Raw genomic sequence first — 72,089 nt, 5'->3', positions numbered from 1 at the left:
ACAACTTCTGCCAGGAGTCTGGTTCGAACACCAGATATCTGGGTACCTGCCTTGCAAGAAGAGAGCTTGCCTGCAGAGAATACTCTGCCCACTGAAACTAAGGAGAGTGCTACCCTCCAGGTCTGCTCATAGAGGCTAACAGAGTCACCTGAAGAACAAGCTCTTAACAGTGACAACTAAAACAGCTAGCTTCAGAGATTACCAGATGGCGAAAGGCAAACGTAAGAATCCTACTAACAGAAATCAAGACCACTCACCATCATCAGAACGCAGCACTCCCACCCCACCTAGTCCTGGGCACCCCAACACAACCGAAAATCTAGACCCAGATTTAAAAACATTTCTCATGATGATGATAGAGGACATCAAGAAGGACTTTCATAAGTCACTTAAAGATTTACAGGAGAGCACTGCTAAAGAGTTACAGGCTCTTAAAGAAAAGCAGGAAAACACAGCCAAACAGGTGATGGAAATGAACAAAACCATACTAGAACTAAAAGGGGAAGTAGACACAATAAAGAAAACCCAAAGCGAGGCAACGCTGGAGATAGAAACCCTAGGAAAGAGATCTGGAACCATAGATGCGAGCATCAGCAACAGAATACAAGAAATGGAAGAGAGAATCTCAGGTGCAGAAGATTCCATAGAGAACATCGACACAACAGTCAAAGAAAATACAAAATGCAAAAGGATCCTAACTCAAAACATCCAGGTAATCCAGGACACAATGAGAAGACCAAACCTACGGATAATAGGAATTGATGAGAATGAAGATTTTCAACTTAAAGGGCCAGCTAATATCTTCAACAAAATAATAGAAGAAAACTTCCCAAACATAAAAAAAGAGATGCCCATGATCATACAAGAAGCATACAGAACTCCAAATAGACTGGACCAGAAAAGAAATTCCTCCCGACACATAATAATCAGAACAACAAATGCACTAAATAAAGATAGAATATTAAAAGCAGTAAGGGAGAAAGGTCAAGTAACATATAAAGGAAGGCCTATCAGAATTACACCAGACTTTTCACCAGAGACTATGAAAGCCAGAAGAGCCTGGACAGATGTTATACAGACACTAAGAGAACACAAATGCCAGCCCAGGCTACTATACCCGGCCAAACTCTCAATTACCATAGATGGAGAAACCAAAGTATTCCATGACAAAACCAAATCCACACATTATCTTTCCACGAATCCAGCCCTTCAAAGGATAATAACAGAAAAGAAGCAATACAAGGACGGAAATCACGCCCTAGAACAACCAAGAAAGTAATCATTCAACAAACCAAAAAGAAGACAGCCACAAGAACAGAATGCCAACTCTAACAACAAAAATAAAAGGGAGCAACAATTACTTTTCCTTAATATCTCTTAATATCAATGGACTCAATTCCCCAATAAAAAGACATAGACTAACAGACTGGCTACACAAACAGGACCCAACATTCTGCTGCTTACAGGAAACCCATCTCAGGGAAAAAGACAGACACTACCTCAGAGTGAAAGGCTGGAAAACAATTTTCCAAGCAAATGGACTGAAGAAACAAGCTGGAGTAGCCATTTTAATATCGGATAAAATCGACTTCCAACCCAAAGTTATCAAAAAAGACAAGGAGGGACACTTCATACTCATCAAAGGTAAAATCCTCCAAGAGGAACTCTCAATTCTGAATATCTACGCACCAAATGCAAGGGCAGCCACATTCATTAGAGACACTTTAGTAAAGCTCAAAGCATACATTGCACCTCACACAATAATAGTGGGAGACTTCAACACACCACTTTCTTCAAAGGACAGATCGTGGAAACAGAAACTAAACAGGGACACAGTGAAACTAACAGAAGTTATGAAACAAATGGACCTGACAGATATCTACAGAACATTTTATCCTAAAACAAAAGGATATACCTTCTTCTCAGCACCTCACGGGACCTTCTCCAAAATTGACCATATAATTGGTCACAAAACAGGCCTCAATAGATACAAAAATATTGAAATTGTCCCATGTATCCTATCAGACCACCATGGCCTAAGACTGATCTTCAATAACAACATAAATAATGGAAAGCCAACATTCACGTGGAAACTGAATAACACTCTTCTCAATGATACCTTGGTCAAGGAAGGAATAAAGAAAGAAATTAAAGACTTTTTAGAGTTTAATGAAAATGAAGCCACAACGTACCCAAACCTATGGGACACAATGAAAGCATTTCTAAGAGGGAAACTCATAGCGCTGAGTGCCTCCAAGAAGAAACGGGAGACAGCACATACTAGCAGCTTGACAACACATCTAAAAGCCCTAGAAAAAAAGGAAGCAAATTCACCCAAGAGGAGTAGACGGCAGGAAATAATCAAACTCAGGGGTGAAATCAACCAAGTGGAAACAAGAAGAACTATTCAAAGAATTAACCAAACGAGGAGTTGGTTCTTTGAGAAAATCAACAAGATAGATAAACCCTTAGCTAGACTCACTAAAGGGCACAGGGACAAAATCCTAATTAACAAAATCAGAAATGAAAAGGGAGACATAACAACAGATCCTGAAGAAATCCAAAACACCATCAGATCCTTCTACAAAAGGCTATACTCAACAAAACTGGAAAACCTGGACGAAATGGACAAATTTCTGGACAGATACCAGGTACCAAAGTTGAATCAGGATCAAGTTGACCATCTAAACAGTCCCATATCACCTAAAGAAATAGAAGCAGTTATTAATAGTCTCCCAACCAAAAAAAGCCCAGGACCAGATGGGTTTAGTGCAGAGTTCTATCAGACCTTCAAAGAAGATCTAATTCCAATTCTGCACAAACTATTTCACAAAATAGAAGTAGAAGGTACTCTACCCAACTCATTTTATGAAGCCACTATTACTCTGATACCTAAACCACAGAAAGATCCAACAAAGATAGAGAACTTCAGACCAATTTCTCTTATGAATATCGATGCAAAAATCCTCAATAAAATTCTCGCTAACCGAATCCAAGAACACATTAAAGCAATCATCCATCCTGACCAAGTAGGTTTTATTCCAGGGATGCAGGGATGGTTTAATATACGAAAATCCATCAATGTAATCCATTATATAAACAAACTCAAAGACAAAAACCACATGATCATCTCGTTAGATGCAGAAAAAGCATTTGACAAGATCCAACACCCATTCATGATAAAAGTTTTGGAAAGATCAGGAATTCAAGGCCCATACCTAAACATGATAAAAGCAATCTACAGCAAACCAGTAGCCAACATCAAAGTAAATGGAGAGAAGCTGGAAGCAATCCCACTAAAATCAGGGACTAGACAAGGCTGCCCACTTTCTCCCTACCTTTTCAACATAGTACTTGAAGTATTAGCCAGAGCAATTCGACAACAAAAAAAGATCAAGGGGATACAAATTGGAAAAGAGGAAGTCAAAATATCACTTTTTGCAGATGATATGATAGTATATATAAGTGACCCTAAAAATTCTACCAGAGAACTCCTAAACCTGATAAACAGCTTCGGTGAAGTAGCTGGATATAAAATAAACTCAAACAAGTCAATGGCCTTTCTCTATACAAAGAATAAACAGGCTGAGAAAGAAATTAGGGAAACAACACCCTTCTCAATAGTCACAAATAATATAAAATATCTTGGCGTGACTCTAACTAAGGAGGTGAAAGATCTGTATGATAAAAACATCAAATCTCTGAAGAAAGAAATTAAAGAAGATCTCAGAAGATGGAAAGATCTCCCATGCTCATGGATTGGCAGGATCAACATTGTAAAAATGGCTATCTTGCCAAAAGCAATCTACAGATTCAATGCAATCCCCATCAAAATTCCAACTCAATTCTTCAACGAATTGGAAGGAGCAATTTGCAAATTTGTCTGGAATAACAAAAAACCTAGGATAGCAAAAAGTCTTCTCAAGGATAAAAGAACTTCTGGCGGAATCACCATGCCAGACCTAAAGCTTTACTACAGAGCAATTGTGATAAAAACTGCATGGTACTGGTATAGAGACAGACAAGTAGACCAATGGAATAGAATTGAAGATCCAGAAATGAACCCACACACCTATGGTCACTTGATCTTCGACAAGGGAGCTAAAACCATCCAGTGGAAGAAAGACAGCATTTTCAACAATTGGTGCTGGCACAACTGGTTGTTATCGTGTAGAAGAATGCGAATCGATCCATACTTATCTCCTTGTACTAAGGTCAAATCTAAGTGGATCAAGGAACTTCACATAAAACCAGAGACACTGAAACTTATAGAGGAGAAAGTGGGGAAAAGCCTTGAAGATATGGGCACAGGGGAAAAATTCCTGAACAGAACAGCAATGGCTTGTGCTGTAAGATCGAGAATCGACAAATGGGACCTAATGAAACTCCAAAGTTTCTGCAAGGCAAAAGACACCGTCAATAAGACAAAAAGACCACCAACAGATTGGGAAAGGATCTTTACCTATCCTAAATCAGATAGGGGACTAATATCCAACATATATAAAGAACTCAAGAAGGTGGACTTCAGAAAATCAAATAACCCCATTAAAAAATGGGGCTCAGAACTGAACAAAGAATTCTCACCTGAGGAATACCGAATGGCAGAGAAGCACTTGAAAAAATGTTCAACATCCTTAATCATCAGGGAAATGCAAAGCAAAACAACCCTGAGATTCCACCTCACACCAGTCAGAATGGCTAAGATCAAAAATTCAGGTGACAGCAGATGCTGGCGAGGATGTGGAGAAAGAGGAACACTCCTCCATTGTTGGTGGGAGTGCAGGCTTGTACAACCACTCTGGAAATCAGTCTGGCGGTTCCTCAGAAAACTGGACATAGTACTACCGGAGGATCCAGCAATACCTCTCCTGGGCATATATCCAGACGATGCCCCAACAGGTAAGAAGGACACATGCTCCACTATGTTCATAGCAGCCTTATTTATAATAGCCAGAAGCTGGAAAGAACCTAGATGCCCCTCAACAGAGGAATGGATACAGAAAATGTGGTACATCTACACAATGGAGTACTACTCAGCTATTAAAAAGAATGAATTTATGAAATTCCTAGCCAAATGGATGGACCTGGAGGGCATCATCCTGAGTGAGGTAACACATTCACAAAGAAACTCACACAATATGTATTCACTGATAAGTGGATATTAGCCCCAAACCTAGGATACCCAAGATATAAGATATAATTTGCTAAACACATGAAACTCAAGGAGAATGAAGACTGAAGTGTGGACACTATGCCCCTCCTTAGATTTGGGAACAAAACACCCATGGAAGGAGTTACAGAGACGGAGTTTGGAGCTGAGATGAAAGGATGGACCATGTAGAGACTGCCATAGCCAGGGATCCACCCCATAATCAGCATCCAAACGCTGACACCATTGCATACACTAGCAAGATTTTATTGAAAGGACGCAGATGTAGCTGTCTCTTGTGAGACTATGCCGGGGCCCAGCAAACACAGAAGTGGATGCTCACAGTCAGCTAATGGATGGATCATAGGGCTCCCAATGGAGGAGCTAGAGAAAGTAGCCAAGGAGCTAAAGGGATCTGCAACCCTATAGGTGGAACAACATTATGAGCTAACCAGTACCCCGGAGCTCTTGACTCTAGCTGCATATATATCAAAAGATGGCCTAGTCGGCCATCACTGGAAAGAGAGGCCCATTGGACTTGCAAACTTTATATGCCCCAGTACAGGGGAATACCAGGGCCAAAAAGGGGGAGTGGGTGGGCAGGGGAGTGGGGGTGGGTGGATATGGGGGACTTTTGGTATAGCATTGGAAATGTAAATGAGTTAAATACCTAATAAAAAATGGAAAAAAAAAAAACAGTCTGTGACACTAATATGCAAGTAGACACATAGATAGTAAAGCAGGTCACCAAGCCCAGAAAACAACTCAAGCATACATAGTCAAGAGATCACATGATCATCGGCAAAGATATAAAATATAGCAATAGAAAAAAATGTGTTCTCATAAATAAATAAGATCCATAGTGATTAAATGCCAAATCTTAATGTGCTAAAAAGAAAGATGATCTGCCTACTATACATACATAACACCAAAAGATATAAGGACATAAAGTAAAACCAGAGCCATGAATCTCCCAGAAGAAATAGTAAGTTAAGGGTTCTGTGATACTGATTTTTCTAACGAGTTGTTAAATATGATGCCAAGGTGATAGACAGAGGAGGAATGGAATGGCTCCACAGTTATGACCACTTGTTCTTCAGATGACCCACTTTGGACCCACATCTAACACACAGAGGTTCACAACTGTCCATAACTCCAATTCTGGATCTGAGGGCAACAGCCATGCATGTGGTGTACTGACATACATACATTCAAAACATCCATGCACATAAAATACATAAATCTTTTGAAAAGACAACTGAGCATATAACAAAGTAGTTTTTTATTGAACAAACTACAAAATAAATAGGCAACAGAATTGGAGAAAATATTCACACACTGTATATCTACCAAAGCAATGATACTCAGAGCATGTAAAGAGCTCACGTAGTTCACTGTTACAAACATCATTTTTATAAAGGAGTTGAGTGAACATTTTTCCAAATATTACGAATGACAAGAATTATGAAAAGGCAACTCTGTGTTACTAATTAAAAGAGAAATGAAAATTAGAGCCTCACTGAGCCATCACCGCATTTCTACTAGGATGACTATGACCAGATAGGTGTTGGTGAGAATGCAGTAAGAGGAAACCCCTGGACACAGTTTCTGAAAATACAAACTATGTAACCAGTGTGAAGGGTGTTATGCAAATTTCTCAAAACAATTGAAAGTAGAATTGCCATATTTCCTAGCAATCCAACTTCTACGCATATGCGCAAGGACAGTAAAATTAGTATGTTTAAAATATATCTGCAATCTCATGTGTAATACAACATTATTCACAATATTCAGGAGATAGAATCCACTTAATAGTCTTAAGAAGAGCAATGACTAAATAAAATTTTCCAAACACCTGCCTACAAAAACCATGAAGCTTCAAGATAAAAGAGAATCCGATGATATAGAGAAACATGATGAGGAAGGTTTTATTAAAAATAAAGTGTTTTACATACATTATTTTTATATTTTTTGTGGCTTTATGTTCAATAATCGTATAATTTCATTAATTCTAATAAAAAATTCAGGCAAATATATTTTGACATGAATGATACAAGAAAAAATGATGTCACAAAGAAAGACAAAGATAAAAGGAGATGGAGAGAGACAGACATAGAGAGAGAGACAGAGAGATAAAGAGAGAAAGAGAGAGAGATGAGGAATTGGAGTGAGGTAATTTGATTAATATTGTGCACAATAAGTTCAGGGATTTGAACACATGATCTCCAGATGGTGGTACCCTTTGGGGAGGTGGTATGTGGCCTTTTTGAAGGAAGTAAATTTCTAGATATAATTTTTGAGAGTGCATAGCCTGGGCTTCTAGTTTATTCTATGTTGTGATTCCTGTTTGTGGCTGAAAATATCATCTGTCAGCTCTCTTTCATTATGCTACCATGAGTCCCAAAATATTATGGACTCTGGAAGCATATGCCCAAATAAACTCTTTCCTCTAATAGTGACTTTGGTCATGGCATTGTATCACACTACAGAAATGTGCCTAATATGTAAAGTAAGGAAAAGATGTTAGGAAGTGAGTGGTTTGGATGAGAATGGCTCTTTTAAACTCTTCTATTTGAATGTTTGATCCTTTTTTGGTGGAACTGATTGTGAAGAGTTAGGAGGTGTGGCCTTCTAAGAGGAGGCATACCACTGGAGAGTGAACTTGAGCTTTAGGCCCAGTCTCATTCATCTTCATCTCTCTCTTTCCCCGAATACAACTTGTGGACAAAATGTTACTTACTTCACCACTGCCTTCTCTGCCTGCCTGTGGCCATGCACCCTGAAATGTAGTCATGAACTCACCCTCTGAAATTCTAAGCATGTTCCTAATTAAAAGCTTTCTTCTTTAAGTTGCTTCAGACATGGTGTTTGTTCATGGCAATAGAAAAGTAACAAAGACAGGTGAGAATTTTTTTCTTTCAGAGCAAGCTAATAATACTATGTGTCTGCACAGATAATATTGAAGTTTCATTTAGGATCTGAAGACAGTATTTTTGTTACTGTAAACAAAGACATGCAATCATTTCCTTTATCAGAATGCTGAAGTATCTGTTTTGTCCACAAGTAAAAGATTTATTTCAACCATGTATAATTATATTTCCCAATAGATAGGAAAATTGCTGTAATTTTCAGCATTTTTCTAGTGAACATTCTAACATACGAAGTATGATTTGAATGCACCTTTTGTGGGAATAAATTATCAGGTTATGTCTGAGTCTGTACCCTAAAGTTTTTAGCTGCTATAAGTTTGAAACTCCATTTTTAAGATTAAATGTCTCTTGAAGTGAAATATATTTATAGATGGACCCAAAATAGTGCAATCCTTATGAACGTAAAGGATAGAGATGCATCAAGAATAGAAAGGACTGTTTCCACATGATTTTTTTTCCAGATTTATAAGACTCGGACTATTAAACCATTTTTATAGTAAAGATATGAATTCTCTGTTAATACCTTAGAACTGGCAAAAAAAAATCTTACACCAAAATAAAATAACATTTTGTCAAATGATTGTCTTGAGATTATAAAACACATTAGAAAATTTAGATAGTTCTTAATCTCTGATTAAAACATTTAGTGAGAGTTTTTTAAAAAATATTTTAGAGGTTTTTTTTTTTTTTTGAGAAATGCATATCTACTGTTCTTGACACAAATTCTGTTTTGTTTTCTACAATTACTTTCCAAGGTACAACATGACAGTAAAGCCACAGAATGAAAAACGACTCTGATGTGGAAATCATCTCAAATCCATTTGCTAATTTTACACTCTCCATTAGTCATGGCTAAGAGTGTCAAGCTCCTTTTCCTGTTAATGAACATGTCTAGTCTAGCCTCTGACTGTTGTTAAGTATGGATTGCTCCTAAGAGACAATGCAATTATATTGCAAGAGTCAGCAAATTATGTAGATCAGTTCATCACTGCATAAAAGTATCAATATAGTGTTTCTCCACCATAGAATTTTAGTACTCAAAACTTGTAAATAACATACTGGGAAAAAAGAAAATCTAGACCCCATAAACTTTCCCCCACCTTTTTTTTTATTAGGTACTTCCTTCATTCACATTTCAAATGCTTTCCCAAAAGTCCCTCATACCCCCCCCCCACTCCCCTACACACCCACTCCCAATTCTTGGCCCTGGCATTCCCCTGTACTGAGGCATATAAAGTTTGCAAGACCAAGAGGCCTCTTTTTCCAATGATGGCCGACTAGGCCATCTGCTGATACATATGCAGCTAGAGACACGAGCTCCGGGGGGTACTGGTTAGTTCATATTGTTGTTCCACCTATAGGGTTGTGTAGACACTTTGCCCCTTCTTAGAATTGGGAACAAAATACCCATGGAAGGAATTACAGAGACAAATTTTGGAGCTGAGACGAAAGGATGGACCATCTAGAGACTGCCATACCTGGGGATCCATCCCATAATCAGACTCCAAATGCTGATGCCATAACCTTTTTTTAAAGTTCAGTACTGCTAATAATGGGGAATGTTTGAATTTTGTTGTTGTGGTGGTGGCTATTGTGTATTTTAAGATGTTAACTATACTCTAAACACTTTGCATTGTGTCCAAAGATAAATGAAGTCTCCCTTCATCAAGGAAACTACTTTTCATTTATTTATTTTTTATTAGAAATTTTCTTTATATACATTTCAAATGCTATCCCGAAAGTTCTCTATAACTTCCCTCCACCCTGCTCCCCTACCCACCCACTCCCGCTTCTTGACCCTGGCATTCTTCTATACTGGGGCATATAAAGTTTGCAATACCAAGGGACCTATCTTCCCAGTGATGGCCAACTAGGCCATCTTCTGCTATATATGCAGCTAGAGACATGACCTCTGGGGGTAATGGTTAATTCCTATTGTTGTTCCACCTATAGGTTTGTAGACCCCTTTAGCTCCTTGGGTACTTTCTCTAGCTTCTCCACTGGGGGACCTGTGTTCCATCTTATAGATGACTGTGAGCATCCACTTCTGTATTTGTCAGGCACTGGCATAGCCTCATATGAAAAAGCTATAACAGGGTCCCTTCAGCAAAATCTTTCTGGCATATGCAATAGTGTCTGTGTTTGGTGGCCGATTATGGGATGGATCCCTGAGTGGGTAGTCTCTGGATAGTCCATCCTTTCATCTTAGCTCCAAACTTTTTCTCTGTAACTCCTTTCATGGGTATTTTGTTCCCTCTTCTAAGGAGGAATGAAGTATCCACTCATTGGTCTTCCCTCTTCTTGATTTTCTTGTGTTTTGAAAATTGTATCTTGGGTGTTGTATGTTTATGTATCCACTTATCAGTGAGTGCATATCTAATGACTTGTTTTGTGATTGGGTTACCTCACTAAGGATGATATCCTCCAGATACATCCATTTGTCCAAGAATTTCCTAAATCCATTGTTTTTAATAGCTGAGTAATACTCCATTATGTAAATGTACCACATTTTTCTGTATCCATTCTTCTGTTGAGGGACAAGGAAACTACTTTAGGTAACAGAAAGAGACCATTACAGAAATTTAAAACCACTCAAGTGTAGAGTCCTGAATCCTAGTCCCAATAGGTACATCTACAAAAAAATTGTCACACCTGAGTCTCAGGGAACTTTGTGAAAAATGAACAGAAAGAATTTAAGAGCTGTAAGACAAAGGAATTTTCTGTGAACATGTCTCCTAGTAAAGTCTGAATGTATATCCCTAGAGCCTCAGGACAACAATAATTAGACATGCTAAAGTGGCCACATGACTGTCTAAACATAAGCTGAGCAAGCATGACAGCAATAGATGTTCCAAAGTCAGGGAAAAGACCACTAGGTCTCAACTCTATACAAAGAACTACAAGCAACTAAGGCATGCTGAGAGTGGAAGGAAAAAAAAATCTTCCCCTGGAAAAAGGACACCAATTGCTTATACAATACCAAAAATGATGCCAGGAAAACATATACAAAAGTAGCATTATACAGACTGATTGGGTTATATTTAGGAATATAAACACACATATTATATAGTATATAGTGAATAGCATATAGTATGTAATATAGTATATAGCTGTATGTGTGTGCATGCGTTTATATTCACATATATATATGCATGTAATTACAGTTCATGAAAAAGAGGCCATGACTGAAAGAAAACAAAGATGGGCTTAGGGAAGTGTTTAGAAAGAGGAAAGAGAAGATGGGAATTATTGCGTCCCGCTCGACCGGCAAGAAAGATGCAACAAACTAGAATCTTCCGCGGCAAGAGCTTTATTGCTTGCTTCTCAGGAAGATCCCGAACCGGGAAAATGGCGCTGCTTTTATAACCCGCAGCGTGACGTTTCAGCACCTGATATGGCGTGACAGCTCCTGATTTGTTGCTTGCCCATCACCCCACTATTACACCCCGAAAATGGGAGTGACTAGGAGTGAATTCACTCTTGCACCTGTGTACAAGGCTTGTTTACTAGTTAGGCACAGCGGAGGCCCACGCCATCTTATAATGGTGATTGCTTGCGGCACACACGGCTCTCCTCAGAGATTACTGGCGGCACACACGCTATTGCTCGCAGCACGTACCGGCTTTCCACAGGGAATGATGAATTAAATCTTAAAACTTAAAGAAAAACATTTTTTTAAGAATTAAGGAATAAATCAGTGATATCGCAAACCTTTACGTTTATGCTGATGGCTCATGAATGGGGGAAGCAACAGCACTGCTCCATGGACTGTGCCCTGCCATCACAAGGCCAGGCACAGTGTGATGTAAGGAGCAAGCAAATAAGTGGTGGAGAAATGGAAGAAAAGAAAAGTCGAATAGTTTGTGGAACTGGAGACCTGAAGGTGGATGCTTATCCCGAGCTTTTGTCCCCGCCGGCAAGAACACACTCAGGACAACCGGAATCTTCTGTGGCAAAGCTTTTATTGCTTACTTATCAGGAGGGAAAACCTGGAACTGGGAAAATGGTGCTGCTTATATAGCACGCAGCATGATGTTTCAGCACCTGATGTGGCGTGACAGCTCCTGATTCATTGCTCGCCCATCACCCCATTACTACGCCCCAGGATGGGCAGTGACTAGGCGTGAGTTCACTCTTGCACTTGGGTATAAGGCTTATTTACTAGTTTGGCGCAGTGGAAGCCAGCGCCATCTTATATTGGCGATTGCTCACGGCACGCACTGCACGGCTCTCCACAGATGCTGTTCTTCTTCCTTGGGAAATGGTGAATTACACTGTCAACAGAGTCAGTTTCAAACCCAAGTGCCAGTGGGCCTTTCTTCTCTTTCTTTGGGAAGACTAACCGCTGTGTGAGTAACTGTGATTCCAAGATCTGAATCCTAGCCCAGGAAGAAGAGCAGTCCCTGCAAAGTGGAGACCACAGCTGACTGGAAATGTCCTGATATGTTTACTTCTCATCTTTGGCTTACCTGCTGATCTCTCTGGTTGGTTGTGGTTGTTCAACCATGAGATTGGATGACTTTATGTTGAATTACAGTTTTACTGTGCTGTATTTAACTTTGGCCAGAGATTCATTTCCTTTGGAATCTTTTGGTTGAACAAACATTTGAAGATACCCAGAGGCTCTGCCCACATTACCTGCCAATAGCAGGAGCCACTATTATGGTGTGGAGAGATGGGAAAGAAAGAGTAGCATAACAATGAGGAGACCCAGATCTTGAGACATAAGGGTGGAGAGGAACAGCCTCATGTGAGTAGCCTGTATTGTCACCTGAAGCCGTGGTGAAGTCTGCTCATGCTGTCCCTGAGGGCCATGTCCAAATATGTGGCCATGTAGCAGGAGGGGTCTGTGTTGATGTCTGTAACCCATATTTTCAACAAAAGCAAGTCCCTGGTCTGGGCTTCTGTCTGGAACCGTGATGATATCCAAGGGACCCACAAATCTGACTCTGCCCCTCACTGGTTGAAGATCTAGTGAGAGCTACCCAACCTTGCCAGGGTAGAACAGTAAAGCTGGCCCTGTGGCTAGATGATCCATGGTTATGAGCTCGGGAGAGCTGGCCCACCAGCTCTCCCGAGCTGGCATGAACAGGGAGATATGCTCTCTCCCTTCCCCCATCTCTACCTGTGGCAGAGAGGAGAGCAGTCCCTACCCCTCACCAGCAGTAGCTCTCCAGAAATCTGGCCTTGCTCCTCACCTGGGCAGCATAGTAGAGCTGGACTCTAGTGGTGTAGGTGCTGGTGAGCTGGCCCTAAGGGTATGGGAGCAGGAGTGCTGGCCCCACACCTTGCCAGCTGTGGTAGTGGGTAGTGGGGCAGTGCTAGAAAGTTTGCCCTGGTGGAGAGGGTACTGGAGAGCCAGTGGGCTGATAATTCAGCTACCACACAGGCCCATACGAATTGGCCCAACCCATATCTCCTCCTGTAATATCTAAAATGAATTCAAGACCACCCAGTACCTTCTCCCTCGAAAGGATTTTCCAAACTGAACTAGCAGGCAAAGTACAGAGCCAGGTAAGGAAGCTGGCTGACTAAAAAAAAATGTAAAAACATAGTTTTAGTGGTCAAAACGATTAAGCTTGCAACTAAAAAAACAATATTAGCTGTTCTCAGAGAAATAACCATAACAAGATTAGCAATTCTCCAGCCCCCGCCCCACACTGAATTCTGACAAAGACCACAAACCACCCTGACCTTGTTGCTAGAATTCCACTGATGTTAACAGCTATGGCAGGTAATGTACTATTACTTTGCTGACCAAATCATAATAACCCACCTTGGGGCAAGCAAAGTCAGTCACTAGGCCAAAGGGTTACTTAGTCACTATACAAACCAACCAATGTCTGAAAGGGTTACTTGCTATACCAATGAGAACCTTGTTGCTCAAATCTGCCCCTTACAAGGTATAAAAAGTATGTTTTTTTCTTTGTCCTGGGTCTCTCCTCTGGTCTGCGTGCTGAGAGGGGAGTCGCCAAGATGTTGGATTAATAAAAATCCTCATGCTGTTTGCAGTGTTGGTGGCGGTCTCTGTGGTCCTTGTGAGTAGGGGTCTTTTGACGAACTCCAACACTCCATCTACGAACTGCTAGAGCAAGAGAAGGAGCTGAAGCTGCAGGATCGCCATGACACAGTAAACAACAGGAAATCTGAGAAGAATGCTGGTGAGGATCCAGTATTGATAACATAGCAAAGGGCAGACTCCTGGAACCAGACCAAAGTCATTACAATGAACATTTGCAAATAAAGATATATAAACAAAATCTTTCTTGATTAAATTCTTATTTTATTTTATATTTTAGTTTCTTTCTTTCTTTCTTTCTTTCTTTCTTTCTTTCTTTCTTTCTTCCTTCCTTCCTTCCTTCCTTCCTTCCTTCCTCCCTCCCTCCCTCCCTCCCTCCCTCCTCCCCTCCCCTCCCTTCTCTTCTCTTCTCTTCTCTTCTCTTCTCTTCTCTTCTCTCTTTTCTTTTCTCCCTCCCCTCCCCTCCCCTCCCCTCCCCTCCCCTCCCCTCCCCTCCCCTCCCCTCTCTTCTCTTCTCTTCTCTTCTCTTCTCTTCTCTTCTCTTTTTTCTTTTCTTTTTTTGTGTGATGGTAGGTTGCAAGATCAAAGGATAAATACAAAGAGACAAGATGGTTGTGCATGATGATAAATTCACAATAAAAACATGAAAGAATTACATTTGTATTGTTATTATGTTCTCCGTTTTCAAAAGAGGTAAGATTATATTTCTTTGGCTTTTTCTGATGCACTTTTTTGTTTTGTTTTGTTTTGTACTTTTAAAAAAATGCATGAATTATATTTTTTTTTCTCTTTGGAAATTAGTTGTTTGTTGTTATAATTAATGGATCATTCCTCCTACATTTATTGATTTGGAGGACCTTGGGTAGATATGATCCATTCTCAGGAATATGTCATGGAATCCACTGAGGTGATCATTAACTGGGATCACTTGTGCATTTTCCTGTCACCCCTTGATAATTCTACCCCTGCTTTTATCTTATTAATAAAGGCCATTGAACTGCATTTTTCTAATATTGAACAATACTAAATGATGGTTTCATAAATAGTTTTTAAAACAATCTAACTTAATATAAATAATTTCCTAACATAATTTAACTTGATTGTCATATTTAAGAATGCCAGATTTGTTTGTTTGTTTTTTGTCTTAAGTATGTCAGATTCAGTTTAGTAACACAGTCTAACAGCTCAATAAATGGTTCCTCCTTTTTGTTTTAAGAGATTGTTGTTACACCAGACAGTGGTGGCACATGCCTTTAATCCCAGCACTCAGGAGGCAGAGGCAGGTAGAATTTCTGAGTTCGAAGCCAGTCTGGTCAACAGAGTGAGTTCCAGGACAGCCAGGGCTACACAGAGAAATCCTGTCTCGAAAAACCAAATATGAAAAACAATAGGTATGTGTATATATATATATATATATATATATATATATATATATATATATATATATGTGTGTGTGTGTGTGTGTGTGTGTGTGTGTGTGTGTGTGTGTGTGTGTGTGTGTACAGAGAGAGAGAGAGAGAGAGATTGTTGTTACTTAATTATGGTTTTATTTAGTGATTTGGACTAGCGTCTTAACACATTTCTGTCACATGGTATAAAAAGTGATGTCACTCTTTAGGAGACTCAGCCATCATTTTGTTTTGTTTTTAATAATATATCCCCTCTGTTCTTTGAAAATGCCATATGTTTGTATAATATATTTTGATCATATCCATTTATCATTTTTCACTCCAACTCATCCTAATGGCTCTGACTGTATTTCTCTCACAACTTCAAGTCCCATTTTCTTTCTTTGTTAGTAACTTCCTGAGTTGCAATAGTGTTGCCTTTTGCACAGAGACGAAAATGGCTCTTCACTCATCCATTGCTAACTGGCTAGCAATCATGACCACTAAAGAAAGATACTTTCTTTTTTTTTAATTAGATATTTTCTTTATATACACTTCAAATGCTATCCCAAAAGTTCCCTATAACTCCCTCTGCCCTGCTCCCCTACCCACCCACTCCCACTTCTTTGCCCTGGCATTCCCCTGTACTGGGGGATATAAAGTTTGCAATACCAAGGGGCTTCTCTTCCCAGTGATGGCCAACTAGACCATCTTCTGCTACATATGTAGCTAGAGATATGAGCTCTGGGGGTATTGGTTAGTTCATATTGTTGTTCCACCTATAGGGTTGCAGACCCCTTTGGCTCCTTGGGTACTTTCTCTAGCTTCTCCATTGGGTGCCCTGTGTTCCATCTTATAGATGACTGTGAGCATCCACTTCTGTATTTGCCAGGCACTGGCATAGCCTCATATGAGACAGCTATAACACGGTCCCTTCAGCAAAATCTTTCTGGCATATGCAATAGTGTCTGAGTTTGGTGGCTGATTATGGGATGGATCTCCGGGTGGGTAGTCTCTGGATAGTCCATCCTTTTGTCTTAGCTCCAAACTTTGTCTCTGTAACTCCTTTCATGGGTATTTTGTTCCCTCTTCTAAGAAGGAATGAGGTATCCACTCATTGGTCTTCCCTCTTCTTGATTTTCTTGTGTTTTGCAAATTGTATCTTGGGTGTTCTATGTTTCTGGGCTAATATCCACTTATCAGTGAGTACATATCTAATGACTTCTTTTGTGATTGGGTTACCTCACTAAGGATGATATTCTCCAGATACAAACATTTTTCCAAGAATTTCATAAATCCATTGTTTTTCATAGCTGAGTAGTACTCCATTGTGTAAATGTACCACATTTTCTGTATCCATTCTTCTGTTGAGGGACATCTGGGTTCTTTCTAGCTTCTGGCTATTATAAATGAGGCTGCTATGAACATAGTGAAGCATGTGTTCTTATTACCAGTTGAAACTTCTTCTGGGTATATGCTCAGGAGAGATATTGATGGATCTTCCAGCAGTATTATGTCCAATTTTCTGAGGACCCTCCAGACTGACTTCCAGAGTGGTTGTACAAGCTTACAATCCCACCAGCAGTGGAGGAGTGTTCCTCTTTCTCCACATCCTTGCCAGCATCTGCTGTCACCTGAATTTTTTATCTTAGCCATTCTGACTGGTATGAGGTGGAATCTCAGGGTTGTTTTGATTTGCAGTTCCCTGATGATTAAGGATGTTGAACATTTTTTCAGGTGCTTCTCAGCCATTCGGTATTCCTCAGTTGAGAATTCTTTGTTTAGCTCCAAACCCCACTTTTTAATGGAGCTATTTGAATTTCTGAAGTCCAGCTTCTTGAGCTCTTTGTATATATTGGATATCAGTCCACTATCAGATTTAGGATTGGTAAAAATTCTTTCCCAATCTGTTGGTGGCCTTTTTGTCTTATTGACAGTGTCTTTTGCCTTATAGAAGCTTTGAAATTTTATGAGATCCTGTTTGTCAATTCTTGGTCTTACAGCACAAGCCATTTCTGTTCTGTTTAGGAATTTTTCCCCTGTGCCCATGTCTTCGAGGCCTTTCCTCACTTTCTCCTCTATTAATTTTAGTGTCTCTGGTCTTATGTGGAGGTCTTTGATCCAATTAGACTTGAGCTTTGTACAAGGAGATAAGACTGGATCAATTTGCATTCTTCTACATGATAATTGCCAGTTGTGCCAGTACCATTTGTTGAAAATGCTGTCTTTTTTCCACTGGATGGTTTTAGCTCCCTTGTCAAAGATCCAGTGACCATAGGTGTGTGGATTCATTTCTGGGTCAATTCTATTCCATTGATCTACCTGTTTGCCAGTGTACCAGTACCATGCAGTTTTTATCACGATTGCTCTGTAGTACAACTTAATGTCAGGCATAGTGATTCCACCAGAGGTTCTTTTATTGTTGAGAATAGTTTTTGCTATCCTAGGTTTTTTATTTTTCCAGAAAGACACTTTCTTTCCCTCAGTAACCATACACTGTCCATGGCCAAGTTTACCACCTAGAGGACTCCTGTTTGTGTTGGAGATTTACTGGCTTGATCTTAAGTGGGCATCACTTTTGCTGTGTATATCAGATATGGCTCTGATCTCTCCTTTCTCTAGGGAAAGCATTTTTCACCAAAGGAACTAAGAGTTTATTTAGTCTGAGGCAAATGTGAGTGGCTTTGTTTTAGAAAAAGGGATTGGCTTTTCACAGATTACAAATTCCACCATGATAATGGCTACATGAAGTTTGATTAGCTATGGAAGAAAAGAAAGTCATACATTGGTGCCTTTACCAAAAACATCAATGGGGAGTTGTAAAGAGACCGAATTGCCTTCTCTTGTTGCCGCCAGCTCTCTCCAATGAAGCTCTTTATGTCATTGTTCCAGTGGTAGGGTTGGAGAGCTTGTTCCATTAACTTAGACTAACAGGTTTCTGTTGTATTTGATGCTCTGGCCATTGGACTTACTGACTTACCTTTGTGGTAATGAAAGCTTTCTTCTGCATGTTTTTAGGCAAAGGTGATTTGAGTTCAATTCTCTGGGAACACACTTTGGTGTGTACCTTCTTCTCTGAGTGAGTCCAGATGGAGAGAAGTGTCCTGGACCACTAAGCCTGAGACTTAATTCCTTCATTATATAACTGAAGGGAATTTTAAAAGTGTTGGAAGTCTACTCCATCAGAAGAAATTAAATTCTACAGACTTTATTTGGGCACAAAGGGACTTATTGCCATCTCTTATTGGCTACCACTTGCCAAATTGTGATTGCACTATGTCCCACAGGGGACAAGGGAAGAGTAGATAGACAGTAACATAAATATTAGAGATTCTCACTGACTTTTCTGACCTTCTCTATTTAGTTTCTCTCATTTTATGTCTTTAGGACAATGTGCAGAAATTGTCTATCATTTGTGCAAACAATTTTTAACCTTTTTTTGTTTTGCTGCTTTTCTAGGAAGCATTACATAACACTACTTTTTCGAAATGAACTGATAAGTATAAACTCACACCACAGTGAGCTCAGTGGCTTTGAACCATCCAGTGATTATGCTCCCAGTTTTCAATATCTAGCTGCATGACCATATTTGATAATGGACAATATTTCTATATTTCTTTTCTCACCAATAATTTAGGAGTTATTATGGAATATGGGGTGAAACGAATCAGTTTAGAATATCTTTCTGTAACTTTTAGTAAAAAAAATGTTGGTCTTTATTTTGAAATTATTTGTTTCTATAAACAAATATCACTTTCTTTGTGTTTTCTTTATGGGTGCTTCTTTTATCTGTCTCCCAACAATATCTTCTCTGGCACAGCTAAGCTTCTCCTGGTTCAACTGTCATCAACTGCCTTCACAGTCTGCTTGCCCAATTCACTATCAACTGTATCATATTTCACTCTTCAAAATCTCTCTCTACTGTTTTCTAGGCCTACTTCATCTTTTTCTCTAACCTACTCGTCTGTCTCCAGGACCCTACTTCTGCCTATTACTTTCCAAATAAATGCAAACTATAAATGCAAATGTCATATTTCAGTGGAACTTAACAATGTCTAAAATAGCTATGGTTACATCCTTCTTTTTCAATTTGTCCACCTAAGTATTATAAATTGAATAAACAATACCTTTACTTATAACAGTGGTACTAGGTGTGGCTTCATAAACACATACCATTGCAGTGGAATATTCAAGATGATCAACTAGATGATGTTTCTCTTTCCAACCACAATTTTTTTCCAAATTGTTAGGAGTAGAATGATTTACTGTTTGACTTTGGAGCTATGCTTTTCCCTGAGTTACAAAGTCACATGTGGATTTTAATACTCACATGATGTTACCAATACATAATCACAGCAGGGATTTATAAATGAATCTGCGTGAAGAATATGTTCCAATAATGCCATCCCAGTGTTCACTACCCAGAGACATAAAAATGAAAGAAAAACAATGAAAATTCGGCATACTGCTTTTTAAATGAAACATTTCAAAGATAATTGTTTGTCATGCTTCATATGTGAGAAGAAGAGGAAGGTGGGCAATCCTTTTGATAATTGTAAATGAACATTAATATAAACCACATTTCTATATGCACCAGGTAAGAGAGGCAGCACCCATGATACTGCTATAACAATATGTCTGCCTAAACAAGCACTCTTGGCACATCTGTTTTTCAGAGTCTTTGGTTAACTACTAGCACTGACAATTGCTAACTGTTTTTTCTCTGGAAGTAGCTAAACTAACAGCTTCAGGAAAAAGAGCTTCTGCTGTATAGGATAAGCACATGATTGCTGGGGAGGTGCATTCTAGATACGATCTTAAAAACTGTTTTTATTGAGATGCTTCTCATTTAAATCAAGTCATGCACTTTTTACATCAAACCTTTGAGTTTACAATCAGAGATGTTTCTTAAAAAAAAAAAACTGATATTGTGTTAGCTTAGATCGCCAATATTTTTAAAGAATATTTAAAATAACAAAAGCAAAACAACTTTTAAAAGTTAATAAAATATTTGTAAGGAAGCAAAGTTTTTTTTTCCAGATGTGAGTATGAGAAACTTTTAACAGTCTCATAATTTTTTTTAAATCAAGTACACATTTAATTGAAGAATAATATCTAAAATATATGAAGAACCAAGACTGGACATCAAGAAAACAAATGATCCACTTAAAAATGGAGTACAGATATAAATAGGGAATTCTCAAACAAGGAAATGAATGAGAAGAAGCACTTATAGAATTGTTCAACAATTTTCCTAATCAGGATAATACAAATCAAAGCTACTTTGAGATTTCATCTTACATGATTCATCATGGCCAAGATCAATAAAACAAATGTCAGTTCACACTGGCAAGGATGTAGAGTAAGGGGAACATTCAGTTACTGCTAGTCGGAGTGCGAACTTGTACAGGCAGTGTGGTGTTTCCTTAGGAAGCTAGGAATAGATCTATCTCAAGATGCAGCTCTGTCACTCTTGGTAATATACTCAATGGGCTTTTGATCCTACTGTAGGACACTTGTTCAACCATGTTCATTTCTGCTTTATTCATAATATCCAGAAATTGGAAACAAACTAGTTGTCCATAAATGAATGAATGGATAGAAAATGTGGTGGATTCACACAATGGAATGTTACCCAAGGGTTACAAAAACAATCAAATCATGAAATTGGCAGGTAAATAGATGGAGCTAGAAAACAATTATCCAGAGTTAGGTAACACACTCCTAAATCAACCCATGTAATATGTGTTTACTTATATGTGAATATTAACTATTAAGTCAATGATAAGTAGGCTACAGTACATATAACCTCAGAGATTAAATATAGAGTATTGGAATAGGAAAAAATTTTCCCTAGAAAGGGGAAATGGAGAGATATTTATACAAGGGAGATTAGAATGGAAGGATCAAGTAGGGCCAGAGAAAGAAAAGTGAGCTGAGGGAGGGATATAGGAAGGGACAGCTAAAGTAAAGGCCATCTGAGGTACTATATTGGAACTTAATACTAACAGCAACTTCCTAAAGTATATACTTATATAAAGGTGATCTTATTCGAATTGCCAAATAACAGGGGATAATATAGCCCACTCGAAATCTACCCTCAACAAATAGAAAAATTCAATTCCTGGATGTTACATCTACTTGAGTTTTTGGCCAAAAGGGCCTATAAGAACCTCCCTTCCTAAAGGGAGGGGGGGGCTTTAACAGAGTATCTGCTTTAATTGATCTCATGAAATGTACAAGTTACTATAGTAGTTGCTATGTTTAAAATGGTGAGGGAAATATTTAGCTTTATCTGCATGGAGGAAGATAACGATGTATGTAAGTATAGGAAACTATCTAGAATGTAGAGATTCCAAGATAATTTTGAAATGAGTTCAAATTGAGGACATTACAGAAATATGAAGTTGAAATTTTAATTTAAATATAATAAAATCCCACTATATAGTTTTGTATAGAATAAAAATTCTGCCTTTGTGTTAAAGAGCTACTTTCCAAGAAGTTCCAAGTTTCTTGTAGGATTTAAATATTTTAGCTTTAAGATAGCTTATTTGATTCTATTAATATAGATTTACTCATAATGGAAATAAATATGAATTCTTTTTCAATTTCTTTGTTAAGTGAAAAGTAAAACAAAAATCTTGTATGATCTCCCCACCACCAACTTGTAAAAAAGGCAGCAAGAAAACAGAAATGGAAGAAGAAATAACTGTGCATAATGTCTAAGGAAACACTTTGCTTTTTTGGAATTAAAAATATCATATATATATATATTCTGTTTTTTAGTGCTGTGAAGAGAAACCATTACCACAGCTATGCTTATAAAGGAAAGCATTTCATTAAGGCTGGGTTACAGTACAAATTTAGTCCATTATCCTTATAGTGGGAAACATGGCAGCATACAGACAAACATGGTGCTGGAGAGGTAGCTGAGAGTTATATATCTGATCCAAAGGTTGCAAGATGAGAGTGTCAGTGGGCCTGTCTTGGACTTCTGATACCCCAAAGTCCACCCCTGTGACATACTTCCTCCAACAAGTTCAAAGCTCCCAATAGTGCAAATTCCTATGAACCTCTAGAGGCCATTTTTATTCAAACCAGCACAAAGCCATGTATTGTATATCATACTAGGTGTTGTGTAGATACAGGTAACAAATTATCTGCTGAGGCATTGCTACTGAGTTAGCATTATTTCCTTGCCATGCTCACTTATGATGAAGATGAGCTAACTGAGCTAAAAACACTAAGTTAAAGAGTTTAAATCTACCATAATATAATAAAATGTACCCAGGACATAATTATTTCCTTTCAAATGATCTTCCCATTGTTTTTTTCCCATTCCAAGAGATTCCTGTTGAATTTTTTACATGATAGCCTGACAAAGTCACTAGGGAAACATTGTGTGTGCTGAGCTATTTTTTGCTGTGACTTTTGGATTACTGCCCTGCTATCACTTTAAAGGTACAAAAAGAAATACTCCACACACACAAGGGACTTAGACAAGCAAGAGCCAAAGAAAGTTCATGACAGGTCAGGTCCCACAAAGGAAAATTAAATACATTATTCTTACACAATAAGGTTACCAAAGAATCTATAATCCTTTTCTTTGCTTTCATTCTGTTTACTCTCCTTTTCTTTTTCTTTTTCTTTATTCTCCTCTCATATATTATATCCCAACTGGATTTTTTCCTTTCTTCTCTATCCCCAGTCTCTCCTCCTCCTCTCCCCTCAAAAAAGAGTAGTCCTTCCAGGAACATCAACCAAATATAGCATAACTAGATACAACAAGACCAGGCACATATTCAAATGTCAAGGCTGGGCAAGAAAACTCAGTATGAGGGAAAAGGGTCCCAAATTCAGGTGAAGAGGTCAGAGACAGAACCCACTCACACTCTTAAGAGTCCTACAAAAACCCTGGCTATACAACCATAGAATTGTGGTAGTGAGACTTCATGTAACAGTGTACTCCAGATTAAAATTATGGTCCAAATAAAGTTAATAAAGAGTTGGTGTAAGATCGTATTTTGTATACATTAAGACACAAAACTTGCATATTTCCATTAATTTTCCTGACCCTCTGTGCCTCTCCATATCTGACCCTACCCACCTATTTTCCCTCACCCTCCCTTCTCCTCCCCAGGTCCCCTTACCCCTCTCTGCCTCTGAAAAGTATTTTGTTTCTTTTTCTAAGTGAGATATAAGCATCCTCATTTGGACCTTTCTTCTTGTTTAACTTCTTTCTGTCTGTGGGATGTACCATAGGTATTTTGCACTTTTTGGCTAATATCCATCTATCAATGAATATATAACATGCATGCCCTTTGGGGTCTAGGCTACTTCACTCAGGGTGATATTTTCTAGTTCCATCCATTTGTCTGCAAAATTTATGAGGTTCTTTTTTAAAATAGCTGAATAGTATTCCATTGTGGAAATGAACCACATTTTCTACATCCATTTTTCAGTTGAGGGACATCTAGATTGCTTCCAGTTTCTGGCTATTATAAGTAAGGTTGCTATGAACATAATTAAGCGTGTTTCCTTGTGATTTGGTGAAACACCTTTGGGTATATGCCCAGGAGCAGTGTGGCTGGTTCTTCAGGTGGAAATATATTCAATGTTCTGAGGAACAGACAGATTGATTTCCAGAGTGATTATACAAGTTTGCAATTTCTCCAACAATGGAGGGACATTTCCCTTTCATTATATCCTCGCCAGCATGTGCTGTTGCTTGAGGGTTTGATCTTAGCCTTTCTGGTTGGTGTTAGGTGGAATCTCAGGGTTGTTTTGATTTGCATTTCCCTAATGACTGACTGAAGATACTGAAAATGTATGTGGTTCTTGGTGGGAGGACTCTCTAGGAAGTCCTAAAGACTTAGAATAGGGGAGGCTCTCAGGACTTATTGTGGGTAACTTTAGCTGAAATGCCCATCAGTGTGGATATGAAATATGAAGAGAGCATCTCCAGTAGTCAGACAGGACCCCCAGTGGAGGGATGGGGATACCGACCCACCTACTAAACTTTCAACTAAGAATTTCTTCTGTCTAAACTAAATTCAGGGTCAAAAATGGTACAAAGTCTGAAGGAATTTGGCCCAACTTGGGATCAATATCATGGACAGACTCTAATCTCTGACCCTATTTCTGATGCTATGTTGTGCTTGAAGACAGGAACTTAGCATGGCTGTCCTCTGAGAGGTTTTACCAGCATCTGACTGAGACAGATACATATACTTACAGCCAACCATTGGACTGAAGTCAGGGACCCTTATGGAAGAGTTAGGAGAAGAAGTGAAGGAACAGAAAGAGATTGCAACCCCACAGGAAGACCAACAGATCAGCTAATCTGGACCCTGGGAGCTCCCCGAGATTAAGTCACCAACCAAAGGGCATACATGGCTGTTCTGAGGCCTCTGGCACAAAGGCTGCCTTCTCTGGTCTCAGTGGAAAAGGATATACCTAATCCTATAAAAACTTGATGCCGCAGGGTGGGGGGACATCCAGGTAATGGACAACCTCTCAGAGGAGCAGAATAGGGAATATGGGGGGAAGAACTCTGTGAGAGGAGACCAGGAGGAAAGCAGCATTTTAAATGTAAATGAATATAATAATAAACTAGTTTTTACAAAGACAGGAAACCTGGAAAGATAGTGAATACACAGAAATTAGACTGTTATTCATGGGTCACTCCACATAGATATGTCCCAATACTTAGATCTCAGCCAAATATGTCCTTTCAGGAACTTCCTACATTCCCTTTTTCTATCTCCTGAATTGTAACATGCTGTATAAAAAAATATCATTTCCTAAAATAAATAGACTCCAACAAATTATTTAAAACATTTAACTTTAATTGTTCTTCTTGGTTCTAAATTTTCCTGTCTTGACTGGTATACTGTGAGATTATTAGCCACATTCAGTGAATTTTCTCAAAGTATGATCTTAAAATTCAGGCCAGCATAATGACATTCAGTAATTAGGTCTTATTCTGCTTAGTGTAAATACCTATTCAAATGTACAAACACATACACACGTGTGAACATCAACATTTGATAAAGTTCAATCCCTGGCATTTAAGCAGATAGTTTACACTATGATGGAATAGTCACAAGTCCACAAAATTAGAAATTACTGTGATAAAGGTTAATTCATTGCTCAAATTCAGTGCAGTCTAAACAGAGCCACATTGTCCATGGTGGATCTATGCAGTGCAGGAGAAAGTCTTGTTCATTTTAACACATGAAGACAATTTCTAAAAACACCTGATGAGAGGAGTACTGTTTGAATGGTTGACAGCTTTTATTATGTGCATTTCTACTCATTACATACATGCTGGTATGTATCTAGCAAGTAGATTTTCCAACTCCAGTTACATCTTCATTATGTCAAAAAGATATCATCAGGACACTTGCTGGCCATCACTGAACTGATTCACTCCGAGTTTTCACACTTGTAGAAACTGTGTGAATTGACAACAAATGTTTAATACTTTAATGCATTTTTTTGATACAAGATTGTACGTATGAGGCTGGACTCAATCTCATTGTCGAACTGAGAGGGTGATCTTGAATCTCTGCTTCTCTTCTACTACTTGCTAAGTGCCAGAATTAGAGTGTGAGAGAACAAATCCATTCTATATGGTTCCAGGAATGGACGCCAGGGCCTTTGTCAAAGGCTAGCTTTGACACCAACAGGTTATTGGAGGAGGGGAGTGTTGAGTAGGTGATTCAGGTCTGATAAGAGCAGCCAGTGGGGTCAGCACTAGTAGAGCTGACAGGGGTCATTTCAGATAGCCACTGATGGCAGCAAGCAACTAGAGCAATCCCTCAGCAGACTTTTCTCTGAGGGAATAAACTTGATTCACTTGGCCTGGCATTGAAACTCTCTGGACTATTTAAATTCTTTTGGTGGCTGACAAGAAGGAGAAGAGAAACGGGGGGGAAATCAACCTTTAACCCCCCAAAGCCAAACACACACTGGGTGGATAATGAACAACTTTACATATGCACATTCATACATACATACATACAGACTGACAGACAATCATAGTAAATGGATGGAGCAAAGCTCAGACAAGCAGGCTCCAAACATTTCACAGACTTTAAGACAAACAGACAGACAGACAGACATATTAGATGGATGGGGCAAAACCTCAACAAGCAGACTCTAACAACTTCATACAAACACATACATACATACATACATACATACATACATACATGCAGACAGACTGACAGACATATATACATTCACACATTGAGTGGATGGAGCAAAGATTCAACTATTTTAAACACATAAACAGATTTTTTGGTAGATGGAGCAGACTCTAACATGCTGTCTCTAACTTCTTTGCATGCACACACACACACACACACACACACACACGTTTGCTGGATAGAGGAAAGCTTCAACAAGCTCCAACAACTTTATTTTTTCTCCTATAGCTTATATATCTCAGCAAAACTTTTCAAGTAGTATAAAATTACAATGTGATTACATTTTATTTTTCTTTTAGTGAATGACTATGAAATAAAAGTATCTTCCCCAATCCCTTTACTAAAAAACATTATGTAGTACAGGTAAAGAAAACAAATTATTCCTAAGAACCCAAATATTCTCATAACTAAGCAACCTGTTAGATATTAACAAAGTGTGAGCAAGCAAAGTCATTTTTCAACCAGGTATTCTAACTGGCAGGTAGCAATTTGTGGTTACAGAGAAAAGGTCAATTATTATTTATCTTAAAATGTAATATTACAAGGATCTTAAAAGTATCACAAATGTACTTTTGTGTAAAAACAATCAGTCATTTCTATTTTAAATTCAAAGGATGTATATCTACTCATCAGCAATTTTTTATTAAACCCTATCAGGAAGCTCAGGGCAAAGATGGGTATAAGAAACTCATTACCAGCCCAGGTTCAACAAAAGAGTCTCATTCAGTGTTGTCATTGTTTTTGTCCCCTGACCTCAAAATGTCTCTAACTCAAGTAAGAATGTGTTTTCTGATCTAAAAGTTGTTCCCTAAGATTGTCTACATCAGAGCTATTAGCAAAAACATCCTATGTAACTTCACTAACAATTTTATTTTCCAAATGCTTTCTAAGCCTAGTGGTCATTGCTGACAATCTACATCTCTTAAATTCTTTCCTAGGGTGGCGATTGAATCATTAATCTGCCCCAGTCGCAATGCTTGAGAAAGATCAAGTATTATTATTGTGAGTGCTAGTGATACTTCCCAGTGAGGGGCTGGACGCCCCCTTAGAGTTTCCGTACAATTCTTAGATTAAGAGGGATGTGGAGGCCATGTGCAGAGCAAAACTCCACAACAGTGTGAAGTCTTCAGGACAGATAGTCCCTGGGGCCATGCAGCTCAAAAGCACAGCTATCATGTTGTGCTAACTGGTGAGCAGTGTTCAATGAGTTCTAAAGCTGTTTGTTGGTCCTCCTGCGTGAGGTTTGTGCATGGTAAGCATTCTATTAACTGAGATGTATTCCTATCCTTACAACTCCAGAGTTTGAAATATTTCTTATGTATAGTATATAATAAGTATATCAGGACCAACCTTCTACTCTTCACTACAAGCCTGTTCCAGACTTCTCTTCCTATATCTGGCAAAAGTTTACAGGTATGTAACTGTATATGTCTGACTGCAGGACATATCCCTTGAACTTCAGCTTATCTAGGTTGCCAAGGCAGAACAAATTCCACTGTTGACAGTGATGTTTTTTTAGTTATTCTTCAATTTTCAGTTACTAAGAAACTTTTTTCCCCCACTGTTAGTGTGATAGTCCTACAGACTGAGTAAATTTAAAATTCCATCCCAGAGTTTCTACCTTACCTTAGATCATTTAGTAACTGAATGAAGGACACAAAGCATTTATATTTACCATAACCCTTAAATAACACAAGAGGTGGCATTCTGACTACCCTCCATGCTGTTAGAATCTACTTTCCTATCAATAACTCGAGTTATTATTTACTATTTACTATGTTCCATCTGGGCTGCTCTTAACTCCAGTTGGGCAGCTCTCAGTGCCATGCTCTCTTGTCCTGTGGTGGCTTCTTTCTTTTCTCCAGTACCTCCTTCCTCTCTTTGTCCATCCTCTGACCCCTAGCTGGGAAACCTAAACCCCACCTTATGTCTTTTCTGCCTAACTACTAGCTGTCAGCATCTTTATTCATTAGTTAGAATTACCTTGGGGACAGGGTCACATGGGCTACCTTCAGACTCCACATCTTGGAGACCCCCACTTAGCATTAAAATAGACAGTAAAAGGCAAAACCTCAACAAACCAAACCTGTAGCAGGCTTGGTTTCTTTTCTTCCCACTAACAGATTCCCTTTTCCTCTTTCCTCCCAGGACACACAGAGTACTGTATCCTTGTGGAGATGTCAGCTCACTCTTGTCAATACTCTAGCGATTTTTATTGTTACTTTTCAGACATCTAAATATATGACTGAAAAATATCAGCCTGCGTTTTCTTTTTTCAGTCCATCAAAGGCCTTTGACTATACTGGCATTCACTGGATCTTATATTCTCTGTGCTTGCTGGGGATAGATATGAGTATAACCAATATGTAATTATAAACTTAACTGAAAACATTCTCACACTGGTGTTTCTCACAACATAGTTGTGATTCAATGTGGTTCAAGGTTACAGGGATACACACGTTTTTCTTTATATTGTTCTTGGTTTCTCTTAATCTCTCCCATTTTTCCTTCCTTTCTTCCTTCCTTTCACCCTCCCTCCCCATCTCTTTGTTTCTTCACACATTCATTCACAATGTAGTTCTTGTTAATATCCTAGAAGTGCAATAGGATGCTCCTGATAGCTGTAAATCTTATTGTGGATTGAATAATTAATGGGGAATGGTAAGGTTTGCATGTTTTTGAGGTAGCTGTTTCTGACTTAGGACATAACTTTCAACTTGTGAGAACTAGAGTATTATGAACAAAGTCGTTTATACTTTAATGTGGGACTGAAACTAACAGAGTTGAGAGTTGTAAACTTCATCTTCACATAACCCAATTTTGCAAGTAAACCACATGGTGATCTGTGCCCTTTATCCTGATGAGAAAACATTACGTAGTGTATCTTCAACTCTGGAAATTTTTTCAACAACAAAAAAAGTAAAATTATTTTACATACTGATAAATTTCCAGACATAGAAAAGTTGATTTTTTTGGTAGCATGAGTCTCTTTATTTTCCATTATAACTGCAGTCCACATCATAATTGTTACTATGAATTAAGTTTGAGAAGATCAGAAGGCCAAAATTCCTTTTTCTTAGTTTTAATTTTTCATTTTTTTTTAATTTGGAGAGTATATATAATACCTTCTTGTTGATGATGGTGTGGTGGTTTTTCAAGACAGGTTGTCTCTGTGTAATCTTGTTTGTCTTGGAACTTCCTGTGTAGACCACGATGGTCTAGAACTCAGATATCTGCCTACCTTTGCCTCCTATGTGCTGGTATTAAAGGTATGCACCATCACCACCCATAACCATATTTTAATATAGGCTTTTCAAAACGCTTTTCAGTGCAACTATCTTTTTTATTTTGTTTGCTATCCTAGGTTATGTGGGACAAAACAGAGAACAGGAGGGCACAGTAACTTTGAGCTTCAAGGTTGGGCCTGATCGTGCCATGTCCATGGCCAGGAATCACAGCACTCACTCCAAATAGTAGTAAACACAGAAGGAACTGAGCATCTGCCAGAGGCCGGGTGCCAGCCCAAATGTCCTAGTGTGTGACCATCTGCCACAAGAGTGCAAGATTGCCAAGCCCTAAGTGAGAGCCTTCCCGCCCTCCCATGTATCAGAAGCGTCCCTACTTTTCCTGCTGCCAACAGATTGGTTCAAATGCTACATTTCATGGAAAAGGTGCTAAGATTTTGTGTTGCTATAAACGTAACACTCAAAATAGTGTTTTTTTTTAGTTCCCTCAAAATTAAGTTTGAACCTTTTTCATTTTATAAGTAATGCTTTTGTAAAGCACAATGGGAGTATTTTTGCCTTTATATAAACACACACATGCTTATTATCAGTAAATGTATGGCTATGTCAGAGAGAGCTGGAAAACATTACACTTCTTTCAATAACTGTTTCCATTTTAATAATCTACTACAGGTGCAACATACTACCCTGAAAAATGTTTTTAGTGTCCAACTGGGAAAAGGTAAAAGAATAATAATTATATGGGCATGTCACTTGTCAAGTTTCAGTATGTTCCTCAGTGTCTAGTTAAAAAGAATTCTAAGGGCAGTCAAGATGGCTCAACAAGTAGAAGTACATAACATCAAACCTGACCTGACAGCCTGCATTTGGTCCATGGAACCTAATAGTAGAAACAGAAATGACTCCTTCAAGCTGTCTTTAGATGGTCACAGTAACCTGCCATCTCAGACTCTCATGAATTCACAATTAAATAATTATCTAGTTAATTAATTAATTATCTAACAAGAAAATTTAGATCCATAATTCCAAAGAAACAAAACCTCATTGTTTTTAAGCACAAGGAAAATTTTAAATTAAATGCAGTTAAAGTTGGAATATAAAAATTCATATACTATGAATTAGAACATTCATTGAAAATATGATTTCTAGGAAAGTATTCTTTTCAAGAATGTTTGAATAGGAAATTTGCAGATTTTGTTTATCTTTGGATACCTTAGCTATAAATGTAGTAGATGTATATAGCTGAACACACCTATGATGATAGTTTGATGACAATGGAGAGAAGATGGCATAAAGGGAGACTTTCTAATAGATCTATATTATTTTAACCTATTTTCATGCATGTATATTAATACTGTATTAATATCAAATTATTAATATTAAAAATATGTGTACAGTGGGTGGTGGTGGTAGTCTACTCCTTTAGACCAAGCATTCAGGAGGCAGAGGCAGATGGATCTCTGTGTTTGAGGCCAGCCTGCTGTACATACTGAGTTCAATGACAGACAAACATCATGATGATGATGAAGAAGAAGATGAAGAAGAAGGAGGAGGAGGAGGAGGAGGAGGAGGAGGAGGAGGAGGAGGAGGAGGAGAGCAACAGTAATAAAAAAACATATGCTCTACAAACATACCCATATCAAAATTATGTTGATCAAATATGTTGATAAAGGAGAATATGATGTATTTGACTTGATGGCTGAATGGGAATGCTTTAGAATTTGATTAATTAAGCTGGTTTCAGTCCAGCAGTCAAGCAAAGTCTCATTCTGAAAGCTCCAGGTTTATCTAATTTGCCTGAAAGTAAGCTTTCAGGTAACTATAAGTTGGACTTTTCTTAAATATGGGGTGATAAGCCACTAAATGACAAAATCTTCTCTTGGATAATCCTTACTTTATGTAACATTTTTAAAAAGATAACACTTTACACATCTAGGTTTCAGATAACCTTTTGGATTTAGATTCATGTTAGCTCCAAAGAGTTTTATTTATCACAGTTTGAGTCTTGGATCAAATCTTATTATCTATTAGGTTACAAGAAGGACAATTTTGAAGATACACAATTCTTGGGTTGTTCTATGTAAGCTAGAGCCCTTGAGTATACAGCAAGTATAAATATTGGAGAATTAACTTCTGTTTGGAAATTTTGCTTCCAGAACTCAGAGATTCGTAACATTCTTAATTGCCTCTTATATTTAGAAACTGAGTATCCAGTCTCCAAAAATCTTCTCTGCAATGTTTTGCCTGTATTACTTAAATTTATGTAAATGTTCAGTTCCTGAATACTTACTAATTGACTTACATCCCTTAACAATCAGGAAATAACCTCTGCAAACCAAGTGTCAAACTAAAGCTGTCTGAATCTCACAACGGCATGTCCATCTGCCATATGATAAGGTAGTTTATGAAATTCTCATAAATTCTCATGTGAGAGAGAGAGAGAGAGAGAGAGAGAGAGAGATTCAATTGTCTTAAATTGGAAGGAGCCTTTGAGAAATTGTTTATATTTTAAATTCTGGTTAAAGGCTAGAGGAGGAAAGGAAGGCAATGAATAATCAAATACTATTATTTTTTACAGTTTAGAAAGCTGCTAATAAATTGTGTATTGAGAGACACTTTCTCATATAGCCATAAATGAGAAAATTAAAATATTAATATTTTAGAAAATAATCAAAATTAAATTTCATTTTATTTTTTGAATTTTTCTTTGTATTATATGTGTGTTTATGAGGTCTGTGTGCTGCTGCACTATACAGAAATCTGTATATACTAACCCAGTTAACCTGAACAATTTGGAAGTTCCCTAAGTGATACAAGCTTGGAGACTGTTCCCAATAGACTTCACAAATTATCAAGGGTCTAAAACAGTTGAGGCATTGCATTCAGTGATTTCTCTTTCTTCTTTTATTTGCAAATTCTAGCCAAAACATACAACAAAAGACAGGGAACCAACATTTTATAATAGTTTGAATAAAATGTCCCCCATTGCATCAGTCATTTGAGTACTTGGTCCCTACTTCATGGTATGCATGTGGAGTCTGTCTTTCTCTCTCTCTCTCTCTCTCTCTCTCTCCTCTCCTCTCCTCTCCTCTCCTTTCCTTTCCTTTATAGTTTTATTTTCTATTCTGTCTTTTTGGTTGTGAGCCTAGCCTTTGATGGCTGAGCAGAGCCATTCTTCCAGGCCTAATTTACTTTTTTTGTTTTATTTTGTTTTTGTATGGGTTATTTATTTACATTTCAAATATTGTCCCCCTTCCAGTTTTCCCCTCCACAAACCCCTATCCTACTCCCCTCACCCCTGCTTCCATGAGGATGCTCTGCCATCCACCTACCCACCCACCCACTCCCCCCTCACAGTTCCCCCAGCTGAGGCATCAAGCCTCCACAGGACCAAGTGCCTTCTCCTCCCATTGATGCTTTAAGGACTCCTACCATGTGAAGTTTTCTTTGTTTTTTTTTCTTTTCTTTTTTTTTTATTACGTATTTTCCTCAATGACATTTCCAATGCTATCCCAAAAGTCCCCCATACCCTCCCCCCCCACTTCCCTACCCACCCATTCTCATTTTTTTTTGGCCCTGGCGTTCCCCTGTACTGGGGCATATAAAGTTTGCTTGTCCGATGGGCCTCTCTTTCCAGTGATGGCCGACTAGGCCATCTTTTGATATATATGTAACTAGAGTCAAGAGCTCCCGGGTACTGGTTAGTTCATAATGTTGTTGCACCTACAGGGTTGCAGATCTCTTTAGCTCCTTGGATACTTTCTCTAGTTCCTCCATTGGGGGCCCTGTGATCCATCCAATAGCTGACTGTGAGCATCCACTTATGTGTTTGCTAGGCCCCTGCCTAGTCTCACAAGAGACAGCTATTATCTGGGTCCTTTCAGCAAAATCTCTGGGTGTTTTGCACTTGCATTGTTTATGTGAGCCCTCGGCTTCTTTCTTCCCACATTCTCTGAGTTTATCATCATCGACTCTAACCCTTTAGAACTGTAAGCCCAACAAAACACTTCCTTTAATAGGTAGCCTTGTTGTGGTGTTTTAACACAGCTTAGAAAACCAGTTACACTATCAACATTTAAGCAGGATACTAAAAGATAATGTTCATTTCAATTTATTCTAGTCAGTAATAATACCAGGTAAAGGAAAGTAGAACTTTTTTCATAGAATTGACCACTGTTTTTGAAGATAAAGAAATAATTATAGAATGAAAAGCCACAGCCAAACTCCTGGATTTTGTGTTATATATATGAATACTAAAATATTACTTCTTAGTAATATTTTATAAATTTGGAGTAGTCTAAGCATCCCTTCTTGATAGTTCATAAGAAATCTTATGACATTTGAGATATTATAAATACAAGAAGCCAAAGATACTTAGAAATTACAAGAAATATATCATTTTCAGAAATTGTTGGGAACTGTCAAATACATCTATATGTATAGGCATATTCCTTTTAATTGAGTGCCTAATTTAGGGGTTGACATAATACAAAATTAAAATACACATGCTATTTGCACACTACTTTAAGACAGAATTTTGGATAAAACTGACATGAAAGGAACCTCATCTCCACCTTATGTGAACAAGCTTTCTTTTTCACTTATAATAATGAAGGGCATGACAAAGTCAACTCAGAGAAAATGGAAATACTTTGGGGGGCTAGAGCATCTCAGCTATCTGAGCAGATTGCACAGAAGGTAAAAATTATTGTTTATCATTTTAACTGAGGAAGCCAAATTCAGGTTTGGCATGAGTATCTGGCAGTTAATGCTTCATAGCACGTTTTATAATAAACACATCAACTGAGCCAACTCTGACAAAAATATTTATACAACCCTTTTGTGTCTTTGCAGCTCCAGTATTTTCTGTATTTGCATAATCCAAGGAAAATAGAAATGTCCCTTTTGCAAACACTGCACCCAATTTCATGCTCATTCCCTTCCTGCTTTTCTCTCTCTTCTGCCAGATTGTGGAGAAAGCGCTGCAAGAATCCCCAGTTTTATACATTTGCTTAATGTAGAGATGTTATTTGCTTGTACATTCATAATTTTTGTATAAAATGTTTCAGTATAATTCCAATAATGCTTTTTAAATATAACACTTGACAAGATGAAAGATAAAAAACTATTGGTAGTTACTGATAAAATGCATAAATATTTATCATAGGTAAGACTCTCTTAAAGTTTTCAGTCTCTTAAAGTTTCTGAGTATATGGATTTTCTGCTAGTACAAATCCTAGGCAATTAGTCTGGGAGGTACATCCCAGCCCAGTAGAGGCTACCCAAAATGTATAGTCAGCATACAAACTTAGCATGATCCTTTCAATGAGTGCTTTTATATCAATATCATTAAATAATTTATCAGATATACAAAGAATAATTGTAACTTACTTCATTAATAGTAACTCAAGTATTTTGATCACCAAAATAATAAGTGTAGCAACTAAAATTCTATAAATATAATTAGAGCTGTGAAATATTAATCATTTATTCAGCCTTGATGTAAACTATGTACACCTTTCAAATTCTTAAACTTTGTTGTTAATATCACATTATTTTAGACATCCTATGAAATACAGAACATGTAAGATAATATATGGTAAAATGTGTCATAAAATGTATATTGGCTTGTGATTTATATTTAAAATGATTAAGGAGCTAGAAATCAAGACATATTTACTTTTGAAAGACTGTTCATTTAATTAAAGTTGTTGATAAACTCTGAGTTTTCCCCCAAAAACTCACTTTATTATATTTTTGGAGACAAGGGTCTCATGGAGCCCAGACTGTCTTTTAACTTACTGTGTAGCTCGTCTCCCCCAAAACAGTGATCACTGGCATTGATCTTTACACGTCACTGAGATGAAGCACCATTTAAACGAAAGCAATCTAACTCGGTGTAGAAGTTCAAAAGAACTAGTTTGTGTTAAATGGATTTAAGTCTCAGCAAAACACAGTACTATATGAAAAACTTCTGAGTCATTACCCTCTATGAACTTTCAAAATACTTGCTATGCACCCATCTTCACAGGACTCATTGGTGTTAAATGATGTAAAAACTTAACACATTCCAAAGGAGAAGAGAGAGAACTTCACCTAAAGAGGAGAGAGAACTCACTAAACACAGACACACCAGAGAACCCAATGCTCCTAAGTGCAGCTTCAGTACCACCTAATGAGAAGCCCAGCCCAATCCAAAAAAGAAAAAAACAAAAAAAAAAAACAAAAAACAAAAAACTGTTCACCTTTGCCAATGGGCCCTAAAAATCTTAATTTATTCAAACTCATGATTAAACAAATGAGCCAAACCTCTCAGAAAAATAAATACATTAATCACGTAATGACAGTCAACTGATAACCATTTTAAACAATTTCCACTTGTTTCCTAGAAATGAAAAAAAAATTTCATCTTATGTAAAAAAGAATAAAACCAAAGCATAATTATACCTTTAAAAAGCAAAACAAAATTGTCAAGATACCTAGTGTCATCAAAATTGAAGGTTCATTGCACTCAGTTTGTGTCACATTGAAATATTTCCAGCAAGGCAAGTCTCTAGGTCCCATCATGTGGTTGCCTTGCATGTCAAAGTGAATAACTTACAAACTTTTAACATACAAGCAAAGCAACTGTAAATCATGGAAAACAGATACTACAGTTAACACTTAAATTAATGAAGAAACTACATATATTAAAATTCATTTGCAACATACTAAAAAGCTAGGTTGTTGTAAATTACAATATAAAATCAGTTTAAATATAGTGATCCATTTCTCTATAATAAATTGGGCATGAAGCCCTTGTAGTCATCTTTGTCATTTGTTATTCATTATTACTGCACAACTGCTTTAACATGGCACAGTTATTTAAGTTCCTCTTCTCCTCTCCTCCCAGGTCCTCCTTCTCTCCTACCCTTCCCCTCTGCCTCCCTTGCTTTCTTTACAGAAAAAGGGAAGCCTCCCACGGATATCAACCTACCCTTGCACATATCAAGTTGTAGTAGGACTGGGCACATCTTCGTGAATTGACGATAGACAAGGCAGTCAGTTAGGGGAAAGAGAACCCAAAGGCAAACAACAGAGTCAGAGATAGTCACAGTTCCAAGCTGTTCATCTATTACATATGGGTAGAGGGGCTAGGTCTGTCCCATGCACATTCCCTGGATAGTGGTTAAGTCTCAGTGAGCCTCTATCTGCCTGCCTTAGTCAATTCAGTGGGGTTTTTGTGGTGTCCTTGATCCCTGGTTGTTTCAATCCTCTCCCCTCTCTTCTACAAGATTTCCCAGGTTCCGTCTACTGTTTGGTTGTGTTTCTGTATGTGTTTTCATCAGATGCTAGGTGAAGCCACTCAGATGACAGTTATGCTAGCCTACTGTCTGCAGGTATATAGCAGAATATTATTAATAGTGTCAGGGATGGGCTCTCTCTCAAAGCATAGGACTCAAGCTGGGCCAGTCATTGGTTGTCTATTCTCACTTTCTGCTTCCTCTTGAACCCTGTATGCCTTATAGGCAGGGAAAAAAAACTGTGGGAGAAATGTTATAAGGCCATGTTGGTATCCCCATCCCTCCATTGGAAGTCTTGCCAAGTTACAGGAGGTTAGTGTTTCATGTTCCATATCCCCTCTTGCTAGGAATCTTAGCTATGGCAATCCTCATAGATGCCTGGGAGTTTCCATTGTACAAGATTTCTAGCTTGTTCCAGAGACAAGCCCCACTGATTCCAGTTCTCTCTCCCAGTTCTCTCTCCTGGCATCTTCCCCATACTTCAGCCCTCCAGTTGCCCTAGCTACTCTCTCTCCCACTCAATTTCCAGCTTGAATACACCCCAGATGACTATTTCCCTTTCTCAGAGACATCTAAGCATCCTCCATTGGGCCTTTCTTGCTACTTACCTTCTTTGGGTCTGCAGATTCTAGCAGGGCTATCCTGTACTTTATGGTGAATATCTACTTATAAGTGAGTACATACCATTTTTGTCCTTCTGAGTCTTGGTTACCTCAATCAGGATGATGATAACATTTTTTAGTTCCATCCATCTGCTTGCAATTTCATAATGTCATTGTTTTTAATAGGAGAGCAATATTTCATTGTGTAAATTACCGTGTTATCTTTATTCATTTTTCAGTTGAGAGTCATCTACATTGTTTTATAGTGTATGGCTACTAAGAATAAAGTTGAGCAAGTGTCCATGTGGTATAGTGGAGAATCTTTTGAGTATAGGCCCAAGATTAGTGTAGCTGTGTCTTCAGGTAGAATTATATCCAATTTTCTGAGAAACCACCAAATTGATTTAAAAAGTGGTTGTACAAGTTTGCACTCCTACCAGCAATGGAAGAGTGTTCCCCTTGCTACATATCCTTCCAAGGAAGAGCTGTCACTTGTGTTTTTGTTCTTAGCCAATCTGATGGGTATAAGATGAAACCTCAGAGTTTGGTTTGCATTTCCAAGATAACTAAGGATGTTGAACATTTATTGAAGTGCTTCTCTGATATGAAAGAGTTCTCTATTAAGAATTCTCTTGTTTAGCTCTGTGCTCCATTTTTATATTGAGTTATTTGGTAATTGCTTTCTAATTTCATGAGTTCTTTATATAATTTGGATGTAAGCTCTCTGTCAGGTTGGTGAAGATCTTTTCCCAGTCTCTAGGCTGCTGTTTTGTTCATTTAACACTGTCCTTTGCCGTACCGAAGCTTTTTATCTTCATGAGATACCAAAAATATCTTGGTTTAACTCTCACAAAGCAACAGAAAGACCTGTATGATAAGAAATTCAAGTCTCTTTGAAGAAAAAATTGAAGAAGATTTCAGATGATGGAAAGATCTTCCATACTCATGGATCAGTAGGATTAACCTAACAAAAACAACCATCTCACCAAAAGCAATATACAGATTCAATTCAATTCCCATCAAAATTCCAACACAATTCTTTACATACCTTGAAAGAACAATTTTCAACTTTCTATGGAAAAATAAGCAAATAAAAATAAGATGACTAAAATAATTATGTGCAATAAAAAATCTTCTGGAGGTTTCACCATCCCTTATTTCAGTGTACAAGAGAGTAATAGCCATAAACCTGCATGGTAGTGGTAGAAAAACAGAGAGGTTGATCAATGGAATTGAATCAAAGACCCAGGTAAAAGCCTACACAACTACAGATACTTGGTTTTGACAAAGAGGCCAAAATTATAAAATAGCATTAAGAAAGCATCTTCAACAAATGTTGCTGGTCTATCTGAATGTTTGTATGTAGCAATGCAGACACATGAAAATAGATTGATATTTATCAACCTGTGCAAGACTCAAGTCCAAGTGGATCAAAGACTTCAACATAAAACCAGATACACTAAATCTGATAGACAAGAAAATGGGGAATAGCCTTGAATGCATTGGCACAGAAGACAACTTCCTCAACAGAACACCAAGTGCTCAGGTACCATGTTCAACTATACTTTAAACACTCAGAAAGAGAACAAGAAAAAAAAATGTCTTGGCAACTGTTTTGTGGAACTCCACAGAAGTAAACAGTTAAGTGAAGCAACATTTACTTGCTCATTGATGATAGTGTGACATCTAGTTTAGGGTCAGAGAAGAAACTTGGCCAAGCATTTAGTGGATAGGTGACAGGAAGACAAAGCGGACTTCGGATGACTAGTATTCCATGCAAATTTAGAGCACAATTGCCACAACTTCTTATCCTACAGTAGAGTGTTATTAGAAATCTCATCTACAAGCTCATTGAACTTAAAGATGTCGAGTTAGGGGAGGGAGAATTGTAGGTCTCCATTTGGGTATGTCTTCACCTCAGAGATTGGGAACCCAGCAGAGGATGAGGAGGGAAGACTGATGGAGTCAGAGAGGATGGAGAACACCAGGAGACTATTGCTCATTGAATCAACTAAGCAGGGTGCATCTGAATTCACAGAGACTGAAGCAGCACCTACCTATAAGTGTCTGAACCAGGTCATCTCAGTGTATGTTATGGCTGTTATTGCGACTCTCCTAATAGTGGGAACTGGTGTGCCTCTTACTCTTTTGCTAGCTTTTGGGACTCTTTTTTTTTTTTTCTATTTGGTTGCCTTGTCTTGCCTCAATATAAGGGCTCTTGTTTTGTCTTATTATTACTCTGATTGGTCCTGTTTGGGTGTCTTCTCTTGGATGCCTGTTTTACTAAAGAGGAAACAGACATGGAGTGGATCTGGGGGAGAGACAAGGTAGGGAGGAGCTAAGAAGAGTGGAGAAAAAATAATCTATTTTTTAAATAAAAATAGAAGGAAATGAAATCTCATCCTAAATGGGGCCAGTGTTAAAGTGGCATCTGGTCCTGATGTTTCATTTACTGTTTTTGGAAAACTCTTGAATGAAAATAACCTTCCAGCATTGGAGTAACACATGTGGAAGATTTTTCTTGTTAAGACTCTTAGATCTTAATATCAACTGTTAGAGATGGATAACCTGGCATTATAAGATTTGTTTTGCAAATAAATATATTTAATGGATGGCTTATCCTACTTTACGTTCTATACTTGTGATAAACACCAAGTCCTAAAGTGGTGTAAGAAGGAAAGTGTTTAATTTGGCTTACGTCTCCCAATATTACTCAGTAATTGAATGAACTCAGGGCAGAAGGAGGGACAGAGACCATGGAGGACAGCTTACTGATGTGCCTATTGTAGCTTGCTCAGCTTGTTTTTCACACAACTCAGGATTGCCTGTCTAGGAATGTCTCCAGCCACTACAGCCTGGACCCTCCCACACCATTCATCAATCAAGAAGATTCCTCACAGTCTTGCCTCAAGGACAATCTGATGGAGGCATCTTCTTGATTAGAGTTCCCTGTTCCCAAATGACTTGTTGGTATCAAGTAGACAAAAACTAAGCAGCACTGGTAATTCAGTAGCTAAGGCACCGGCAGCCGATCCAGTGATAAGTTCAGGAGCCAAATGGACATCCTGGTCTCACAAAAGTGGCAAGAACAGGAACTAGAAATAAGGTTTTAAATCTGAGTGTTAGTTAATAGTAATAATAAATAATATAAATTTGGGTATTAGTTTTTGATAAGGGGGAAATGTCAACACATGATCTTTATATAATTAATCTTATGTCTACTTCGAGGTGACTATCTGGATTAGATGCAATGATTGACTCCATTTACTGCTAAAAAGAGTCTGTGTCTAACAATGCAAAGGTGTTAAGTTGAAGTATTTTGACTCTCAATTTAACATAATAAATTCCTTTAGACAAGAACAAAGGCTAATACAATTCCTGAACTACAGAATAATGAAAAATCTTGGCCCTTTTATCACTTGAGAAGTAGTCTGAAAGGAGGGCATGAGGAGGGTACTATGTCCTAGGTTACTTTTTGTTGGCTGTGTATATAGTAATTCTATGTGTTATGTGCTTGATAAATGCTCTGAACAAGGATTTCCAGAAGAAAAGAAATTCCTTTTAAAAATCCCTCTCTATATGTATGTGTATGTGTATGTGTATGTGTATGTGTATGTGTATGTGTATATGTATATGTATATGTCATTTAACTGTGTTTATTATTTACCCAATTATCTTTTCTTACTGGTCTATTATTAATATTAGATAAATATTGAGCATATAATTTTACTTCAAAAATTAATCATATAACTGAACCATATGCATGTATGTACATATATGTGCATTTATACATGTACATAAATATGTATGTATATATGTGGTATATATATACATATATACCACAAATTACCACTCTGCTTTAAAATAATATCATATAAAGAGAATACCATTATAATATTTATGATTATGCTTATTATAAGAGCACATTCAATTCTCATAAGTGTGTATGAGCAATTCTGCTTTCTCTTTCACAAATCCTGTCTACTCTACTATGACTGGAATTAGCACTCTTACATATAAGCTCTAGAAGCTGACCATGCCAGGTGAATTCAATGTTAGGAGAGGACTGAAATGACTGTAACTTTTTTGTTTAATTTCTCAAATGACTCTCTCCCTTTCAGCCATCAAACAGCAATTTTACAATTGGAAAAGAAAAAAGAAAAATATGTAAAGTAAAAATCATGCTTATAAACCTTTTAACATTGTGTTATTTGTGATAAAGTCTACAACTGATTAACTCTGAAAAACAAGCTGTATGTTGCTTATAAGTTAATAAGAAAGTTTGCTAGTATGAACAATTTCTGATGGTCATTTACCATGATCCAGTGTCATTTGCACTGGGTAAATAGAGATCACTTCTGTGTTTTGAAAAAGTTGAGCATTACAGTTATCAATACCTTGAATCTTGCATTGTTCTTTGGGGGACACTGGTTACAATTGCAAGCTTGCACTTCTGTTGCTTCTGTGACCACAGGGATCAAGTTTGAAAGTTATTTTTAGCTGTGAATAGCAAGGTTTGACAGAACACGATGCATGTGGAGAACCATGTCACTGTGCCTCACCTCTCCATCTCAGAGATATATCAGGCCTCAATGTTCTGATACCCTGAGCACAGAATCAGTGGCAGAATTTCAGTCAACTCTGATCTGAGATATCCATTGTTCACTGATAGTCTATCATGTTCCTTTAAGTGTAATCTAATTTTCTTATTATGTTCTTCTCTAAAAGTGGAGTTTAACATATAATACATATTAATGGTCTTCCACACAGTGGTTAAACACACACACAATGATTAATTACATTCAATACATTTTTACTGAGAGACCTCATTTTTAAAATTTCATTTCTTTATTTTCTGAGATTACAATGTAGTTATAATATTTTCTTCTTTCCTTTCTTCCTTCCCAAAACTTCCATATATCTACCCTCACTTTCTTTTATGTTCATGGCCTCTTTTATATTAACTGTTGTTATATGCATACATGCATGTAGTCTCCCCTCCCCCAGCCTGAAACCTGCTTGCTCAGGGTTGGAGCTTCCTGCTCATTCGTTCTGCCACGCCCACTGCTGGACCATGCCGTTTTGCTGTTTGGAGCCACACACGTGCTCGCCCTGCTACTAGACCCCGAGATTATTTGGCGGGAATCGGGTCCCCTCCCCCTTCCTTCATAACTGAGTGTCGCAACAGTAAAATTGAACTTTGATCAGAGTAACTTTGACTTGGCTTCGTTTTTTCTTCTGCCCGTCTAGTTCCTCTCTTGCAACCCGAGTTGCCATCTCAGTTGAACCGTTCACTGCGAGCTGCTGGTCGGCCGCAACACATGCATATGTATATACTTATATATTCTAAAATACATGAACACAATTAATTCATTCTGTGTAATGTTACTTTTATGAATGTTTTCAGGGCTGACAATTTTGTGGAACAAAGCTTATCTTAAACCGTCATGAAATATATGGTGCATTGTCTCTGTAATGATCCCACGTTACCATACCTTTTAGCTCCTACCCATAATTTAGTACCCATTCTTCTCTTCCTCAACTTTATTATTATTATTATTATTATTATTATTATTATTATTATTATTATTTTACACTCCCCACCCACTCCACCCCATCCACCCTCCAACTGTTCCACATCCCACAACTCCTCCCCATCCCACTCTGCCTCCACGTGAATGTCCCCACCCCCACCCCCACCTCACCTGACCTCTAAGCTCCCTGGGGCCTCCAGTCTCTTGAGGGTTAGGTGCATCATCTCTGAACACAGATCCGGAAATGCTCTACTGTATGTGTGTTGGTGGCCTCATATCAGCTGATGTATGCTGCCTGTTTGGTGGTCCAGTGTTTGAGAGATCTCAGGGGTCCAGATTACAGGATTGCCCTTCTCCTAAGCTTCTTTCAGTCTTCTCTAATTCAACAACAGGGGTCAGCTGTTTCTGTCCATTGGTTGGGTGCAAATATCTGCATCTGACTCTTTCAGCTGCTCCTTGGATCTTTCAGAGGTCAATCAAGATAGGTCCCTTTTTGTGAGAGCTCCAAAGCCTCAATAATAGTGTCAGGCCTTGGGATCTCCCCTTGAGCTGGATCCCACCTTGGACCTGTTGCCAGACCTTCTTTTCCTCAGACCTCACTCCATTTCCATCCCTGGAATTCTTTCAGACAGGAACAATTATGGGTCAGAGATGTGACTGTGGGATGGCAATCCCATCCCTCACTTGATGTCTTCCTGCTGGAGATGGGCTCTATAATTTCCCTCTTCTTACTGTTGGGCATTTCATCTAAGGTCCCCCCCCCTTTGATTCCTGAGAGCCTCTTACCTCCCAAGTCTCTGGTGCATTCTGTAGGGTCCCCCCAACCTCAACATCTAAGAGATTATTTTCTTTAGACACTGTACTTACCTTTCTTTTTGTAGATTATATCACTCAAAATGATCTCTAATTCTATCACTAGATAAATGATGTGGTTCCACTTTTTTCATAACTCAGTATTATTTTTTCTTTTTCATGTCCCACATGTTTTTTTATTAATCGTTATTTCATGAACAGATTTAGTTTTTTTCTGTGTTTGGAGTGTACTAGTAAATTGTGAGGCACTGGACAAGGGTATGCATATGTCTTTTTGTCAGTTAATTACTTCTGTAGGAGTGAAGAGATAGCTGAGTGTTTAGAAGTGCTTCTGGTTCTTGCAAGGTACTCATGTTTGCTTCCTAGCAGACATATACTATGTATGCATTACAACCAGCTTCTTGGAATCAGACACCTTCTTTTAGCTTCCACAGGCAAAACCAAACTCATTAAGAAAAACAAATTCTTTAAACATTTGATTTTGTTTCTTTTAGAAACAGGAAGAGGTTGTTGGGTCATGTGGCAGTACTTTTTATTTATTTATTTTTTATTCAGTACCTTTACTTTTGCTTTTATAATGGCTGCACTAATGTATCTTCATATTACAAACAGGAGGTCTCTCCTTTTCCACATTTTGTTTAGTCATTCATTGTCTGAATTTTTCTGATCATGGTCACACTAAGTGAAGTGTTATTTCATTGTTCATTGTCAATTCAACATTCATTTTCCTAATGCCAAATGAATTTATTTGTGTTCCTATTGGCCATTTATATCATCTTTTGAGAAATGATTATCTGGATCTTGTAAAACAAAGTTTTACTCACTAGATGTAGTTGTCATCTTGGTGGCTTACTGCTAATTTCATGCTTGGTAGTTCTTTCTGAACTCTTGCTCTTTGGTTCAATTAAACTGGTCTGTGGCTCAAAATTCCTCTCCAAGCTGAGTGATTCAAACTGGTGTCTCTTGGCTTCTTAGTGCATTGCTCTGCTTGGAAAAACTGTCTCTGAATTCTACCCTCTGACTCAACAAGCTGAACATAACTGAGTAGAACTGCATAAATCTGACTGAACTCAACTGTGTTCAAGTGAACTATACTGAACTGACCTCAAGTGAACTCCACTGCATAGCCTAAAACCTCAAGTGAACTGCCATCCACTCCTAACTTACTCTGCTACTAGGCTGCTCTTAAGCTCTTAAGTCCTTTCTTTCCTGGGCTGCTCTTTCCTTCCTGTGTCGTTTGCAGTGAAGCTGGGCATATCCTATTTCTGACTCATCCTGTCAAGTCTTTCTCTGATTTGTCACTTTGTCTGCCACTCAATTAGACATCACTTTCAAACATGGCTGCTTCCTTCTACAAATTGACTTTACCTTCATTGTTTGGGATTAATGGTGTGTACTAAAAGCAAATCTATATTCAGAGGGATTAAAGGTGTGTAGTAAGGGCATGTCGGTATTCCAGCCAGATCACACAGACTTAGATATTTGGATATGACCCCTCACAAGTACAGCCATATCGCTGAATTATTGCTGAATTAAACTTCCTCCACATGATCTATTGGAGATATACATTATATATATTGTATATATATTTAAAATACACACACATTATATATATATAATGTATCTGTACCACAAGTGTGTTTCGTGTCTAAATGGGCCAGACTATGTCAAATCCCTTGCCACAGGAGATACAAGAGGCTGTGAGCTGCCCAAGGTATGTACTGCGAGCCAAATCTTAGTCTTCTTCAAGAGCAGCTACTGTTTTTATAGTCATTTTACTATCTCTACTTGGGACTTTGTTTCTGTTTTCTTGAAATGTTATATTGTTATGTAGCTCTGAATTATCTCAAAATCACATTCTTTCCTTTTCTTCTAATGAGTGCTGTTGTTACAGTTATGCATGTGTGTTAGGTCCTGTTTTCTAATTCTTAGTTATTTATATTTTGCTATTGACTTTTGGAGTTTTGTATATATTATCCATAAGAGCCCTTTGTCAATTACAAGGTTATAAAGATTTTCTATGTTCTATTTAATATTTCCATTGATATGCAAAATATTTTCATGTTTTAACAGTTATTTCTGTTTTGAGCAGAAGTGGAGACAGAATTTTGGGAGTCATGTATATTATCCAACTTCTCTATCATTAAACAGTACTTCCCAGCCAAAAGTTTTATGTTTGATGCAACGTCATTTGTGATTTTTAAAATTTCATTTATTGCATTTTCTGGGTCTTGTCCTCAAATGTCTTGTCAATGAAACAGTTTTGTCCTAGTATTTCCATGATTTCATGTTGTATATATAAGTCTTACTGCAATTTGTAGTGATTGTAAAACTAATGTTAAAGTAGGTCGCTTGAATTTTGAATGTAGATTCAATTCTTTCAACATTTGTTGATAAATGAAAGACACTCCCTCAACATATACTCTTACTATCTTGAAAATAAATTCTTATAGAAATAAATGTTTACTTAAGGTTTCTGCTACATTCTAATGTTTGTATATACTAATATATTCTCTTTTGTCCACACTGTATTAAATTCTGCTTTGAAGTGAGGTAAACATAATGTTCCTTGCTTTGTTCTCTTGGTTCTATGCAGCTTTATATAATTAAAATCTGCGTATTTGTTTGTTTGGATGGCTGGTTCCTTGTGTTATTGTTTTTTCTTATTGTTGTTTTATTCTTTTGTGTGTGCTTATCTATAATGTTCTAGAATTTGTTTTTCTTAATGAGGTGAATGACATTGGTATTCTGGGCACTATAGGTTTGGATATAGGGCATTTCATATGTATAATTTTGAGTAATACAAATAGACTAACAGTATTGATCATTCTAAATCATGTTTCCAAGTTCTTTCATTAATTCTCTATTATTTTCACTATTTAGAGATAATTTACATATTTGTTTAAATTTTTCCTATGTAATGTATTGTTCTTTAACAATACTTCAAATAGAATTAATTACTGTTTTAGTTGTTTCGTAAGTTTGCTAATGTTATGTCCTGATAATGCTGTTGGATAAAGTGGGAAAGATGCCATCAGTCTTTTCCTTAAGGTATTAGAGAGAAAGCTTGTAGCTTTTTCCCATCTATTATATGAATAGTTGTTGGCTAATGAATTTCATGTCATCATCCTTACTGCCTATCACTGGCAGGAAATTATTATTATATCAAGAGAAAAAACAGTGATAGGAATAATTAGACATTCTCTAAGACAAAAGGGTAAGAGTTGAAATAAAATTATTAAATAAATTAAAATTATTTTAATAAAGCAATATTTGGGGTGCATACATAAACATATTTTAAATATGATACTTTCTTTTCATTTTAAAAATTATCTTTGATTTATTTTCTATTATTCTATAACAAATGATTTTACAAATTAGCACATCTTTATTACCTAATAGTTTTTATAAATTAGAAAAAAAAGTTATTATGAGCCTTCTCTCATGATGTCATAGAGCTAATATCAGGTGGTAGTGGAACTATGGCCCTATCTGAAGTCTCACTGGAATAGAAGCCAGGTCTACACTCATTTAAATTATTGTCAAACATATTGATTTGAAATTGTTTGGTGGAGACCATCATTTTTATTTGCTATTTGTGTGTCACATGCTGATCATCAAACTCCCCAGGTTTCTGATGTACATGACTTCCTCCATAAAATCAAAAATTTCTCCATAATTACAAAAATTTGCTTAGTTTCTCAAGCCCAACAGCAAAATTTTGCTAACACATTTTTCCAGGCAGGAGTCTTCATGTTTCCCTAGCCTTTATTTCTATAGAACACTTTGTCACTAATGGTGTGTGTGCCAGGATCTTTGTCATTTTTTCTCTTAGAAGAATTGTGGGGTTTGTCAGTATTCAAGGGTATGGGATACCTAGTAATTTAAAATTATATAATAGATAATAAGGATTTTATACCTCATAATCTTAGGTCAAAAGCGTCAGATAGAAGAAATACTTAACTCTACCAAGAATTAAGTTATAGGATATGCAATTCATAAGTAATTCAGTTATTGACAATCTGTAGATATGACGAATGTGACCTTGAGTCACAATGTTGGCAAGCTTTTATTCAGTTGTGTATGTGTATGATGGAATTACTCTGTACTAAGAAATCAAATATGATAGACATTGTCTGCACTGAAGCCATTGTCTACTGAAATATATAAGCACTCAAGGGCATGCTTTTAATTCAGCGCAGTAAATCCAGTTTGTTCTAAGGTCAAGTAGAAAACTATAGATCATCCTTACTTAAATTCTCATTGTTAAGAAACAGTCTCACTGCCAAAGTTTATTTGACACTGCAATCTGAAGAACAAAAATAAAATCTAAATAATTTTGAGTGAATAAAAACATTTATTATAGCCGGGAATGGTGGCACACGCCTTTAATGCCAGCACTCAGGAGGCAGAGGCAGGTGGATTTCTGAGTTTGAGGATAGCCTGGTCTACAAAGTGAGTTCCAGGACAGCCAGGCTACACAGAGAAATCCTGTCTCGAAAAACCAAAAAAAGAAAAAAGAAAAAAAATTATTATATGGCTCAATGGAATAGTGCAGAGTCTTGTATCCATATCAAAAAGATGAAGGCACTCAAAGTCTGAGAGCAAGCCACGCCTTAGGATCCTACAATCTTATTGGACTAAAATAAATATTCGTGAAGTGTTATATCTGGAAGGTAATTAGAGGATACAATATCAGTGCACTGAGAGGGGAACAGCACAAGGATGTATGTGTGAAATACCTGCTGTGAACATGACCTCCTCCAGACTTTCTTAAAGAAGAATCTAAATACCCTCTGAAATGACAATAAAAGAGGGAAAAGCAGAAATTTCCCTCTTACTTCTCTATCCCCAAAGAGAGGGAGCTCAAGGCTGTTTGGTGGCTTGACTGTCTGGTTTCCAGTATTGACAAATGAGAAGAGGTACTCCGGACACTAGAAAAGATCCTGACTACAGTGGAAAATTAAATGATTCATGTTGTTAGAGAAATGCCCGAGAATGTGAAACAGGGTTTCTACAAATGCTTACTACCAATATTCAAATAACAAAGTATGTTCAGGAATTCATCAATAATTTAGTATTAGTGAACTACCAGGCTGAAATTAGAAATAATGTGGGGAAAGAGTTTCAATAACAGCTCAATAAAATGTAGGAATAGAAAACTTTCATCTAAAATATGGGTGGAGATGTTAAAATTAGAGGAAAGTATATAATTACTAATTCTACTGGGAAGCAGATAAGCTGGAGGGAAACAGATAACCCAGCCTGATCAGGGGCACAAGTCCCTTCCGGTCCACTCCAGCACCTGGGTTCCTTGTGTGCGGAGGTTCTGGACACCCCCAAGGTCCTCACAGGACCCTCCATGGGATGTTAAGACCTCTGGTGAGTGGAACACAAGTTTTGCCAGGAGGCAGGTTCGAACACCAGATATCTGGGCACCTTCCCTGCAAGAGGGGAGCTTGCCTGCAGAGAGTACTCTGACCACTGAAACTAAGGAGAGAGCTAGTCTCCCAGGTCTGCTGATAGAGGCTAACATAATTACCTGAGGAACAAGCTCTAACCAGAGACAACTATAACAACTAACTCCAGAGATTACCAGATGGTGAAAGGCAAACGTAAGAATCCTACTAACAGAAATCAAGACCACACACCATCATCAGAATGCAGCACTCCCACCCCATCTAGTCCTGGGCACCCAAACACACCCGAAAAGCTAGACCCGGATTTAAAAGCATATCTCATGATGATGGTAGAGGACATCAATAAGGACTTTAATAACTCACTTAAAGAAATACAGGAGAACACTGCTAAAGAGTTACAAGTCCTTAAAAAAACAAAACAAAAAAAAAAAAAAAACAGGAAAACACAACCAAACAGGTAGAAGTCCTTAAAGAAAAAAAGGAAAACACATCCAAACAGGTGATGGAAATGAACAAAAGCATACTAGACCTAAAAAGGGAAGTAGACACAATAAAGAAAACCCAAAGTGAGGCAACGCTGGAGATAGACACCCTAGGAAATAAATCTGGAACCATAGATGCAAGCATCAGCAACAGAATACAAGAAATGGAAGAGAGAATCTCAGGTGCAGAAGATTCCATAAAGAACATCAGCAAAACAATCAAAGAAAGTACAAAACGCAAAAGGATCCTAACTCAAAACATCCAGGAAATACAGGACACAATGAGAAGACCAAACCTATAGATAATAGGAGTTGATGAGAATGAAGATTTTCAACTTAAAGGGCCAGCAAATATCTTCAACAAAATTGTAGAAGAAAACTTCCCAAAGCTAAAGAAAGAGATGCCCATGAACATACAAGAAGCCAACAGAACTGCAAATAGACTGGACCAGAAAAGAAATTCCTCCCAACACATAATAATCAGAACAAGAAAAACTAAATAAAGAGAGAATATTAAAAGCAGTAAGGGAGAAAGGTCAGGTAACATATAAGGCAAGCCTATCAGAATTACACCAGACTTTTCACCAAGGACTATGAAAGCCAGAAGACCCTGGAAAGATGTTATACAGACCCTAAGAGAACACTAATGCTAGCTCAGGATACTCTACCCGGCCAAACTCTCAATTCCCATAGATGGATAAACCAAAGTATTCCATGACAAAACCAAATCCACACATTATCTTTCCAGGAATCCAGCCCTTCAAAGGATAATAACAGAAAAAAAAAAAAAAAAAAAACAATACAAGGACAGAAATCACGCCCTAGAAAAAGCAAGAAAGTAATCCCTCAACAAACCAAAAAGAAGACAACCACAAAAACAGAATGCCAACTCTAAAGACAAAAATAATAGGAAGCAACAATTACTTTTCCTTAATATCTCTTAATATCAATGGACTCAATTCCTCAATAAAAAGACATAGACTAACAGACTGGCTATACAAACAGGACCCAACATTCTGCTGCTTGCAGGAACCCAACTCAGGGAAAAAGACAGACACTACCTCAGAGTGAAAGGCTGGAAAATAATTTTCCAAGCAAATGGTCTGAAGAAACATGCTGGAGTAGCCATTCTAATATCGGATAAAATCGACTTCCAACCCAAAGTTATCAAAAAAGACAAGGAGGGACACTTCATACTCATCAAAGGTAAAATCCTCCAAGAGGAACTCTCAATTCTGAATATCTATGCTCCAAATGCAAGGGCAGCCACATTCATTAAAGACACTTTAGTAAAGCTCAGAGCACACATTGCACCTCACACAATAATAGTGGAAGACTTCAAAAAACCACTTTCATCAATGGACAGATCTTGGAAACAGAAACTAAACAGGGACACAGTGAAACTAACAGAAGTTATGAAACAAATGGACTTAACAGATATCTACAGAACATTTTATCCTGAAACAAAAGGATATACCTTCTTCTCAGCACCTCACAGGACCTTCTCCAAAATTGACCATATAAATGGTCACAAAACAGGCCTCAACAGATACAAAAATATTGAAATTATCCCATTCATTCTATCAGATCATCATGGACTAAGGCTGATCTTCAACAACAACATAAATAATGAAAAGCCAACATTCACAAGGAAACTGAACAACACTCTTCTCAATGATACCTTGGTCAAGGAAGGAATAAAGAAAGAAATTAAAGACTTTTTAGAGTTCAATGAAAATGAAGCCACAACATACTCAAAACTATGGGACACAATGAAAAGATTTCTAAGAGGGAAACTCATAGCTCTGAGTGCCTCCAAAAAGAAACTAGAGAGAGCACACACTAGCAGCTTGACAAAACATCTAAAAGCTCTAGCAAAGAAAGGAAGAAAAATTAACCCAAGAGGAGTAGACGGAAGGGAATAATCAAACTCAAGGGTGAAATCAACAAGGTGGAAACAAGAAGAACTATTCAAAGAATTAACCAAACGAGGAGTTGGTTCTTTGAGAAAATCAACAAGATAGATAAACCCTTAGCTAGACTCACTAGAGGGCACAGGGACAGCATCCTAATTAACAAAATCAGGAATGAAAAGGGAGACATAACAACAGATCTTGATGAAATCCAAAACACCATCAGACCCTTCTACAAAAGTCTATACTCAACAAAACTGGAAAACCTGGACAAAATGGACAAATTTCTAGACAGTTACCAGGTACCAAAGTTAAATCAGGAACAAGTTAATGATCTAAACAGTCCCATATTCCCTAAAGAAATAGAAGCAGTAATTAATAGTCTCCCAACCAAAAAAAGCCCAGGACCAGATGGGTTTACTGCAGAGTTCTACCAGACCTTCAAAGAAGATCTAATTCCATTTCTGCACAAACTATTCCACAAAATAGAAGTAGAAAGAACTCTACCCAACTCATTCTATGAAGCCACAATTACTCTGATACCTAAACCACAGAAAGATCCAACAAACACAGAGAAACTTCAGACCAATTTCGCTTATGAATATCAATGTAAAACTACTCAATTAAATTCACACTAACTGAGTCCAAGAACACATTAAAGCAATCATCCATCCTAACCAAGTAGGTTTTATTCTAGGGATGCAGGGATGGTTTAATATACAGAAATCCATCAATGTAATCCATTATATAAACAAACTTAAAGACAAAAACCACATGATCATATCCTTAGATGTGGAAAAAGAATTCGACAAATACAACACCCATTCATGATAAAAGTCTTGGAAAGATCAGGAATTCAAGGCCCCTACCTAAACATCGTAAAAACAATCTACAGCAAAACAGTAGCCAACATCAAAGTAAATGGTGAGAAGCTAGAAGTAATCCCACTAAAATCAGGGTCTAGACAATGCTGCCCACTTTCTCCCTTCCTATTCAACATGGTAATTGAAGTCCTAGCCAGAGCAATTCGACAACAAAAGGAGATCAAGGGGATACAAATTGGAAAAGATGAAGTCAAAATATCACTTTTTGCAGATGATATGATTGTATATATAACTGACCCTGAAAATTCCACCAGAGAACTCCTAAACCTGATAAACAGCTTCAGTGAAGTAGCTGGATATAAAAATAACTCAAACAAGGCAATGGCCTTTCTCTACACAAAGAATAAACAGGCTGAGAAAGAAATTAGGGAAACAACACCCTTCTCAATAGTCACAAAAAATATAAAATATCTTGGAGTGACTCTAATTAAGGAAGTGAAAGATCTGTATGATAAGAACTTCAAGTCTCTGAAGAAAGAAATTAAAGACGATCTCAGAAGATGGAAAGACCTCCCATGCTCATGGATAGGCAGGATCAATATAGCCAAATTGGCTATTTTGCCAAAACCAATCTACAGATTCAATGCAATCCCCATTAAAAATTCCAACTCAATTCTTCAACGAATTAGAAAGGGCAGTCTGCAAATTCATCTGGAATAACAAAAAACCTAGGATAGCAAAAACTCTTCTCAAGAATAAAAGAACCTCTGGTGGAATCACCATGCCTGACCTAAAGCTGTACTACAGAGCAATTGTGATAAAAACTGCATGGTACTGGTATAGTGACAGACAAGTAGACCAATGGAATAGAATTGAAGACCCAGAAATGAACCCACACACCTATGGTCACTTGATCTTTGACAAGGGAGCTAAAACCATCCAGTGGAAGAAAGACAGCATTTTCAACAAATGGTGCTGGCACAACTGGTGGTTATCATGTAGAAGAATGCGAATTGATCCATTCCTATCTCCTTGTACTAAGGTCAAATCTAAGTGGATCAAGGAACTCCACATAAAACCAGAGACACTGAAACTTATAGAGGAGAAAGTGGGGAAAAGCCTTGAATGGGCACAGGGGAAAAATTCCTGAATAGAACAGCAATGGCTTGTGCTGTAAGATTGAGCATTGGCAAATGGGACCTCATGAAACTGCATAGCTTCTGCAAGGCAAAAGACACAGTCAATAAGACAAATAGGCCACCAATAGATTGGGAAAGGATCTTTACCTATCCTAAATCAAATAGGGGACTAATATCCAATATATACAAAGAACTCAAGAAGGTGGACTCCAGAAAATCAAATAACCCCATTAAAAAATGGGGCTCAGAGCCAAACAAAGAATTCTCACCTGAGGAATACCGAATGGCAGAGAAGCACCTGAAAAAATTTTCAACATCCTTAATCATCAGAGAAATGAAAATCAAAACAACCCTGGCCTAGCAAACCATCACTGGAAAGAGAGGCCCATTGGATAGGCAAACTTTATATGCCCCAGTACAGGGGAACGCCAGGGCCAAAAAGTGGGAATGGGTGGGTAGGGGAGTGGGGGGGGCATGGGGGACTTTTGGGATAGCATTGGAAATGTAATTGAGGAAAATACGTAATAAAAAATTATTTAAAAAATAATTCTAATAAATAATTACTTAATATTAATGTATTGATATGCTCTTAGTATATTTATATATATATTTCCTCATTGTTTATATATCTATAAATAGACATGTCAGTGTATGAACAAATAAGTTTTCATTAAATTATCTTCTAAATAGTCCTTAAAGAGTTTTCTTTGTCATGGTTTGTTTTGTTTTCTTTTGTTTTGTTTTGTTTTTTGAGACAAGGTTTTTCTGTGTAGCCCTGGCTGTCCTGGGACCACTCTGTAGACCAGGATGGCCTCGAACTCAGAAATCCACCTGCCTCTTCCTCCCAAGGGCTGGAATTAAAGGTGTGCACCACCACTTCCTGGCTTAAAGAGTTTTCTTTATATTTACTATATAAGTTAACTTATTTCTTTAACTCATTTCATGATGAGTGATTTATTCTGTAAATTATGTATCTGTAGGAAACATAAATTATATTTTTGCTATTTGGAGATTAGGCCCCAATAAAGAATTATTTATTTGAGAACCACTGATAATTTAAGGAAATTAGTGTTTTCCAGAATCTTTTACCTTCGTATAATTGGAACCATTTGTAGTTGAATCACTGATACATATAAAGGTTGCCCATGTAGACCATGGTGCTGTCATATTGGTGTAATAATGTAGACGCACCTTTTGATTTCTCACCAATGATAAATCACACTTGTTAGTGTTTACACATCCATATATTTTGGATGATTATGTAAATCATTCATAACAAAAACAATCAAGCACATTCAATGATGGTCTGGTTTTGACTACTTTTTCATTGCAGTGCTAACATTATTTTTAATTTAAAACATTCTATTACTTTATAGCCTTTATATTTTGAAAAGTAAATGTGTATAAACAAATTCTAATCATGCTTGACATACAACTCTCTGTGTCTGTCTGTCTGTCTGTCTGTCTGTCTGTCTCTGTGTGCATAGGTCCTGAGGTTTAATTTCTGAACCTTGCAATATGAACAAAAGTAGTTCTATAGGTATGACATATGTACAACATATAATCTTAATATTCCTGTGATAGTAACTATTGATGGTTACATAGTAGAGAATGGAATTTGTTGCACAGAGAGATTTAACATGTTATCTCTGTGCTTGAAACTTTACTATTTACTACTTGGGTATAAAAAACATATGATTTAGAAGAATATTTATAATAGTGTTTGTTAGATGTTAGCAAGAGACAGGAATGAGGATATTCTGTTTAATAGTATACAATTTTAAATCCTAAATAAAGGAATATTCTAAAAATAAAAATGCTGTGCAGCACTGTGTAGTTGGACACCGTTTTATACACTTAAAAATTCCTAAGGAGTTTGTAGATCTTATTGAATTTTCTACAGAAAAAAAAAAAAACCCTAAAACAATAAAGAAGGTTAAAGAAGAGCTGTTATTTGTATTTTCTTGTTGTCATTTGAGTCTAAAGATTTAATGATATTCTAGAATGTGGAGTATGTGGGAAAGGAACTAGAAATATTAAGTCCTATTAGCCTAGCCTAATTCCCTCTATGATTATACCTGTTTAGTGTTTCATTGACAGTCTGCTGTGTAGGCAGCAAATGTTCAATGCTTACTGAATGTAGATTTATGATTGAAGGGGAGAGGTGAATTAAGAGATGCTGAGCTCCTTAGGATTATTGTTTAGATTTGTGTGCCCTCAGTCTTAATGAGAGAGTGCTATTTACCAGAGACATTATATTTCTTAGAAACAGCATCCTTGAGGCTCAGTAAATGGAAAAACAGGTACAGTGACAGGCAAAGGGAAAGCACAGAAATTCATTTAGAAAGTTTCACGTATAAAGACGCCTGACTGTTTGCCTAAATGCCTCATTTTCTGGCCACTCACTGTATTTTCTATTTCAGCACAAAACTTGCCAACTGTGTATTTATAGTGCGTGAAAACAGCAGTTTATTTGAATTGCAAACTAGCTCTTTAAAGAAGAATACTTCTAATTGTGTTATAGCACTTAACTGCAGAAGCTACTATAAAGGTTTGTTGGGCACCACAGGAAGTAAAGGGACTGGGTGATTTGAAAAGTGAAAAGTTATTTATTTATTGTGTGCACTCTTGGTGTCTAGAAATTTCAGACCATGTCTTGGCAGGGCTAGGTTTCTTCATTTTGCACAAAAACACATCTCTCATCTAATAAAAATTAAGAATGAATTCTGGAACCATATTTGAGGGCTCATGGCTCAAGAACAACCATTCAGGGTACTCCAAATAACGTGTTTCAACATGGAAACAGTTTCATGAAGTATTAGACTTTTATAAAACAAAGAAATTCATAAATTAAGGGAAGTATAATATACATTGGTGCATTAGAAAGTTGGTTACAGCAATATTGGGGGAAGTTTTCCTGCTAGCCTCAGATGGTATCTGGTGACATTTTTAGCTTTGGGTTCAGTGGTGCATTAATAGAGTCTAGAAAATGTTTTTAATTGATTAGTCATGAGGTGTTAGTTCAGACACAGAGGTGGGCAAAGACTATTCAGGTGGTCTAACCCAGTTTAAGATTACATATGTAAAAAGCACTAGACCTGTAACATTCCAACTGCACTTGTAATCAATGAACCAATCTTTACAGGGCAGATCCTTCCAAAAATTATCAACATTTCTCTGGCCCTTCTTGTCTTGCCCATAGTCTCCATGTATCTGCCTTCATTTGTATTTATATTTCATTTGTATTTCATATTCTAATCTCTTCTTGTTTGTTTGTTTGCTTAAAAGATCATCACTCATACTGGAATAAAGCCCACTCATGTTACCTCACTTTATTTTAATCCCTGTAATTAATCTTAATCTCGTTAAAGACTATCTGCAAATATAGCCAGATTGTGAGAAATTAAGGGTGAAGCTTCAGTGTGTGAATTTGGGAACTGGCAGGCATCATTCAGGAAGGACTGCAACGTGCAAGTGAGCATCCTGGAGACATCCCACTATCTTGCTCAGCTGTGATGAGTATAGTCTAGAAAGGTATGACTTGAACTTCATGGCAGGATTACTTCATGCACCTGATGTGCCTTCACATGTTTGTCATTGTCATATTCCTCATTTATCTGGCTTAGTATAAGTGGACACAAGGAGAATCTCACTACTCATATAGCCTGATGTGATTACTCTCTGAGTACTCTGTGCCCACTCTGTTGGTCAAGTTTTCTGAAGATCAACATGTAGATGAATTTTCCTGAGATAATTCTGTTTAGATGAGTTAATGATATTATGGAATGCCTGATTTGATTTAAGTAGTGTTAGGAAGTTAGCTTGATTTATATAATTTTGGGAAGTTAGAGCAGTTGATAGAAGTTTAAAGTTAGGTTAGGAATAGACCATGCCCCTTCCTCATAGACTGGTAAGAGCTGCATGAGTGAGAGGCAGGAGTACAGGGAGCACTCACTGGTTACAAGCACAGAATTGTAGCAGCAAGAAAAAATAGGCTTGGGACAAGTTAATGATCAAAGAAGGCATTCACTCTAGGTTGGGCCCGAGTTCCTTAATCTTGGATCTATGGATGTAGTACCAGGTTTTTGGTGTGCACCACAAAATAGAAAGGTTATGAAAAAAGAATAAACAATCCCGCTATGATTATAAGAACAGAGAACCAACGATTAGACAGTCTAGCTGATCAAGACTTCAAAACTAAAACTTAAGACGGATGATCTGTTCCTTAGTAAGTACAAATGGTCGTCAGTCAAGTATAGGGAGAAACTTGCTATTACAGACTTGGCTTGGTTAAATCTTTTTAATCGATGAGAAAATAATCATTGCTTTGGGGTTTTAATGAGCTTGTGGAAAGAAAGATAGATGAGAAATGTTTAGGTATGTTTCTTTTAAAAAAAATGGTTATTTTATTTATTTACATTTCAAATGTTATCTCCCTTCCCAGTTTCCCCTCTGCAAATGCCCTATCCAATGCTCCCTCCCCCTTGCTTCTATGAGGGTGCTCCCGCACCCACCCACCCACTCCAGCCTCACTGCCCTAGCATTCTCCTAAAATGGGGCATTTAGCCTCCACAGGACCAAGGGCCTTCCCTTCCACTGATAAAGAACTCCTCTGCTACATATGCAGCTGGAGTCAGGGGTCTCTCCATGTGTACTCTTAGATTGGTGGTTTAGTCCCTGGGAGCTTGGGCGGGGGGCAGGGAGCTGTTTGGTTGATATTTTTCTTCCTATGGGATTGCAAACCCCTTCAGCGCCTTCATATCTTCTCCTAACTCCTCCAGTGGGTCCCTGTGCTCAATTCTATGGCTGGCTGTGAGCATCTGCACTCCAGTAGGGTTTGCTGAAGGTATAAGTTTCAAAAGAAGAATACATAAGCAATTATCCTGTTATAATTTCCCTTTGCGCAATGATTTTAATCTGCTCTTGAAGAATTTGTTTTTGTGGTGATTGTTTATAGAAAATGTGTAAGTTGTGCCTATGAGGTAATTTTCTTCTTACATCAAAAAGTTTGTCTCAGGGTGTATAAAAGGGTTAAGAGAAAAATTAAAAGTTGTTAAAACCTGCATTTCTTCTCTCTCTCTCTCTCTCTCTCTCTCTCTCTCTCGTGTGTGTGTGTCTGTGTGTGTGTGTGTGATTTCCTCTTTCTTTACTCTAACCATTGGCTGCCATAGGCAGCAGCCTGTTGGTTGCTATCTGAAAGGATCCCTGTCATTCCTCCTAGTGCTGCCCCTGTATGCTGCTATTAGCAGTGATTTTAGCAGTCACCAACCTTGCTGCCTGCCTTGATTTACCCTGTGATGTCAAAGCTGACCTTTGATAGTGAACCATGTCGTTAAATTCATTGCAGTAGTACGAGTTACAATATGAATGTGAAATCCTAGCAAGCAAGAGAATTTCTTCCGAACAGCATGACCCTTACTTAATTCAGGATACTGAGCAGATATGAAAGTACTCATTTCTTCAAAGTAAAAACAGTACAGACAAAAGCACAGATGAGAAGCTAAGAAAAGTCAAGGGATAAAAACATGTTTAAAAGGCTGTTCAAATAATAAGCACTTCTAGAGATTTCTAGATATAATTGAAGTTACCCTGCAATCCTAATCAGAATGATTCATTAAATTCTGCATTAATTATCCCCAGAAAGTAAATAAAAATTCAGACATACCTCAAGAATATTATTGTAAAAGCATGAGAAATTTATTACAACAAATACCTACTTTTCAGTAAATACTCTGTTTTTGTACATTGTTAAAAAATAGTAATGACTGAATTATACTATAGGGTTTTACAAAATTCAAAACATGTTGATAGAAATTATAGGCCTAGGAAATAAAAAAAACATGATTGAAAAGAGAGAAATTACAAACATGACCTAAACACAAATTTTCTGTTGTGGGTTAGATCTCTTGGTGTCATACTAATATCTCTGCATTCAAATTATATATACACAGGAATACATTATGTGATATAGTCGATTCATCCAACATCCATATTTACTCTATTTATTACATTTCTGTTGTGGAAGTTTTTGTGTGTTAATTTGACACAAGTTAGAGTCAACAGAGGGGAAAGAGCCTCTATTGAGAAAATGCCTCCATAAGCTTCAGCTATAAGGTAATTTTCTCAATTAGTGACCAATTGGGGTGGGATTAGCCCATTCCCAATGGTGCCATCCCTGGACTCACAGTCCTGAGCAAGCCATGTGAAGCAAACCAGTTAGCAACATCCTTCCATGGTGTCTGCATCAGCTTCTACCTCCATAATTCTGTTTTGTTTGAATTCCTGTTCTTATTCTCTTCACTATTGATCAGAAATATGGAAGTATACACTAAATAAAAACTTTTCTCCCCAACTTGATTTTGGTCATGGTGTTTTGTCACAGCAACAGAAACCCCAACTAGAATAATTCCATTTGTATTTGACTCTAAAAGAAATATAAATGCTTTGTTTGGTAAACATTAATCACCTCAGTATAAAATAATGTACAAGATATATGAACTATCAGATAATATCCCTAAGGACTTCTATTGGGTTAACATGTCATGCAAACAATCACATGGTACCTGGTCCATAAGAACAATACAGCGTATATCTTGGAACTCTTCCTTCAATTGAAATATTTGGAAAGGATTTCTATGCATTGGTTTTGAGTCACCAAATTAGTAGATTTTACTGCTGAACAAGTAACATAAAAAACAAAGAAGATAGCAATTAGTGCCTCCATGAGGGTCTGTTGGATTTGCCATAGGCTGGATGAAAAGCAACCATGTTCAGAAATTTAGTTTTAATCTTATAAAGTGTAACTTTCCTCATTTTTCAAAATGATCTAATATAGTTTTGCTGAGGCCAGAGATCCACTTCAGATGATTTATTGCTAACTGTAGTATGCAGAACGGGATTGAACAAGGCAATCGAGTGGAACAGCAGAGGTAATTATATGAAAGGAACAGCTGAAATGAAGTGAAGAAAACTCTTGACATGATAAAATTAAAATTAAAATTTGAACAATGATGTCAACTGGCAATGAAGACAAGAGATTTGGAGGGCTGGCTGATGGAATAGATACTGATGTCTTTCATAGAAGGGCCAAATGCTAAATATTTGATAAGAAATATTGTAAATCAGTTTGAAATCATTGATGCTGCTGTTTCTATAAATAAAATAGTTCCTTATCATAATTTTAATAGTGCAGTATTGCTTTATGAATGCAGCAGAAATAAATTGATACTAGTAAAACAATACAAAACTTTGGAAATGACCTGTTGAATATAGATTGAAAATTTGTCTTTTTCTATCCTATTAACTATTAAATTTAGGAGTGATTTTTTTTCTTATATCTTATTAAGTATTAAGTGTAGGAGTGAAGTAGAGAGGAAAAGAACAAGGTAAGTTTATAATTTTTGTTGGACTTCTGAATCTTTGAGAAATTCTGAGCATCAATATTGAGAAATTTTCTTTTATAACTGTTTATATTGAGATTATTTGTCTTTGTTTTGGTTTTGGTTTTGGTTTTTTTCGAGACAAGGTTTCTCTGTGTAGACCAGGCTGGCTTTGAACTCAGAAATCCACCTGCCTCTGCCTCCCAAGTGCTGGGATTAAAGGCATGTGCCACCACATCCCGGCTATATTGAGATTATTTAAGGAAGAATTTTTGTTTAAAAATGTTCTACAAGATATAAAACACACAGTATCAGCTTTCCTTCTACTATAACTATCATATATATAAACACACACACACACACACACACACACACACACACACACACACACACACACACATATATATATATATATATATATATATATATATATATATATCACAGTCAAGTGACATATATAAAAATTTTGGTCATAAACCATAGTGATAATGACAAGTAATGTATCTTGCTTTATTTCACTAAGACACTGTTAAGTTTATTTTAAATTTTGGGTACATTTACATTTAAAATTTGAAGGACATTTCAGAGTATTTAAAAAGCCTTTTTTCTCTTCCTTATCAAGTACATATTTGTTGAGAAGCCGACATACCTCTGTCACAGTCATTACAGTCATTGTAATATAGATGCAAAGAGATTTTAAGAACTGAACTTTCTCTTGCAATACCTTAATGTTTTTTAAACATATTGGAGCAATTTAGAACACATATAAATAGGACCCTTTGGTGTTTTGATTGTTTTTTCTGCTATGAATTTGCTATCAAAGTTAAGAGTTCTGAATTGTGTGAAACATTAAAATCTTGGCAACAATAGCAAGGACACAAAAGAATTTTAAAACTCAAATTGCTTTAATCGAAAATTAATGAATGGAGACTGGGAATTTGGCTCAGTGTGAAATGTTGGCCTGGCAAGCAACAATGCTGTTTTACCTCATGGTAGTAAGAAAACATAAATTTGTAAATCAAATATATTTACTGTTTCTGGAAAGAAGTTCCTTAATATATTTGTCTCTGTGTATGTCTTTGGTTTGTCAAGATGGCCCTGTTGTGCTTTCCTGTTGTTCTAAATGAAGCCCAGTATACTTTTTGTTTGTTTGTTTCAAATGCTGTCTGCAGTCTTTTTATTATTATTATTATTTTTAATGTGGGTAGAGTACTACACTTTTTGTACTAAAGAATAAAAAGCCATTACTATCTGGTGGATATTTTTAAGTCATGCACTTTTTTCAGTTGTCAAATTAATCAGCTATAGTAAGGTACCTACTTCATGACAAAGTCTGAAAGTGCGATCCAACAACATATCTCAATTATCTGTGAAAACTCATGTTATGGGAATTTTATAAAAATTAAAGTGCCTGAGAATTTCCAAAATTAAGCTAATCCTGAGGACAACTTTTATAAAGTGTACCAAGACAAATGTTTATTTCTGAATCATAGTGCTTTAGGTAAAAAAAAAAAAAAAGGGGGGGGACATTGTGTTGTACTTGAAGTCATGAAAAATATACTTTAAAGTTTATTCTGCAAAAATCAGTGTGTAGAAGATCCTGACCTTTTTTTTTTCTTTAATATTTTTTATTACGTATTTTCCTCAATTACATTTCCAATGCTATCCCAAAAGTCCCCCATACCCTCCCCCCCCACTTCCCTACCCACCCATTCCCATTTTTTTTTTTTTTTTTTTTGGCCCTGGCGTTCCCCTGTACTGGGGCATATGAAGTTTGCAAGTCCAATGGACCTCTCTTTCCAGTGATGGCCGACTAGGCCATCTTTTGATACATATGCAGCTAGAGTCAAGAGCTCCGGGGTACTGGTTAGTTCATAATGTTGCACCTACAGGGTTGCAGATCTCTTTAGCTCCTTGGATACTTTCTCTAGCTCCTCCATTGGGGGCCCTGTGATCCATCCAATAGCTGACTGTGAGCATCCACTTCTGTGTTTGCTAGGCCCCGGCCTAGTCTCACAAGAGACTCTCACAAGAGACAGCTATATCGGGGTCCTTGCAGCAAACACTTGCTAGTGTATGCAATGGTGTCATCGTTTGGAGGCTAATTATGGGATGGATCCCTGGATATGGCAATCTATAGATGGCCCATCCTTTTGTCTCAGCTCTAAACTTTGTCTCTGTAACTCCTTCCATGGGTGATTGTTTCCAATTCTTAGAAGGGGCAAAGTGTCTACACTTTGGTCTTCTTTCTTCTTCAGTTTCGTGTTTTGCAAATTGTATCTTATATCTCGCTATACTAAATTTCTGGGCTAATATCCACTTATCAGTGAGTACATATCATTTGAGTTCTTTTGTGATTGTGTTACCTCACTCAGGATGATGCCCTCCAGGTCCATCCATTTGCCTAGGAATTTCATAAATTCATTCTTTTTAATAGCTGAGTAGTACTCCATTGTGTAAATGTACCACATTTTCTGTATCCATTCCTCCATTGAGGGCCATCTGGGTTCTTTCCAGCTTCTGGCTATTATAAATAAGGCTGCCATATTGTGAGTACTAATGCCATATTGGAGAACTGGTTTCTATTTTGGTGACGTGTTACCCAACTTAAGCAAAGATATTAGTTAAAACTAATTACTTTCCAATTTTACTTCAATTATGTAGCTGAAGTATTTCTAATTATTCAATGGTAATCACTTGTTATTTCTCTTTAAAAATTTTATATCAATTGTTATAAAATGTTAAATGTATTTAGTAGACATGAAGTGCCACAAATGTATTGATTATGCTAGGTCATTGCTTGAATTTCTTAAACTTAAGTATAATGTATCTTAGAGAATGTTTTATTATACAAGGTTTTACAAAATGATAAAAATTTGTTACATAGTGTATATACCAAATGCTACATCATTTGTGAAAATCAAATTATTGTATATTTTACATTATTCTTACAGTGTTTTAATACAAGGGTAGAATAAATCTTGACATTGGCAACTGACGATCCTTATTATTCCTATCTGTTGTTCAGTTTATCATAACACATTCATTCATCTTAGACAGGTTGTTTCACTTTGGGGTGAAAGTAAAAGTTTTTCAAATAGAGTTAAAAATTACTTTCCTGGACACTTGCTTCTTAAAAAATATTTCATAAAAGCCTTATTAGTGGAGTTTCCTAAAGCAGACTTCTTTTATTACCTCATAATCTTTGGATTCTAGGCAATCTCTATGGAATATCTTAGAAAGATATTAAGGCTTTGACAATGAACTATATACAGGATTCAGCCTCTAGAAATTTAAAAGTCACATGAATATTGAACAATAATGAACATATAGCACTACACATGGTTTCGTCATCAGTTATATTTCTTATTCAAATATTTTAATGTCTAGATATTACCACTTTAATAATAATATGAATGTTGATTTATTTTACTGTCTTTTCACTTATTCTTTTTCTGTTTTCTTGACCCACTCTCTACCTCACTGTCCTCTCCTTTTACTGCCAAGTGATGATTCTCATTGGTGACAGTTACCTCCTACTTCATTTCCTTGAGATTGTCTCTGTATAATTACTGCAATTTGCTCATCATTTTAACCCAGATGTGGTAGTTTTCTTATTCATTCTTTCTCTTAAATTGTCCCATTTAAAAATATATTAAGTACCTTTATCAATATAGTAAAAACATGATTATATATCCTAATTTAAATTATTTTTTTGTAAATTTATATTTCTTAAAAAGGCAGTACATTTATTTAGTACACTTTGGGGATACTAGTGAACACGGCAGAGTACCAACAGTAGTATTCTCATTTTAATCACTGTAATTACATTTGTGTCCCACATTAAGAGGTTCATGGAAGCTAAACTCTACTCTATATTTATGATACTATTTAAGATATGCCTAACATAAATCAGATGATTATAGTAATTAAGGCTATTAGCTCCATTTGTTATTTCACTATTTATGGTTATTTAAAAAAATACATTTCATGCACTGCTTAAAATTTAAAAAGGAATAAAAAGCTCAGAAGTAAGTCTCATATATATCACCATGTATAGCAAATGCAACACAATTCTTATTATCACTTGTTCTTCCTGTGTTCGTAGAATAATTTCAGTTAAAATTATCAGGGAAAACCTGAAACTTCAGTACTAGCCAGGAGAAAGTATAGAGAAAAATTCAAGGAAATAGAAATGTACAGATGTCTTTAACTGTGGTAATGAACTGAGGAAAGTCCCAGAGTGCTACTACAGGAGGATGCTAATTCTCTGAATGTGGCTGGCTAGATTTTTTTCATTGTGGCTGATCAGCACAATGGCTTCAGGACAACCACCCTGATGAGACTGCTATTTGACTGGATGCTCTGAATTGCAAATTGCATTCCACATAAAATTCTTTCTCCTATTTGAGGTTCAGATCAATTTGGATTGATAATGCTTTTACTCCTTCACTGTTCTGTTAACCCTCTGCACATAGTATGGGGACCTGGGATACTTCCATAATACTCATCTCTGAAGAGACAACATGCATTTTCAAATATAATAATTTTGTGAAATAAACCTATACTAGAATCAGTAAATAATTCACAGTGCATGAAAATAATTAAATATGAAGAAAAAATAAGTAATCTTGATATTAAGTATAGCATTGCTGTGAAATGAAAGAAGTCACCCTTGGGGAAATAAAAAATGAATCCCCTCTATGTCATAATCTATGTTTTGAAACTTCTATCAGAATGTGGAAAACTAAAAATAATAATTACATTGTCAATGAAGAAAAATTTTATAATGTGGCAAGCAGAGCCTCTTCTTTTCATTGATAAATTGCTGTATTTTTAGCTTTTTAAGAAGTAGAAGCAGATCCCCAGCCAAATATGATGTGTTACTCCTTTCTCTCTGATGTAACTCAGTAGAGACTTAGTTGCTTTATTAAGTAGCTTGTATAAAACTCCAAAATCACAGGTTTTCAAATTCAGTAACAATAATTAGAGAAAGATGTATTCTTCAGGTCATCTGTCTTGTCAGTGATATGAAATTATCTGGTTGTGTGGTACATAAGAGATTTTTCTCCTAGTAAAGGAATGGGAGACCAGAACTGACTTCAGATACTCAAAGACTCTCTTGATAGAAGTAATCTACACACTCAGGTATAGGACAGGAAATCACTTTAATTATTTTGGTGTGTATGGAGAAGTTTGGAATTTCTATCTTTCAAAATTTTTATAGAAAATAATATTATTTATTAAAAATTATATTTTTAAACCTGACAACTACACAATAAATTTTTTGCTAGAGCTCAAACTTTAACTGTTCTCTAAAATAACAGGTTCCAAAAGCAATGTCAAGAACATTAAGGAAAAACTATTATTAGCCAGGCGTGGTGGCACACGCCTTTAATCCCAGCACTCAGGAGGCAGAGGCAGGCAGATTTCTGAGTTTGAGGTCAGCCTGGTCTATAAAGTGAGCTCCAGGACAGCCAGGGTTATACAGAGAAAAACCAAAAAAAAAAAAAAAAAAAAAAAAAAAAAAAAAAAAAAAAAAAAAAAGCCAAAACAAAAACAGAAAAACTATTATTAAAAATGTAATTTATATGTAAAGAACCCTTAACTTTTACTTGTGCTTACATATAAATGAGTAAGCAATGAGTTTAAGTTCAGCAAAATTTCATACAAGTCTCTGTTTTATAAATGCATGTTCAAAATTTTGAGAAAAGCATTCTTCTAGATAAGATTTGAGAACTAAAGAAGACTAGCATTCTTTAACCCATAACATTATGTACATCATGTATACAAATACCTCATTATGCTTTTATGAATTTTGTGAAATATGAACATATATATATATCTATTGATTTATAACTATTAAATTCTCAGAGTGATTTCCCTTATTTTTGTGGATTGTGCACTTCCAAGATTGATTTAAGTTTATAATAAACATATTTGAAATGAAATATCTACTGTTATGTAGATAATACATTAGTTTCAGAAAAATTTGATAAAAAATGTTTAAAATCATTGGTTTTTATTTTGAAAATTGGATGAAGTTTGTATTATTTTATTCTTTGATTATCCATCTATCTATCAATACATCTACCTATCAGTCTGTCTCTATATTAGTATAAAAAACATTGATTATTTTCATTTATAAAACTATGATTTAGTGATTACAGATTTGTGACTCATTAACAATGCTACATTTATTTCTTGGTTTACTATTGAACCTACATAAGTCTTCATACACTTGATGTATGTTTCAATTTGTGTGTGTGTGTGTGTGTGTGTGTGTGTGTGTGTGCGCGTGCAAGCGCGTTACTAATTTATGTCCTTAAAGTTTCCTACTGTGCTGACTTATTGTTCATCTTAATTGGAATAATGCTATCATTATATTTTGCATTTGCATCTCTTTGGTATTAATAGAAGTTACATCATCAGAACATTTGTATTTAAAGCAAATTAGTCTATAAAATTCCTGCACTAAAACTTTAGTAGGAGCAGCACCGTGGTAGCTAGGGCCCACAGTCTTCTGACTACTGCCAGCTACCCACAACACCCGCCAAGCGATCTTAAAACTTCTGGTGAGTGGAACACAGCATCTGCTCCAATCCAATCTCGCGGGACCTGAGACTGCATTAGTTAGAAAAGCAGAAAACCAGGTCTGAGTAGGGGCACAAGCCCCTTTCGGTCCGAGCAGCACAGGAGTAGCTAGGGCGCACAGTGGGCTGACTACCTCCAGCTATCCACAACACCCGCCTGATTCTGATTTACAAAATCAGAAATTAAAAGGGAGACATAACAACAGATCCTGAAGAAATCCAAAACACCATCAAATCCTTCTACAAAAGGCTATACTCAACAAAACTGGAAAACCTGGATGAAATGGACAAATTTCTAGACAGATACCAGGTACCAAAGTTAAATCAGGATCAAGTTAACAATCTAAACAGTCCCATATCCCCTAAGGAAATAGAAGCAGTCATTAATAGTCTCCCAACCAAAAACAGCCCAGGACCAGATGGGTTTAGTGGAGAGCTCTACCAGACCTTCAAAGAAGATCTAATCCCAGTTCTGCACAAACTATTCCACAAAATAGAAGTAGAGGGAACTCTACCCAACTCATTCTATGAAGCCACAATTACTCTGATACCTAAACCACAGAAAGATCCAACAAAGATAGAGAACTTCAGACCAATTTCCCTTATGAATATCGATGCAAAAATCCTCAATAAAATTCTTGCTAACCAAATCCAAGATCATATTAAAGCAATCATCCATCCTGACCAAGTAGGTTTTATTCTAGAGATGCAGGGATGGTTTTATATACGAAAATCCATCAATGTAATCCATTATATAAACAAACTCAAAGTCAAAATACACATGATCATCTCCTTAGATGTGGAAAAAGCATTCAACAAGATCCAACACCCATTCATGATAAAAGTCTTGGAAAGATCAGGAATTTAAGGCCCATACCTAAACATATTAAAAGCAATCTACAACAAACCAGTAGCCAACATCAAAGTAAATGGTGAGAAGCTGGAAGCAATCCCACTAAAATCAGGGACTAGACAAGGCTGCCCACTTTCTCCCTACCTCTTCAACATAGTACTTGAAGTCTTAGCCAGAGCAATTTGACAACAAAAGGAGATCAAGGGGATACAAATTGGAAAAGAGGAAGTCAAAATATCACTTTTTGCAGATGATATGATAGCATATATAAGTGACCCTAAAAATTTGACCAGAGAACTCCTAAACCTGATAAACAGCTTCAGTGAAGTAGCTAGATATAAAATTAACTCAAACAAGGCAATGGCCTTTCTCTACACAAAGAATAAACAGGCTGAGAAAGAAATTAGGGAAACAACACCCTTCTCAATAGTCACAAATAATATAAAATATCTTGGCGTGATTCTAACTAAGGAAGTGAAAGACCTGTATGATAAAAACTTCAAGTCCCTGAAGAAAGAAATTAAAGAAGATCTCAGAAGATGGAAAGATCTCCCATGCTCATGAATTGGCAGGATCAACATTGTAAAAATGGCTATCTTGCCAAAAGCAATCTACAGATTCAATGCAATCCCCATCAAAATTCCAACTCAATTCTTCAACGAATTAGGAAGAGCAATCTACAAATTCATCTGGAATAACAAAAAACCTAGGATAGCAAAAGCTCTTCTCAATGATAAAAGTACCTCTGGTGGAATCACCATGCCTGACCTAAAGCTTTACTACAGAGCAATTGTGATAAAAACTGCATGGTACTGGTATAGTGACAGACAAGTAGACCAATGGAATAGAATTGAAGACCCAGAAATGAACCCACACACCTATGGTCACTTGATCTTCGACAAGGGAACTAAAACCATCCAGTGGAAAAAAGACAGCATTTTCAACAAATGGTGCTGGCACAACTGGTTGTTATCATGTAGAAGAATGCGAATCGACCCATTCCTCTCTCCTTGTACTAAGGTCAAATCTAAGTGGATCAAGGAACTCCACATAAAACCAGAGACACTGAAACTTATAGAGGAGAAAGTGGGGAAAAGTCTCGAAGATATGGTCACAGGGAAAAAATTCCTGAATAGAACAGCAATGGCTTGTGCTTTAAGATCGACGATTGACAAATGGGACCTCATGAAACTGCAAAGCTTCTGTAAGGCAAAAGACACTGTCAATAAGACAAAAAGACCACCAACAGATTGGGAAAGGATCTTTACCTATCTTAAATCAGATAGGGGACTAATATCCAATATATATAAAGAACTCAAGAGGGTGGACTCCAGAAAATCAAATAGCCCCCTTAAAAGATGGGGCTCAGAGCTGAACAAAGAATTCTCACCCGAGGAATACCGAAAGGCTGAGAAACACCTGAAAAAATGTTCAATATCCTTAATCATCAGAGAAATGCAAATCAAAACAACCCTGAGATTCCATCTCACACCAGTCAGAATGGCTAAGATAAAAAAATTCAGGTGAGAGCAGATGCTGGCGAGGATGTGGAGAAAGAGGAACACTCCTCCATTGTTGGTGGGATTGCAAGCTTGTACAACCACTCTGGTAATCAGTCTGGCAGTTCCTCAGAAAATTGGACATAGTACTACAGGAGGATCCCGCAATACCTCTCCTGGGCATATATCCAGATGATGTCCCAACCGGTAGGAAGGACACATGCTCCACTATGTTTATAGCAGCCTTATTTATAATAGCCAGAAGCTGGAAAGAACCCAGATGTCCCTCAACAGAGGAATGGATACAAAAAATGTGGTACATTTACACAATGGAGTACTACTCAGCTATTAAAAAGAATGAATTCACTAAATTCCTAGGCAAATGGTTGGACCTGGAGGGCATTATCCTGAGTGAGGTAACCCAATCACAAAAGAACTCAAATGAAATGTACTCACTGATAAGTGGATATTAACCCAGAAACGTAGTATAGCGAGATATAAGGTACAATATGTAAAACATATGAAACTGAAGAAGAATGAAGACCAAAGTGTGGACACTTCGCTCATTCTTAGAATTGGAAACAATCACCCATGGAAGGAGTTACAGATACAAAGTTTAGAGCTGAGACAAAAAGATGGTCCATCTAGAGACTGCCATATCCAGGGATCCATCCCATAATTAGCCTCCAAGCGATGACACCATTGCATACACTAGCAAGCCTTTGTTGCAAGAACGGTGATATAGCTGTCCCTTGTGAGACTAGGTCGGGGCCTAGCAAACACAGAAGTGGATGCTAACAGTCAACTATTGGATGGATCACAGGGCCCCCAATGGAGGAGCTAGAGAAAGTATCCAAAGAGCTAAAGAGATCTGCAACCCTATCAGAAGACCAACATTATGAACTAACCAGTACCCCAGAGCTCTTGACTCTAGCTGCATATGTATCAAAAGATGACCTAGTCGGCCATCACTGGAAAGAGAGGCCCATTGGTCAGGCAAACGTTATATGCCCCAGTACAGGGGAATGCCAGGGCCAAAAAATGGGAATGGGTGGGTAGGGGAGCTGGGGGGGGGAACTTTTGGGATAGCATTGGAAATGTAATTGAAGAAAATACCTAATTAAAAAAAAAGAAAAAAAACTTTTGTAGTACATGGTATTTTCTCTTTTTATTTGGATTTTGTTCTTATAAATAGGATGACAATATAACTTGAAGATAGAGTTCTGTCACTGAATTTCTTTGCCAATCACTGAACGTGGGAAAAATATTAAGGGTGACAGGTTGATTCTAATCTAGCATGACTTATAATGAGGAAATATTCAGCTTTCTGGTAGGAGGACCCCATTTATATAACAAGACTCAAATCCTGTCTAGTGGGGAAAACAAAAACAGAATAATAGAATGTTAATTATAGTCATACAGATTAGGGAGACACCATGAGTCTCTGCTCACTAATTTAAGTAACATATTTCTATAAGTAAAAATGTTAGCAAATATGCTATCAAAATGACCTCAGTTTCTGAATTGAACTATTGTAAGAAGAAACAAATATTTCTTTATTGTCATGTGGGGTACTCAAGGGTCATTCAGGCATAAATCTTGTCTAATGTTTAATCTTCCATTCAGATATTTTTTGGCAAATTTTAATGATCTTGCTTTAGCAGGAAAGTTGAATTGAAGTGTATCCACTTGCTTTCTCCCAGGTTCTGTTGTTTCTCAATTACCTTTTGGTTAAAGAGGAATTTTAAATTCTTGATCTGAAGGGTAAACTCAATGCAGGAATTTTACAGTATGGTTCTAATAAAAATGAA

Source organism: Mus musculus, chromosome 12 (assembly GCF_000001635.26).
Source record: "Mus musculus strain C57BL/6J chromosome 12, GRCm38.p6 C57BL/6J".
Taxonomy (NCBI): Eukaryota; Metazoa; Chordata; class Mammalia; order Rodentia; family Muridae; genus Mus; species Mus musculus.
The sequence above is the reverse complement of the archived record's forward strand: the minus strand, read 5'-3'. Positions refer to the sequence as shown.